The 58,200-nt window shown below is 41.1% G+C and overlaps 2 protein-coding genes across 5 annotated transcripts in view; one reads left to right on the top strand and one right to left on the bottom strand.

Moving 5' to 3' along the window:
* Positions 1-4,815: 4,815 nt before the first annotated feature.
* On the top strand, positions 4,816-40,574 carry LOC101846096 (E3 ubiquitin-protein ligase TRIM33). Of its 4 annotated transcripts, none has more exons than XM_035972553.1 (19): positions 4,816-6,037; positions 15,593-15,843; positions 18,654-18,815; positions 19,884-20,066; positions 20,389-20,601; positions 20,966-21,202; positions 22,101-22,293; positions 23,049-23,131; positions 23,767-23,845; positions 26,609-26,750; positions 27,419-27,536; positions 28,123-28,149; positions 28,909-29,056; positions 30,025-30,238; positions 31,035-31,067; positions 32,125-32,236; positions 33,314-33,388; positions 33,944-34,099; positions 39,220-40,574. In XM_035972553.1, exons 1-19 carry the CDS (start codon positions 5,290-5,292, stop codon positions 39,430-39,432), a joined length of 3,387 nt encoding a protein of 1,128 aa, XP_035828446.1. In that variant the 5' UTR covers positions 4,816-5,289; the 3' UTR covers positions 39,433-40,574. The 4 variants fall into 4 exon arrangements, with proteins under 4 accessions (XP_035828446.1, XP_035828445.1, XP_035828447.1 ...); XM_035972552.1 differs by having other exon boundaries at positions 23,031-23,131; XM_035972554.1 differs by having other exon boundaries at positions 4,817-6,037; positions 23,052-23,131.
* Positions 40,575-53,873: 13,299 nt separating this feature from the next.
* LOC101863058 (adapter molecule Crk) overlaps positions 53,874-58,200 on the bottom strand; it is a 34,832-nt gene continuing 30,505 nt past the window's right edge. Inside the window, exon 8 of the mRNA XM_005108966.3 lies at positions 53,874-54,297. Coding sequence (XP_005109023.1) covers positions 54,160-54,297 — 138 coding nt within the window. The 3' untranslated portion in view covers positions 53,874-54,159. The remainder of the gene's footprint in view (positions 54,298-58,200) is intronic.

The raw sequence follows: 58,200 nt of genomic DNA, 5'->3' as shown, positions 1-58,200 counted from the left end.
AGAGAGAGAGAGAGAGAGAGCGTCTAGTTTTATTCAACAATTAAATGTCTCATCATTGCTACACTCCTGCATCTCAGATGTCTCCAGCCATTAGGCTCCTTGTCAAAACCGATGATAAGACTGATCTTTGCCCTAGACAGGAGGCCCTTTCGTTAGGAGAATCCAGCCAAAAAAAGAACCACCTTGTTAGCGTTTGTCTCTCAGAGATAAAAACATCGGAGTCCATATTATGGTGGAAGTGGAAATAACCATATAATATGACGAGACCAAAAAAAGAAAAACAACTTATTACGCTATCTTAATAGTGTGTGTGGGTTGTTTTGTTTTGTGTGGGTGTGTGTGTGGGTGTGTGTGGGTGTGGGTGTGTGTGGGTATGTTGGGGGGAGGGGCGGGGGCAGGGTGTCTTCGGGTATACGAATTCAAGTTCCATGAATATTGACTGAAATCATTTATAAGAATATCAGCTGTATAAAACCCTCACCTCTACTAATACGCCTCTCTCTGTCTGTTTATCTTTTGTATCCCTGTCTGTCTGTCTGTCTGTCCTCATTCTAAAAGCATTGCTGAAAGTGAAGTCTATGTCCTTTCCAAATGTTCACAGTATGAAAAATTTTCGATTAAAAAAACAACACATTTTAAAAAAAAATCATTATAATAACACAAGAGGATCTCATAACAGCTAATTACCCACCGTAGAAAATCTTTGGCAGTTTGATTTTCTTGGCAGCGAGCATGCTTGTTAATACATAATATTCAGCTGCCGGCTTTGTAAACTAATTTTATGTGAAAAAGATAGACCATGAAGGTACTGATGCATTTCTATATGATAATGGGACGCTATTTTATGATTTTGATGAGTCGCTGTCATGTCACGTTTAGTATTTCATTTTGACGACTCAATGTCGAATCATTATTGGCTTCCAGTAATACTGTGAAGTATGGGCCCCTTAAAGTCCTGGATGGACTACATAACGCAGTACTTGTGCTGTTCTGTTTAATTCCGTTCTACTCCGTTGATCCCCCCCACACACACACACTGCACGCACACGCCCGCACACACATACACACACACGCTAATACAAGCATATACACACATATATACACACACACTAATACAAGCACACACATACATTAATACAAGCACACACACACACACACACACACACACACACAAACACACACACACATACACACACACACACACACAAACACTCACCACACATACTAACACAAGTACATACACGTACAAGTGCACACACTTACTAACACAAGTACACACATACGAATACACGTGCACACACATACTAACACACGTACATACACAGACATAAAAGTACAAACACACACATACAAACACAGGCACACATATATACACACACTAGCATAAACATACAGAGTTATATAAGAACACCCTCTCCCTTTCCCCCTTGCAAACTCCATGTACTACTCTCTGGGTCTTTTCTCGCTTCACTTCACTTAATCTCACAAAACAAAATTAATCACTCTCTAAACAGAAAGAAAGAAAACATGAAAGAGAGGAGAGCAAACAACACACAAAATTGAAAAGCAAACCCGTGGACTGCTGGCAAAAGCCCGTTATTGTCATTCTGTTGGTAGGGCACCCCTTGCATCATTTAATCAAAAGGAAGGATCTCTGATTTCAACGTCCATCTCCGATAGGGCCTAGCCAAAAGGGTGGAGCACCTATTTGAAACTCAAAAAATCAACCATACTCCAGGAAGCCCCCACTGAGGATTCGAATCAGAGCCATCCGCTCAGTAGTCCAGCATAATACCAACTGAGTTAACAGTGCATCCTAAAATTCAGTGACATGTTCATAATAATCCATTACATAGATCTAATATTTGTTGCACCTTTTGTGATATAATGTAATTTTTAAAAATAAATAAAAACCAACGGATGCATGAGTTGTGGGCGTAATGGTATGTGTGTGTGTGTGTGTGTGTGTGTGTGTGTGTGTGTGTGTGTGTGTGTGTGTGTGTGTGTGTGTGTGTGTGTGTTGCAAATGTCCCAATTAACACAAGTTAGGAAAAATGTTGGATTGCTCTTTAGACCTTGCAAGCCAAGAAAAATCCAGGTTGACTGCGATTCTGCACCCCAAATGGATGGAGATACATTGTACTCGATAATATTAATATCTTTCTCCCACTGCAATCGAACTTGTTCACGTCTTTTGCAATCCCTGCAAAGTGCCTAACCACTACACAACAGACAGCAGCAGTGTGTGTGTGAGTGTGTACATACATGCATGCCGTTTATATTTATGCTGCATTGTTGCATGTCTAAACAATATGTGTCGGCACTTTATATAATGACTTATTGTGTTGCAAGTGCCTTAAAACTCTACTAAAACTAAAAGAATGCGTATAAGTTAGTGTGTGTGTGTGTGTGTGTGTGTGTGTGTGTGTGTGTGTGTGTGCGTGCGTGCGTGCGTGCGTGCGTGCGTGTGTGTGTGTGTGTGTGTGCGTGTGTTTAAGTGTGTGAGTGTTTAAATCTTACCCTGCAGCTCCTCTGAACTCTCATTTGAAGCTGTTTGAGAGTCAGGGTAGATCTTTCTAAATACATTGTCATGTGAACGAAACGGCGTTCCTATAGTGAGTGAAAATCGTAAAGCTGTTTCCGGAAGGACGAGGTCTCACGCTTTTTATTGCTGACCATGGATTACTGGTCACTTTCACGAGAAATGTACTTCAAAGCAAAGTGTGGAGAACATCAAAATGACTGCAGGCTTCCGTAAGAACATGTCAGACTTGTCTCATTTTGTTCTTAGATTTTAAAGGAATGAGACACGTTCACCGTGTTGTAATAGAAAATACCCCAAAATCTCTCAAGGAAATTAATGAGTAATATGTGCAAATAGACCAAGAAGTACTTTTTGAATCATTTTTTCCCCCCAAACGAATCTGTTGTTCTCGCTTCTAACTTTTCAGAGTTTTACTGTACTTTTGTCCGATGCCGCCAGCTGTTTACCTCCCGCAGCTGTTATCGACTGTGCTTGTCTGAAGGGCCGGACCCCGTGTGAAACAGCAAACCGTGTGAACCCCGTAGCACCAAACTTGGCTACCACGCCAAGCTGACTATTTATAGCCTAGCCTAGCGTCCGCAGCGTCAAGATCGAGGCGACCGCACACCACCGCTTCTCACTCTCAGTCTCAGTCTCGGTTTTTGGTTTTCGTTTCAACTGGAGCGCTTTTTTTGTTTGTCGGTGGTCGGTCGCACTCGCGGTCAGAGTTGGCAACGTTTCCAAAACCGGAATATAAAGAAAACAGCCCCACCAAATGTCAAGAGAACCGCCCCCTCCTCACACCTCAGCCTCCAACTGCACGGAACACCTCTCTCCCGCCCCCAATCCATTTTTTTTCTTTCTCTGTAATTGTAATTTTTAGTGTTCTTTGGACGTTAAGGTCCTTAGTCTTATTATACAACGAATACATATTGTACGACATACGTTCGATAAGATTTTGTGACAATATTCGCTTTTATACACATGTACTTCCCCCTCCTCTCATATATTATTATATTAATAATATTCTGACTGCACAGGTTTGGTGGGGATGGGGTCACGAGTTTTCCTTTTTAGTTGACAGGAAGTTTAGCAGACAAATAGATCTACGTGTTGTTTTGCACACATAGAAATGTGCACATTCACGTTTTGGAGAGAGAGAGAGAGAGAGAGAGAGAGAGAGAGAGAGAGAGAGAGAGAGAGAGAGAGAGAGAGAGAGAGAGAGAGAGAGAGAGAGAGAAATTCGTGGGCGGGGCGGGGGTGTGCATGGGCAGTTAGTCACGTTACATGTTTCAAAAGTATTCTGTGCGTCTCTTATTGCCAACCTGTATGTTTTACAAAATTACTTTGACTATTGATAATGCTACGAAGTTTATCCAGGGGATAAAGGATTGCCCCATGATGATTTGAAAAACAAAATGTGGGATGGCTTACTTGTGCACTCTTGATGATTTGAAAAACAAAATGTGGGATGGCTTACTTGTGCACTCTGGGCCAAGTGTGCAATTAAGGAAACCTAGATATCTATCTATCTATCTATTTATCTATCTATCTATCTATCTATCTATCTATCTATCTATCTATCTCTCTCTCTCTCTCTCTCTCTCTCTCTCTCTCTCTCTCTCTCTCTCTCTATATATATATATATATATATATATATATATATATCCCCTTGTTGTTCATCTCAGAAAAAGAACATTGTTGTAAGTAGATTTTTCTAAATGTTTCACGCCCTTTTTGACTCCTTTCTTGGCCAGATGTCATGAAGCTGAACATGTGTAAGTGTGGGGGTGGGGGAGTCAGTAATTACCCGAAGCCAACGTTTTTATAGCTTACTTATACAGGGCAGAGAAAGGTCTTTACATTGGCTATAAATATGTGTGTTTTAGATTCTAACGAACGTATTGCTTAGGCAAATATGTACTTTGGTGTGGAGGTAAGTCAAAAATTCTGGATGGCTGTTTTCCATTTTTTACTCTGTGTCAATTATCACACTGGCCGAGATTTGAACTTTAAATGAAACCTTTGATAAGTTAACATTTATTTCGGCATCCGACATTTACTTCGATCCACATTTTTACCCGCCGACATTTAGGAGTCAGGTCGACCACAGCAACAGCAACCAGCAGCATGACATTATTTTAATATTAACACGTGTCACCATTTTCTCAGTTTCAGTTTCACGTGCCTCAACGCATGCTTTGGACGTAAGCCAGCACCTGGCGAGGCCACACCTCATTATTTTACCAAAGTCAAGGTCGTCATCTAGTTCGGAGTGGAAAACTCCACGCAAACCACCACAATCCAGTCCGAACCGCCCCGAACCGGCTGCTGCCACAAGTTTCAGCGTCATGCGCGCACAAAGATCAATCAAGGTTTACTTGTCGAGGGCCCTGCCCTGCTGAAACGTGACGGGCCTTGAGTGTTGAATGACTGTCATTTTCCCGTGTAGCAGAGCGGTGCATTTCTCTTTGGCTGGGACGGATTTATTTTTTGTTGTTCCCTTATATTCTGCACCCGGCTGCTATAAAGTGATATTGTGATTGAGTAGGCTAAGTTTGTAAGACCAAGGAATAGCCTAGGCTACAGTGTGAGAAATAACAACAACCAATCAGGAAGCAGATTTTTTTCTCCCCTTGTTTGTCCAAAGTAGGACGCAACCTAAATTTAGTTTTCAAGCATGGACGTTATGCAGTCTTTATTCCCAAGAGCGTTTTTGTGAATACTTTTAGTTTATCATTTGAGGTGTTTTCCCCACTTCAGTTATGTGGGATGTTAAGAATATTGTGAATCAGTGTGTGAAGTGTGAGTGTAAGTTTACATCGCCAGAAAAACCGTTGAAACTTCTGCCATGCCTTCATTCCATGTGCCTGGACTGCCTGTATGGGCGAACTCCGTCTCGCCGGAAACAAAAGTCCGAAACACAGGCGACTGCAACCTCCGTTGTCAACAAGAAAGTGGACGGTGTAGCAAGCACAAGTGCACAGCAAAAACCAGAGGAGGCTGATAATGGAACGGAAAAAAATGCGAGCGAATCACCCCAGCAAGGTACAGTGGAATCTGATAAATCTACAGAAACGGGAGAGGAGTCTAAATCGAAGGTGGCCGGGGACAGCGAAGAAAGGGATGCAGCAGTCGACACCAGTACATGTGACACCGTCACCGGTTCTGTTGATAGCTCGAAGAAATCAGCTGCAGATAATACGAAGAGCAAGGAAGCATCAGACAGTAAGCTGTCAGCAGAAAATGATGGGGATACTCCAGGGGACAAACCAGTTGATAATGGTCAGCGATCATCAGACTCTAACGATTCTGAGAAGCTGACAGAATCGACAGAGACGAAAGCCAACAATGGATTGAGTAACACCTCAAATGCTGGAGATGGAGATCAAGTAAATCTAGATCTAGATCTAGGTGCAAGCAATGGAGAGGGCAGTGAGTCCACTAACAAGACTGGTTCAGACGTTGAAGTCAGTGATGAAACAGCAGAGCTGAAGCCAACACCTGTCACAGGTAGGCCTACTAAAGCTTCTGTCTGGATAATCGGGTTTTAACCCCAAGTGGAACGGTAACTATGGAGTGAGAAGTAGGGGTTTTAGCTCTGGCCACCTCTCTTCTCACCCGGGGTGAGAATAGTGCAGGCGTGTCTTTTGGCTATTCTCACCCGGTGCGCGTCCACCGTTATATAGCCTAGATCTAGATCTAGATTAGATGTAGGCCAACAAATTTTGCGTTCACCCTAAACCACAGAATTCTACACTGTGATAACAGAATAATTGTAGAATTCTGTGCTGTGAACAAACGTTCTATTACAACTGTAGCCTACTAAAAGCGTACAATTTTGTCTGTGGGCAGTGGAGAGAGAGAGAGAGAAAGAGAGAGAGAGAGGAGTAGCGCGAGAACTTCCGGGCAAAACAAAATGGCGACCCGCGTAGTTCGGCTCGTTTCGAAAAGTTAAATAGCCGTAACATCTTTGTAGGCAACCAAATTAATTTACTTTTGTGTTTTAACATAATTTTAAATCTTTGTTTTGGTCAATTTGATCGTCCACACCGATAGACAGTATTCAGAAAGAGACAGAGAGAGAGAAGAGGGGAGGAGTAGATCTTGTGAAGAACTTTCGGGCGGGTGAGAATAGCCACTTCCTTTAGCTCTACCGATTCTATTTAGATCTAGATCTAGCCTACTTCTGGTTCGAAACAATTACTTTTTGCTGCGCATGCCGATACGACGTTTGACGCCTGGTGAGGGAGAGAAAATGGATATTTTGTTGTTTCGTTCTTTAAAGTTAAAGTTAAGGAAGAGGCTAGCCGTACTTAATGACGGCTAGACTCGCAGTCTAGCCGTACTTAATGACGGCTAGACTCGCAGTCTTGCCGTACTTAAGTACGGCTAGACTCGGAGTCTAGCCGTACTTATTCTTAATATGAAGGCTAGACTGACCATTTACAAAAAATAGGCCTACTGAATTGTAAATATACATTTTTAGTGTGCAGTACCTAAAGCATAAATTTGTATTTGAGACGAAACCAGGTGCCTTAATGACTTAAACCTCCTGTTTTCTAATCTTAATAGGGCCTAAAGATAAGTACGGCTAGACTGGCAGTCTAGCCGTACTTAAAAGTACGGCTAGACTTCTTGTCTAGCCGTACTTAAGTACGGGTAGACAGCCAGGCTAGCCGTACTTAAGGACGGCTAGACTGTCAGGCTAGCTGTACTTAATATTGATGGCTGAATTGTAAATGAAATTTTTAGTTTGCAATGCCAAAAGTATTTGTATTTCAGACAAAACCAAAAGGTGCCTTACTGACTTGCATGTATTTGAACCTGAATAATTACTAGATCTAGATCTAATGAGACCTGTACGTACTTAACAGGCTTGAGTCGATTGGGCCAAACCTAGATCTTTAAGTACGGCTAGACTGGCAGTCTAGCCGTACTTAAATACGGCTAGCAGTCTAGCCGTACTTAAGTACGGCTAGCCACTTCGTAAAGTTAAAAGTCAAAAGCCAGAGACCCTCAGCCTGAAGTGCCAGGTTGTAATCATAGAGGAGTGAACTAAGCGTGAGACTGGAAGGAGACACTTACGCCAGAAAATAATATTCTTGAAAAACATATCTAGCCTAGATTCTACAGAACATAGAAAAGCGGATAGATATTTTTATAAAGAACGCCAGGAGTACGCCATTGCCATTGGCCAATATTTATAGTAGTAAAGTAGGCTTAGTAACAGCCATCTTGTACTACGGCTAGACTGCCAGTCTAGCCGTACTTAGATCTAGGTTTGGCCCAATCGACTCAAGCCTGTTAAGTACACAGATCTCATTAGATCTAGGTCTACTAGTAATTAAATTCAGGTTCAAATACATGCAAGTCAGTAAGGCACCTTTTGGTTTTGTCTGAAATACAAATACTTTAGCATTGCAAACTAAAAATTTTATTTACAATTCAGCCATCAATATTAAGTACGGCTAGCCTGACAGTCTAGCCGTCCTTAAGTACGGCTAGCCTGGCTGTCTACCCGTACTTAAGTACGGCTAGACTGCCAGTTTAGCCGTACTTATCTTAGGCCCTGTTAACATTAGAAAACAGGAGGTTTAAAATACATGCACTGTCATTAAGGCCCCTGGTTTCGTCTCAAATACAAATACTTTAGGTACTGCACACTAAAAATGTATATTTACAATTCAGTAGGCCTATTTTTTGTAAATAGGTCAGTCTAGCCATCATGTTACGAATAAGTACGCGTACTTAAGTACGGCTAGACTGCCAGTCTAGCCGTCATTAAGTACGGCTAGCCTCTTCCTTCCCACTTTGTTGACAGTCATGGTGGCAACACGACCGCACGACATATCTCAAGAATCTAGATCTACGCGGGTGGTTGGCGGGTGCTCTGGTGTGGTTTGCTTCTTCTGTCCACCTGTGGAAAATCTATCCTTCCTTATCTCCCTTTCTTCTTTTTTATGTTTGTTACTCTCTTGTAACATCTCTAATCTTCTGGCGCTCATATATGACCTTATATGCAGTTGTGAGCGCCGTAAAACCTCTACACTAAAAACTAAGATCTAGATCTAGATCTAGTAGATCTAGAATCTAGATTAGATTTAGTGGAAAAAAATTGAGACTTTTTTCCAAAGAAATAAAGATCACAGTGGAATTCTGATAAACTCAGCCCCTCGGGACAAAAAAAGAAGTGTAATTCATGTATTACTTTGGTTCAAGATGCCCCCCCCCCCCTAAAAAAAACAAAAAAACTTTTCTTAAGCATATTTTGTCAAACTTTGTCTTCACTCTGTTGTTTCTGTCCTGTCTGGCATCCCTGTTCTTTGTGTTGCCTATGGGTCATCAAGACTTTCGGATTTCTTCTCTGGATGTAAACAAATAGGTAATTGTTTACTTTCTCGCGTTAAATTCCGGCCGAGCCTAGACGAAACTCCATGCATCCCCTATTGGATATTCAAAACTTTGTGCTAGAGTTAAGAATACGTAAACCACGGCAATTTCATAATTTGTAGAGAGAATCTAGCTTCTAGTACAGTTGAACCTGTGTAAGTGTAAGACGGAATCGCAATGGAGCCAGAACAAAATTCCGTTTTAGGGGGAATTTAGGGAGAGATGGAGGTTGGGAGGGGGGGGGGGTTCAAAGTCCCAGCGGGTGGGATCAAATATCCCTTGTCCGATCAGCAAGCAGTGGTCAAAACTTCACACCTCTCAATTGCTATCCTGTCTGATACAGTGGAATTCTGTAACGAGAGGGAGGGGACCGGAGCCAAATGTCCGTTATAGCAGGATTCTCGCTATAAGGGATCCAGTAATACATTCAAAGGAAACTGTAAAGTAGGCCTAATCTATGAGTTTGGTGTTCTGTTTGTTTCCTTTTGCTATCCCCCCTGATGATAGTTTTGTTTCAACATGACCTCTAGGTCTTACTTGATCAAAGATCGAATCAGGTTTCTTTCTCTAGCGATGTAGACTGACAGCTCGGCGTTGGTGATCAGAAAGAAAAGGCTCTGGGCTAACTCGCCCACTGTGGTTTTCCCCCACCACACCCCACCCTGTGGTGCATTCTGTCTGCTTGCGCACGTCACACATTCGCTCCATCCATCACATTGCTGTGACCTCTCCATCCCCGCATCGGAGAAGTGAGAGGCATGGAAGGCCTTGATAATCTAAACTAGGCTTACGCTGGCCTATCACGCAATGCGTTCTGCTTGTCCCTCCCTACTCAGTCGCTCCGGCCTTCATTGTTGACGCACATGGGCTCTCCTATTCTTTGATTGGCTAGATCACCAAGTTTCTCATCTGGCGAGGTTTGCATTATGTATAATTGGTCTATGTACTGTGCACAGCAGCTGCAATATTCCGTTATAACCGACTCGCATGTTTGATAGCGCTATAGCAGTATTTTATTTACAGAGGTAAAGAGGAGAAACGGGGTTTTAGAATAGTGTCTTTATAACAGACTTCTCGTTTTTTCCGGACTCGTTATAAGTGGACTCCACTGTAATGACATGCGTCAGTCTTACTTATCTTATCTAATATTTGTGGGTGGTTGGCGGGTGCTCTGGTGTGGTTTGCTTCTTCTTTCCTGTCAAACATTTATCGTCCTTATCTCCCCTTCTTCTTTTTTATGTTTGTTACTCTCTTGTAACAGCTTCTAATCTTCTGGCGCTCATGGCTCATATGACTGTTATGCAGTTGCGAGCGCCATCACTAAAACTAAAAAACATCTTATACTAGAGGTGGGCGATTCCTGTTTTTTTCGGTAACCGTAGATTCCCGAATATTAAAGGCTAGGAATCGTAGGAATCGGCGCCGAATCCAATTACTTTCTTTATAGCCAGTGATGTGATTTCTTCCAGTGGCTCTAAGATTTCTTCCAGTGGTTTCGATCCGTACCCATTATTATGATTGTATATGCAGCGGCTAGCAGAACCCGACCCCTGCAATGACCTCCGGCGAGTAGCAATTAGTCCGACCCTTGCAATTACTTCCAGTTAGTCCGACACCTGCAATTTTTTTCCGGCAAGTGGCAATTACTCCGACCCCAGCAATTATTTCCGCCGAGTCGCGATACCTATGACTACTTCCGGCGAGTAGCTACTCCGACCCCAGCAATTATTTCCGCCGAGTCGTGATACCCATGACTACTTCCGGCGAGTAACGAGTTGTCCGACCCCAGCAATTACATCCGGCTAGTAACGATTAGTCCGATCCCTTTGTTGATTACTTGGGGTGGGAGGACACTACCCCTGGCACTACCCCACCCAATCTCTACAGTATGAAGTCAGAGACCAACACTGACCTACACCGAGAAATGAGAGTCTGTAATATAGAGCCTCGTAGGCCGACGTTACAGTTTTAGATTTTGAATTGAAAGAAAAGGGAATATTATTATAATTTAAAAACAACAACAGATGAATGAGAAAAAGGCGAAAGCAACGAATAAGTTTTGACACTGTATACTAGATCGATATAATCTTTGACAATGACTTTGCATCCCGACTACTCTTTCTTAAGTCTTCAAGATTCAGGATAATCTCGATTTCAGAACATAGCAAAGCACCAACATTTTTTTTTCCTTTTAAATACATTCTTTGAAGAAAAAATAAGATAAAAATAGAGTAATTGAGTAATAGAGTAATAGGGTAATATTTACCACCACAGTGCTTGCCTTTCATAGGACCACTGTTTGACCTCTCTTTTGATTCCACCCTTAGCCCCTCCCACCAATGCCACCCCTCACTGCCATCATGTAACAATGATTCAAGGAACTCTTTACTCGGCTGGCTGTACGATCAGGGCGGCAGGAATTGGTCAAATCTAATTTCACACCTCTGGCTTCTGGCTACCCAGGAAAGTTTCTGTAGTGGCTCGCTACTAGAGCACTCTCACGGGAAGTCGTGAGATTTCACACCTACACTACACTGACCATCTGCATGGCTCACGGATCACATGATGGAGTAACATCTACCCCGAAATTGCACCCCTACTCCTCTTTCTCGACCAGCGGCATAGCCATAGCGTTAAGTTTAGAGCCGGCGGAACCAAACTTGCAAATTTTTTCAAATCAAGGTTGAGCGGGCAAAGCATTTTCCGTCTTAGACAAGTGAAACCCTCGGAAGAGAGCGGATTTTTCTTTTCGTTTCCATGTTGGACAGGTTTCCGTTTTATACAGAGATAAATAAATATCAAGGGGGTAGTGGGGAGATTCCGTAAAAAAAAAGGATTCCATATATATACGAGCATTTGCCAAAAGGTGGGATACCTGGGCGTGACAAATGAGGTCCAATATCAACTTTTTATGTAATAATTCTTTGATCATTCATATTATATTATAATAGCCTAATGATGGCCTTTTCAGGCTCTGTAACTGCCAAAGCTGTTTAATGCAATGGTCTTGGTGTAATTCTGACTTGAATGACAGACATAGCAAAAAGTTCATTCATAACAATGATGACACAAATTTATGAATAATCAAAGTTCCTTTCTTCAGCTAGGCTGAGGTTATATTTTGTGACATAGCAAACAACTTCCAAAAATAATACAATTGACAGTTTATAAAAATCTTTATTAACTTTTGTTAAAATTACTCTTTTTGTGTCATAATAGTTATGAACGAACAATAAGAGACCAAAAAACTATCAATTATGTCAAGTTTCATTGACTAGAATTGTCTAAAATAACCCTCTGGTCTAATTATAGTCAAGTGATAAATGAACGACCATTTAACAGCTATTTTTAAACGCAAACTGGTCATAGGGCATGTTATGCATAAATTTAAAGTTCATTCATAACCATTATATAAATGACACACTGTTTCGTTCATAACTATTATGACAAATTTTACTTTGGGCCCCCAAAATTAACTTATTGTTCTGTCATTCACATAAAATGGTTTTCATTTATGAGACTCTCCTTAAAATATGATAGATTTGTCTATGTAGGAAGAATTCAAAGTTTATTTAAGTATGAAAAACCTTTAGAATACTTTTAAGATGGTTTGTTCATATAACCAATTATGACAAACTTAAATTTTGATCTAAAAATTAATACATTTTGATCAGTCATTCATTTTTAAAAACTTTTATTAAATGAAACTGTCCTCATAATATGTATCTCTGTACATGTTTTTAAAGTATATTAACACTGAAAAGCCCTCTAAATATATTAATGGACAATTAAACGCAAGAAAGTAGACAATTACCGCAAATGGATCGTGGACTTTAACGAACAGAACTACAAAATCACTGCGAAAATATCAAAGCCAGTTACAAAACATCATAATTATTATCAGGCTGGCTCTATTTCTCCGAACGCTCAGGAAAATAAACTTGAACTTGAACTCTCTTTCTCTGAACGGTTTCTGTTCTCGACACTTTTTGGTTATTTGCGAATGGAGTGGCCCCATGTGTGTGTGTGCCTGCCATGTGTTTGTATGTGTGTGTGTGTGTGTGTGCACCGTGTGAGTGCGTGTGTGTGTGTAAGATATAAACGGGAGGATGATATTTTGGTATGATTTAGTTTTTGCTTTAGGGATGACTAAATGCAAAATAGGTTACTACTGCCAAAGTCAAGCAGTCTTGTTTTCTCGCAGTACCTTTTGAAGGCATTTTGAAATGAAGTACAATAGTCCAGGAATGTTGTCCCAACTCCAATTGAAGTAGATCTCTATCTGAATATTCAAACAACTAAAATTTTCTCGCTCTAGAAATTGAATTCGATGCAAGAAAAAAAATGCTTCTTCCCAGTCCTGACAGAATGGTCTAATGAAAGATGATGCCAAACTCACGCAAATAACCAACAAAACTCGAGAACGGAAACCATTCGGAGAAATAGAGTTCAAGTTTATTATCCCGAAGGTTTGGAGAAATAGTCACTTCGTTATTATTATTATGGCTAGGCCGTGGCTAAATATGGTCAACACCGCTTACAACTATAGTGTCCCAGCAGCCAATGAAATGTCTTTAGGGCTCAGCAAAGGGTGAACCCTTTCCCACGACCCGCCCTTAATGAAACTCTTTTTATAAAAAAGGTAAAAGACTTGAAAAAAAGAACACTGTATTGCGGGCTCACGCTCTCCTAGCCTGACAATGGGGCGAAAGTTTACGGCACACTTACCCCCACTAACATAGTTACCTAAGCGCTCATTGGTTCTTTGTTAGGTGCGTTCAACTTTCTCGACTACACAGCATAATCCAGCTCATAGAAGTAATATATATATATTTGAAATGCTGTGTATGCATTTTTCTGTTTGTGCCGCTGATATTTAACTGTTAAATGAGGTTGAACTACTTTTAAGGCAACTTTTTCATCAGATGAACATTAATTAGAGGACATTTGGAGGTGAAATGGCTTCATCCCCACCATCAACAAGAATTTAACTTAGAGAACAAAGAGATGGAAAAGAGAGGTAACTCTTCTTGTTTGAATGGTTCTCAAAATGCCATTGCTCACCGTGAGTAAAAATCATCACTGTTTAGTTGTTGTTGCTTGCTATTTGGTGGTAAAGAAGTGGAAGCAACCTTAATCTAAGCCCCACCCAAATTTTGGTCCACCCACCGCCACTGTATGTATGTATATCACTAAAAAAAGTCACCTGTCCAATGCTGCCATGGCCACTATTTTATAGGATCCACCAAACCTGTTAAAGAACGGCCTCACAAATCTCTCATCGCCCGATGCTTTGTCATAAGTTATGTTATTTTGGCTCCAGACATGGACGAGCAGTCATAATCATTTATTATAATCCATTCACCTGTCGTATTATTAGTCCTTTCAATGTCCAATCATGTCCGGTACATCTCATCCACTTTCGTTTACCCAAGATGACGACCCAGTAACAATAAATTTTCAGCTGCCGGTGAGGAAGTGTGTGGTAATCGCAGTTTAAAGGTTTTATGTCTTGAAATATCTTAGCAAGAACGTAGAAAAATACATTTACAGAGTACTTGATCAAATTGGCTCCTCTGGAATGGATGCAAACTGAGCTATATAATATGAATTGTGCGCATTGCTGGATGACGGATTGTAAAGATAAGTTATGGGTTAAAACTTATCAGATTTAGATTGGGGGAGGGGGGGGGAGGGGGGGAATATAATTTTGTCCTCTATAGAAAATAGGTCTGGACTACTTTGGTATCGTAATGAATGCTTGATGTATCATTTGGAATTAACTCCTCCTAATTAATGAATAATTATTAATAATATATAATATAGCATTTGTATAGCACTTGCACTTTACCCTTGATATTATTACACCCAGCAGACCATTGAACACTCAGAAACATTCTCAGCTTCCGGGAAGTGTACCGTGCCAGCGGCTGATTAAGCACTCAAACACTAACGAACTGACAAGATCTTTCAGTCAATAGCTGGGTACCCTTTCTATCCTAGGTGAAGTGAGGAAAATTCATGTAAAGTGCTTTTCCCACAGAGACAATATTCAATGTCTGGCCCCTGACGGGATTTGAACCCACAACCCAACGGTTGCGAGTTTGAGAGCCAAACCACAAGGCCACGGACGAATAGCATAGAGAAATAGGGATACTTGTGGGTCTTGGGAACGTAGTCATGGTTTATATTTAAAAAAAAGTTTAAACAGTTGACTGTTGGAGGTTCCACCAGGGTTTTATTAATTAATCAGGTGTATGATACATGATGGTGGCCAGGCATAAATAATATGCATCCTGGGTAGAAAAGTAAGGAAAATCACTTGCTATTTTAGCAATCTCTCCTAACCGAGATCACAGCTAAACCATAGAAAACCCAGCAGCCCCACAGATTTGGGTGTTTAAAGCGGATGCCATAATACCATCAGGTCACACTTCCAGTGGCTCCCCAGCTATTCTTGTCCTGGAAGCAAGAACTTTGACTATAGTCAAATCAGTGAATGAATCAGTCTTTTATGCATGCATGTTCAGATCAGAGGTATGTTCATGATAAAGGGACTCGTTGCTAGATTTAAGATATTTTAAAGTTTTAACTTGGATGTGAAGTCCAAATATTTTTCCTTTTGAACGCTTTTGAGTGTGCATTGTTTTTTTATATATTGTCTTTTTATTTCAGAATGTCCAATATGCCGAGACCCCGTCGAGCAGGCGGGAATGGCCTTGATGGATAACATGTTTGCAGCACTGGATCCAGACCAGCCGTCATCACCAGTGGCAGACTCGAAGCACATGTGCACTGCTTGTGAGGAGGGACAGCAGGCAGAGTCATATTGCATGCAGTGTGAGGAGTGGCTGTGTGACAGCTGTGTTGATGCCCACAAGCGAGTGAGGATTACCAAAGATCACGTAATTTCTCCCAAAGATCAGGTGAGTGAAGAGAATTCTCTAACACACATTATTTATTGCTCCTGCACGGAAAAGTTAACCCTGTGGTTTGGGACTACTGTTACCCATATGTGCACTGCTCGCATTCATTGTGTATATCTAGCTGTCGACCCAAACGAACTCGGGTGTTTTTTTGGTCTGTTAGGCTCTGCAACAGAAAACAGATCGCTTCAGACCTTCTCCCGCAGTGTTGGACTCCATATTCACTCGGATAAAACGAAAGTTCTACGAATGAATGCAGTCGACGTTCCTATCACACTGCAAGGGGCACCATTGGCGGACGTTGAGTCCTTCACCTACCTGGGAAGTGTCATCAACAAGGCAGGGGGAACAGACGAAGACATCAAGGTCAGAATCAGAAAGGCAAGAGCAGCATTCATCATTCTCAGGAATGTATGGATGTCTAAGGAACTGGGATTGAACACCAAGCTGAGGATCTTCAAAACAAATGTGAACAAAACGTGAAGACTGTTCTACTGTATGGTTCAGAGACATGGAGGCTCACAGCATCAGCAGCAAGGAAACTGTGGAGCTTGGTAAATGGATGCCTACGAAGGATAGTGGGGATCAAGTGGTACAATCGAGTCACTAATGCTCAACTGTGGGAAAGAACAAGCCTAAGGCCAGTAAAGGAAGACATACAGGTGAAGAAATGGAAATGGATTGGACACACCCTGAGGAGACCCCTGACAAGCATCATCAGGCAGGCTTTAACGTGGAACCCACAAATTCACAAGGAAAGCGTAAGAACGGAAGACCAAAGAAGACATGGAGGCGAGCGGTACAAGTGGAAATTGAAAAAGCGGGGACATCATAGAAACAGATAGAAAAGGATGCTCAGGACAGACTTCGCTGGAGTAATGCTGTTGATGGCCTGTGCTCCACTGGGAGTTAAAAAGGGCGAGAAAGAGAGGCTCTGGGGATAGGTTTTTTTACTCTTTGCAGTCACACAGCCAGCAGTATAAAATACCCCATCTGGTCACCCAGCCAGGAGAGCGACTGCAACCCACTTCTTGGACCTGTTTCACCAGCACATTTGTTTCCTAAAGCACACAAGCATTTTTCTATCTTACGTTTAAAGGGTAACTTTTGTAAGCTGAGAGAGCTGTTCTTGACTTGTGGCACAGGACTTGTGGCAACCGTAGTCTAATGTGATTGTTAATGGTCTCATTATTTGTTCTTCACAGAAGACATAATTTTCAAGACCACTCTCTACTGATACAGGGTATAATAAAATGCATGGTATTGACCTAAAACAGTGTCAACTATCACATCATGTCGTCAAGTTCTCAGTTCAACATTGCCAGTACGGGTTACTTCACAGAAATTTCCTTTGAAATTATTGTACTGACCACTAGTAATAGTGGCACTTAAATGACCAAAATTGAGTCTATAGTGCCGTAAAACACCTGCTTAATCAAAATCATTTGTAATAGGCTAGTCAATTTTTTTTCCCCTGGATTAATTAATGGTTTCAAGCCATATACAAACTATCATTATAATTTTATTTAATAAAACTTTTAATTGGTACTTATAGGATATTTTTTTTTCTTAACAGGAAGTTCAGGGGTATTGTAGGATATGAAAATACAGGCTTTTTAGTATTTAAAGACATAAATGTTGGAATTAATTTGTACAATTCTGTAGCACTCTCTTCTGCCCAGCGTGATCATGTTTACGTGCTTAGTCATGTTTGTTTTTTCAGTGTTAGTGTTGTTCTAATGCATTCCTCAGACCTGCCACTCATCCCGATTTAATCGGGATATCCCAATTTTTTGCCCCAAATCTCAAGCATCCCGATTTTCCCGATTTCGATCGCCAGTATCCTGATTTTTTGTCGTTGCGTCTGTTGCGTTCGATTCTTAGAAAAAAATAAAAAAAGTTCTGCAATCTCTTTTGTTTAAAAACACCGATTGGGCTTTTTATCTGCAGGAACTTGAAACGCTATTTTCTAAATCATCTATGCCGAATCTAGATCTAGTAGATGACTAACGCAAGTTATTTAAACTAAAATCGACCTAGTTTCAAACGCTCATTCGCATCACATGACATGACCTCGTACGTGTGGTGAGTAGCGCGTGTGTCGGGGACCGTCGGTTGTCGGGCTCAACAAAGTTCATTCACACCGGTCGCGTCGGTCGAGGTGTTTTTGGGACTTAACCAGTGTGGACGGCCGGGGGGAGGGGGTGGGGGTATTGTTATGACACTTTGGCTTAAAGTGCGTGCCGTAATACAGGTACTAATTAAGGGGAAAGGAAAAAAAAAAATGAACAGCCAGCCTTGGCGCGATCTTTTTTTCGATATGAGGGAAGTCAAACGTATATAGTTACTCCAAGGTTAAAACGCGGGCGTTTTGCGTGGAGAGTTACGTGTCAGCTGTTTTCAAGACTACGAGTGTTTCAGCATCACTGCGATCTTCGCTCCCCCAGTCTATCCAACTTCGACTCGAGTACATATATGCTGTCTTTCAGTTTTCCCTCTATTTAGAGGCCCAAACGTGAACTTATTCCTGCAAAAGTTTTGCCTTGCGTACTCGCCTCAAGGGAACCAGGACCCCCCCCCCTTCCCCAGTGCCCTTTATGACTGATTTGCCGTTGATCCCGATTTTTTTCACCAGATCCTGATTTTTTAACTCAGAAATCCTGATTTTTAGATTTCATAGAGTGGCAGGTCTGATTCCTTACTGTTGTGGCTTCAGATTGAATATGATTGTGTTGCCTTTCTAGTTTGTAGATTTGAATGCGGCGTTGCTATCATTATATTTTCGGAACTGTCATTTTCATTTTGGACAGGTTAAAGTTGTGACCAGCAAGTCCCCCTGGGAACAGCTCATGACTTGCAAACAGCACAAGCAAGAACAATTGAAGTTTTTCTGTGAGAAATGTGAAAAACTCACCTGCAGAGATTGTCAGTTACTGGACCACAAGGACCACAAGTACCAGTTCCTCGACCAGGTGCTCTTAAGACTGACAATAATAATAATAATGATAATAATAGATAGCATTACGCACTTTACAATTCAGCTTCTTTAACAAAATTTAATGGATTTTTATCAATATTGTTTTAGGACTTTACCCTCACCAGGGCTCTTCTATTGTGTTCATCTGCTTGGTTTTAACCCGGTGAGCTTGAGAACACTTGTAGGCATTTGTTATTTTTACTCTCTCGCAAAGACTGCATGCTTCAAGGCCTGGTGGTGTATGTGTCAATCAACAGTTGACACAAAGGAGCTCAGATGCCTAGGTCCTGTACGCTTTAGGGGCCAGGGCTGAAAGGGTTAAGGGCTGTCGACTGTTCTTGTAATTTCACCCACACTGCTTCTGAAAGTTGTAGGCCTTATTTTCTCTATAAGAAGTAGTGTGTTTTGTGTTTCATGCTGTTATGTAGTTTCACTTTTAAAAGTACATGTTAGAGAAAATTGGTGCGTTCAATTCTTATTTTTATCCAGCCCTGCCTCAAAAACTTTTAGACAGACTTCAAATCAAATGGTAAAAGGCCAGATATTAACATCTTGCGTGGCCTATCGACTTACTGAAGTAAAATTTCAAAAGAAGTGCAAAATTGCTGAAGATTTGTTAGTGAAGGCTGTGGGTGATTGGTGGGTGTTTTTCATGTGTAGTTTTTTTTTTTTGTCTCTTCTGTGTAACTATCCTTTACTCATATAATGCTAAAACGAGTCCTTTATTAATCGCACATTGCTTGTTATTTTCATACTCTTTTTTTTCTCTTAAATATCTTTTTTGTTTTGAGTATTTACTGTAAATTTTGGCCTGGCTAATTGACTTGTTGAATTAAAGTTTCAAGAGGAATTCAGATTGTTGAAGAATGAAGGTTGTGGGTGATTGTTGGGTACTCTTCATTTATAGTTAGTTCTTTTGTCTTTTCTGCTACTGTCTTTCGCTCCTGGTAAAATTTGTCTTTTGTTGTCTTCCACACTCCTTTTCCTTTTTGTATGTTTTTTATTAAAGCGTTTACCTCCATCCAGTTAGACTTGTTGTTAATGTGTTTCTTAATGTTCTCAGGCGGCAGAGCAGTACAAAGCTAGATTAAAAGGAAGTCTTGCATTGATGGGCGAGAAAAGAAACAAACTGTCTGCAAACCGGGAAGAGATTGAACTGAAGTTGTCAAACTGCAAGGAGCAGAAAGATTCTCTGCAGCAGGATATCCTCAAACAGGCAGATGTGCTGGTCAAAGGAATCAGGCAGGTGAGGAAACTTTCCTGTCACTCGTCAGAAGGGAAAGATGTTGGGCACTGGCAATGTATTTTTGGGCAAAGGTTGGATCGAAAATTATTTTTATATCAACTTACAAATTTTATTATTTCTATGTTGATTAACAATGATAAGTCTAGAGGAGAGGAATGCTGAGCAGAAATATATACAAAGCTTGTTTTGTTGTGTTTTAAGTAAAAGCACATTTTTGTTTATTCTTTGTTAAAATTTTATCTGTAGTGTAGCCTCATAAATTGATGCTACAGGACGATCATTTTTTCATCTACTGACCAGGTGATCCATTCATTTTTTACAGGCAGTGTGGGGTGTTTTGTCCAACTTGGCCAGCTTTACAGATGCTGCCACAAAACGTCTGAATAAGGAAATTGACGACGTGTCTGATCTGGTGACCAAGTTTGACCACTGCATTCAGTTCATGGAGGACATTTTGCAGGACGGGTCAAGCATGTCCCTCCTGTACTCTAAAGGGAGTGTGGAGTCCAAGTGCCGCAAAGTCTACCACACTCAGGTAAGCCAGGGTTGCGCAATGGTATCTTAGAATTATGTGGTGGTACACCAGATTTATGTTGTCGTGTGCCAGAGATAGGCTGTAGTACGTCGTAGTTATGTTTTGGGATGTCAGAGTTGTGTTGATTCATCTCTGTCAATCTCTTCCTCTGTGCCACTGGCTGATCCTACTACTTTTCTTTCCCTTTGTTGTAGGTGTAAATTTTTTTACTAAAACAAAAAAAGAAACTTGTAGTAGACTTCTTTGCATTATATCGACCCGAGTACTAACTTAATCATAGTTTTTGTCTCCCAAAAGCTGAAGATGTCAGTTTTCTCTTCTTAAATTGTCAAAATAAATGTGCTGAACCCGTTTGTTTATGCAGGTTGATCCTCAGTCTCTGAAAGGAACCTTACAGATTCGATACAAGCATGATGTCAACTGGCTTCTAGGGAATCTCAACAAAATTGGATCTATCTTCGTGAACGGAGTGCGCTATCCACCAGACAAAAATGTAAGCGGCGCCCAGAACCGCCACAATCCGAACAGCAGCTCGTATCAAGAACAAAGGGCGGGAGGTTTGAGTGCGACCAGCCCTCACCTCCAGCACATGGCAAATCAGGTAAGATTTCACCTCCACAGAATGCTGCAAATTTATAGGGTAATTTTTGCTTGATAATGTTGTATATGTGACAAAAAACATTATACCCTAAATAGAGATATGGTATTCGTCTTTCTGTCAAAAAGTTGTGGGTCTAATCCTGTCAGCAAGGAAAAAGGTTTTCTTATCTAAAAATGTTCTATTTTGTCTCCTTTCCCATTCTAGTCCTGTTCTGTCATCTGATTTCAAAAACACTTTTTCCCCCCACCCCTAGCCTCTTCTGTGCTCCCTGACATCTGGATTTTAACTGCTACTCTTAGCTCCTTTTTACTGCTGTCTTTCATCCCCACCTCTGATCCTGGAATAGGTAAGAAGGAACACCTAGTCTTCTCACAAGAGGGTGAAGAATCTTGGTCTTGTGTGCAAGCTGCGCTCAATCATTTTGTGCTTGTAAAATCAGGAAGAGAAGGCTTCTGCCTCCACCTGGGTGAAATTCAGAATGGATTCCTACCAAAACTGAAAATACATTAGTTGGTTCAACAAATTTTTAGAGTACTTTTGAAATCAGAATGTGGCTACCTGAAGGCAAGGGACCCTACGAAGTAAGAAAAATGGTCATACATATAAAAGTCTGTTGCACTGCATGCTGAAGATTCAGCTGTTGACTACCCCTGAGGTCTAGATGGGGAAGGTGTAGAAGAAGAATAAGATTTATTCATAATCCTTGTCTCCTTGATATCCATTTGCACTGCCTGGTAACATTTATTTCTGCTGGTGGGTCATGCTTCTTGTCATTCCCCTCTGTTGTTTCTACCTGTCTGTCCAGCTTTTTCTTTTTCTGTTATCATGTTAGTATACTTCTCTTTGCTCAAACTTAAAGTGTGATAAATGTTAAGTGTTATTTCTCCCCAACTGCCAGCCTATCCCAGGCCAACAGGTTCCGTCTGCTGAGTGGACCAAGTTCATTCAGACCGTGTCCAAACCATCGGGCCAGCCCCATGCCCCTCCTAACATGACTCTATCAGCTCTGGGTCCCGGTGCCTCTCTCCCTCCGCAACTGACCCTGCCCAACCGACGAGGCCAGGCCTCCGGCATGCCACAGCCTTGGGCAGGTTTGTGTTTGACTCTTTCTGGTGATGAACTGTGTATATCTATTTTACATTCCTTAAATATTGGCTAAAGAGAAATTATATTCTCTAGTTCATTTGTTAGGCGCATGTACTTTGGCTTCCAAAAAAGTCGACATATTCTTGATTTTTTGCACACATTTACTTTAGATCTAAAAAGATTTTTGTCTATGCTGTGGATATATCTTTTCTCAGAAAATGTAGTTGGCGGCCATGGACATGACTGATGTGTGGCCAAATGAATGCTGGCCCCTAAGGTGTTAGGTCTTGGTTTTTAGTATTGTAAAATGGTTTTCTCAATTTCATAGATTTTCTTTCGTGCCTCATTACAGGACATGTTACTTTGTGGAAGGTTTCCAATGATGTCTCAGTGTTCATTGCTGTTCTTGCTTTGCTTATACTGAGTGTGATTGAGACTCACAGAGTGACCTGGACTGGAAAGGGATGCTATTGTAGGATGGAGCTGAAAATGCTGTAGCCTGTTACGTCATGCCATCTTTTCTCACACGGTCTGTAAAATGTTTTCTAAGTGGAATAACATTTTTATTTGTATTGTTCCTGGTATGCATACAATAACTTCTTCAATTGAACAAATGGGGAAATATTTTTGGTCTAGTGTGTTAAAAAAATTAGAGAGGGCATGATGACACAAGACTTGCACTGATCAGAACCATGCGTTTCTATGGAACAGTAATTGTTGTATTTTCTCCCTGTACTGAAAGGGCTACGTTTTCGTTCAGCAGCTCCACCAGGAATTCCAGGGGGCTCCACCTTCGCTGGGCACCTAGTTGCTGGGCAACTTCTCACTCCTCAGCAGCAGCAGGTATGTGTGGTTTGTTTTTTGTCTTAGTGTAATACTAGTAAGTTTTCTGCATTAGAATTTACTCCCACGGTCTTTTTCTGCCTTTTGGACTTGGATCTTTTTAAAAAAGTGATAGTTGGCATGTGGTGTGTGTTGTGTTGTTATATTACATAGGTTTATGGTCCCTTTCAACATTGTAAGGTTTCATAGGCATGATGGAGTTAGCAAGTAGGGAGCCTTGAAATCTCGAAACAACTGAAAGTCGGCTTGGTGCTGAGTTATATTGTATTACTGTTCACATACCCATCATTTTTGTATCAATGTCCCTCTCTTATCTCAAACTAAATGTTGTCTGTTGTTGTATTTTTGTAGCAGTTTACTTATGGCCTTCCATTTTTTTGTTGGAATAGTTATTTGGAACTATAGTCGAATCTGTTGTAATGGCCATCTGTATTAGAAAATCACCTTCACAAGTGGCCATTTCCCATTTCCTACCTTGCATATATTTGTTCATCATAATAATACTGTGTAAGATGGCCACTTCTGTCCTTGACAATGGGTGGCTGTCCAAGACAGATTCGACTGTATTAGGATAACTACCCAAAGCTGATCTACTAAAAATCTAAATGCTGATCATGTACCTCTTTTTTATTTAGACCACAAGATCGTCCTTCACACCGATGAGATTACACCACCGGCCAGCGACGCAGTCGCAGTTCTCCCAGAATGAGCAGAGTGAGTAATAATGATAATAATAATATAATAATAATAAAAATAATATAAACAGCATTTGTATATTATGAGATTTACTTTGCTTTCAGTTTTCTGTGTGCTTCTTGTTACTTGGACTCTACTTCGGTGGTCTTGAACTTGAACAGTTGAGTTTTACGGTCAACTTGGACCCTCTAATACAACTTTTAGAAAATAGTATGTATAAAGTCGAACCTGCCTTAATGGAAACCTGTCTTAACAGAATCTCCCTGCTCCCCCCTTGGTATAGTCCTCTTTAAATACCTGTATAAAACGGAAGCCTGTCCAACGCGGAAACGGAAAGAAGAATCTGCTCCCTTCCAAGGGTTTTACCTGTCTAAGACGGAAAATGTTTTGCCCGTTCGCGGTCCTGATTTGAAACAAAACTCGCTTGTTTGGTTTCGTCCGCTGGCTCTAAACATGCTATGCTGCTGGGCGAGGAAGGGAAGTAGGAGTGCAATTTGAGGATAGATATTACCCCATCTATGTGAGCCCTGAGCGATGAAGATGGTCAGGATGGTGTGGGTGTGAAATCTCACGAGTGTCAGTGAAAGTGCTCGAGTGGCGCTCCAGCACACACCTTTCATTGGTAGCAAGAGGCCAGAGGTGTGAAATTAGTTTGACCAATGCCTGCCGCCCTGATCGTACGCCCACCTGAGAAAAGAGTTCCTCGAATCGTTGTTACGTGGTGGGGAGGGGTTGTTGGTTGACTGTGCTTATTACACCGATGGATGGGGCTAGGGGTGGAAGCAAAGGAGTTGTTCAAAGGTTTGTTTTTAATAGGCCTAACAGTGGTCCTATGAAATGCAAGCACTGGTGGTAATTGGATAAATAAGAACTGTCCCATGTCATTATCAGAGAGGATAGCAGGTGAGAGGTGTGAAATTTTGACCACTTGTGATTGCTTGCCGACCGGACAAGCGACCTTTGTTGATTTCACTGGCTGGGCCTTTGACCCCCTGCCCCCCCATCTCCTGGCTAAATTCCCTTGTCTTAGACGGAATTTTTTTCTGGCTCCCTTTCGATTCCGTCTTACACAGGTTTGAGTGTGTATGGGGGCTCTCGTGGCTTAGAGGTTAAGGTGTTTGCCGTTCATTCAAAGGTCCCGGTTCAAATCCGGGTAGCGACAGAAAAATTGTCTTCTCTAAATTTGTCTCCTTTCACCTCCTTTCCTGCTCTCTTGCAATGTTCTGTCGTCTGCTTTCGTCTCCACCTTCTGCCCCCACCCCCATACCTCATTTGCCCCCTCCTCTGGGCTTCTGACTCTTTCCACTGCTTCTCCTTGGAGTCCTTACTGCTGTCTTTCAGCCACACCCCTGATCTTATGGTAGGAAAGATCTACACCTAGCCTTCTCGGACAAGGGCAAAAAATTTAGGAAGTTCCTTGTGCAAGTTGCGCACGTTAAATATCTCTTGGTGGTCCAAAATCGATAAGAGTAGGCTTCGGCTGCCACCCACGTAAAATTCAAAATTTCCTACCAACTGAAAATGTTAGGTGTCTCCTGCGTGCTCATATGACCTTATGCTGTTGCGAGCGCCGTAAAACACTTACCGAAAAAAGTAAGTATGATATATATATGTAACGAGACGAGTTGTGTGAAGCTATGATTGTTAAGATATCATCTAAGCGCTATATTTTGGTGACGCAATATTGAGACTAAGTGTTCATTAGGGGTTGACGTCATCTGTATATGCACCATCTAACAAAGCCTTGAAAACATACGTTTTTCTATGAAACATCATTGTTTGTAGTACAGTAGTCTCCGCCTAAGATCCCACCGCTTACAATCCCGGTTCGCTTAAGATCCCGCTGTTTTAAGAAAACAGAATTTTTACTATACAAAAGTCACCCCTAAGATCCCGCTCTGATTCGCTCTGAAGGTCTACATTCGGCTATGATTCCTCATTTCAGATCATAATTCGCGGAACAAAAACGCGGGCGGGACAGCCGATCAACTTACAGTGAAAAGTTGAGATCAATAAACTGTCCGTCGCGTCAAAGATCAGCCACTATCGTGAATGTGATCACATACATGTTGTAAAACTTGATGAAGCGATACAATGTTTGCCCCAGACCGGATCACACCAGGGTGTGAACTGACCGACACGTTTGTTTTCCCTAAACATCACACTCACACCGGAGCTCTCCCCCTAAACTTACATCACTCGCTGGGTGAGTAGGGCCTACATGTTCGCTCCAGGCGGGATCACATCGAACTGTGAACTCTTCCCTGACCATTGCAGAAGTTGTCTCTACTCCTCCCGAATTTGCGAGACAGACTGAATTTTAATTGGTGTGTCAACAACGTAATTGTGTGTAACGACAAAGGCGGTTGGGGGTGGGGGGGGAACTCGGTCAGAGATGGAAAGCTATAAATTTTCGACAGGGAAGGGGGAGGGGCAACTGGAGAAGCGTAGATCTTGAGACTCATGATATGATAAGAAGTGAAAATAGTATGCCTCATCCCACTATGCACTGTGATAGGTCATCAGGGTTAACCACTCTTTGCTCGCCATACATCATAAACCCAACAAGCGGTCACGTCAGTTCATTTTAGAGTGGAGGGAGACCATTTTACTGATTGTGAGCCTTAGCATGGGTCACCATATTATATTCTTCCCTGGGTTCGTCGGGTAAGATCCCGGTTCGCCTAAGATTTCGCATTTCCTTGCTCCCGAGCACCGGGATCTTAGGCGGAGACTACTGTATCAGTATTTTATGTTGTGTCAAATGCCTATTTTTTCCAGGCAATCAAAACAGTATGCGCAGCCCTCCCCAGTACCGCATGGGGGGCGAGGCGAGTGGCACATCCCGCCCCACTCATGGGACACCTGATCCCGCACGGCCCGCTAGTGCTGGAATGTATGACGGAAACTCGCGACCAGATAGGTGAGTTTTGGCTGCAAAGTTATGGCTTGTTGGCTTCATCATATGTGGTGTTGTTATACTGATTGTAAAGGAAAACCTCTCTTAACACAATTTAGATTGTGTAGGAGGCAAGCTTTATTGACTTTACCTGTTGGGTGCCTAGCCCTGAAGAAAAGACAGAACTATTTAATAAACTACAGGGTGTGGGGATGAAACTCTCGCATCCTGCATAGATTCAGCAATCAGAAATTTGAGAGACTTGTCACATAGACTACATCATAACCAGTCCACTTGATCCTGTTCAAAGCCAGTCTACCTTTGTTTTTACAGGGCAGATATAGGATCTACACATATATATATATGAAAGAGCCTTTGAGATATTATTTAATAGTTTTGTACTTAAGCAAACAAAATTGTGTGGGATGTAGGGTGGTAAATGATCTATATTTATTCCTTTGCCTTATACTACAAATGTTTGGTAATAATTCCTGATGAAGGAACAACGAGAGGTGCTAAAAACTTTGGTAATTGATGCTGTTTTACAGTGGGTCAAGGTCACTGAGCTTACCAAGAGTTTTTTTTAAAACTGCTAATTGAGCAGCGTGGGTGATTTTAAACCTGTTCCCTGACATGACATCTGCTGGTATGTCTGCACTATAAAGTGACAACAACTACCTTTTGCATTGCAGTGGAGGGCCAGCGATGGTGGACATAAAGAAAGAGCACAGAGACCAGTCGCCGGACTGTGTCATAACCTCCTCGCATCTCAAGAGTGAACGCCCGTCTGTGTTCCAGACCACACCACCAGTGAGTTCCTTGTTGAGGTTTTTTTGGGGGTTTTTTTTTTGGTTAACATCTCTGATTTTGATTAACTTGAATGTGGAATGTTGTTGACATGAATATGTTTTTTTGATAGTTCAATTACGTGGCATTCATTGTACAAGTCTTTGCAGATGCTAGCAGTATAGACCCCAAAAAACTTTTCGGATTAAGTTTTAAGTTTCTTAAATTTTGTTGTTCTCAAAGTCTTCGATTAAGTTGATGCGAAGACATGTGAAGTGTGCTGGCAAAATGAGTTACTTCTTGCATGTTGGACCTGTGGAAATAACAATGTAAAATTTATAGATTGAGTTTGTACAATGAATTAATTTGAAATGATAAAAAAGACCTGTTACACTCAAAGAAAATGGTATCTGTTGAAAATGTACGAATTTGGCCTCGTGTTGATTTTCAGCTGATATCTCCATTTAGGGACCGCGAGAAGTAACTCATTTTGTCAGCAGCATCACATATGAATCCTGAGGAGAGTCGTTGATTAGTTAAGTAGACAAGATTTTAAAGGTTAAGTGTTGTACAGAGTCATAGATCAATAAATTTCTTTTTTTGTCCTCAGAATCCAAGATTATCGGAAACTGTGTTGGTGAGTTTTGTGGCCGTATTTATAGCCATTGAAAAGGGAATTAAGTCTCAGTGGGATCGTGCAAATCAAAATGTTTTCTTTTTTGCTGTAAAAACCACAACTTACTTTTTGAAATAACTAGGTAAATAAGTTTGGGTTATGGTTGTGTACTCACGGAGTGTCCCTATGGTTGTGTTGTGTCTTTTAGGTTCAAAATGTGTCTATTTATAAACTCCTTGTTTATTTTTCTGTTGTCTGTAGAGCACAGAGCTTGTGATCACAATCTATAGTTATTATAATACCTTTCCCTTTTACTAACGAGGGCGAGTTGTTGGAGGGCGCCCCTGGTAGGTCCTACTTTTTTTTCCCCCCTCTGTCAGTTCTAAGATACGAAAAATTTGAGTGTCTCATTTTCAATAGGTGACTTTTAATTGTCTTTACAGTGCAAATGCATATTTTCTCAATGGGTGGGTGAGTGGGGCTACTTTTAGGTCCTACTACTTGTTCTTCTCTCTCTGTTGTGTCTGTCTTACTTACTTTCTTCCCAACGCTAAATGGTTGTTATTTGGTTGATGGTTTTTTTTTTATTACAGTGAACATAATTTTTTAGTCATACCCTTTATATATATTGTCCTTTTCTATGAGAGTTTACTTTTTACAGCTAAAAAGTGGTCTCTCCATAATTTTAAGATCTGAACCCCAAAAACTGGAGGCAGTCTCATTTTCTACGGTGTTTTTTAATCGCATTTTTTCGCAACTAGTTTATATATTTTCTTTCAGGAAATGCAAAGGAATCTGGATGATGTGATCCGGGCAGTTCCAATGGATATGAGCGACAACCTGGAACAAATTGGTGGTACGAAGAGCTCGACCTCTGAGAGTAACAAGTCCAAACCAACCTCACCCGCCATAGAACAGCAGAAAGAACGTAGGTTATGTAAATATGTGTCCTTTGTGTTTGTGCATGCGTGCGTGCGTGCATGTCGCGAGTGTCCTTTGTGTTTGTGCGTGCATGCGTGCGTGCATGTCGCGACCTCAGTGCTTTCTTGTTGTTTCTTGTTGCATCTCCTTTTTTAATAACAGTGAAAACAGTTCATAACAAAGAGTGAGCTTAAGAAGTCACATTTTCAATATTTTAAAAAATGTAGATGCGACAAGACAGCTCTTGAGGTCGCGATGTGTAAAACCGCCTTGTATGCTGCAGAATGGCATAAACAACATAAGTTATGCTTATGTGAAAGTGTCCAGCAGGAATAGGAAGTGTAGCAATTTGGGAAGGCAGCACATCATACAAATAAACAAGTTGATCAGAAAGGCATCAAGAGCAAGTGGTAGAGACCTAAGTAACTGAATATCTGCACAAAACAAACATTCTAAAAAAGGCAGAAATAACGCTTAGTGACCATAACCGCCCCACTGGCAATGGAATTTCAATTATTGACCCACAGTAAAACGAGGGGGGAGGGAGGGAGGGAAGGAGGCAGCGGGTTGTTCTAGCACATGAGACATTTACTTACTAATGTTCTGTCTTGTGCGTATGCATGAGTGCTCCTAACCTTTTTAACGTCTACTGCCATTGTTAACAACCAAGACAAATTTTTCCCTGCAGATGAGTAAAGATTGTCTTTGTATGCGTGTACGCGCATGTGAGGGGGGAGAGATAGAGAGAGAGAGATACAGAGAGAGATACAGAGAGAGAGAAAAGAATGGTTGTTAAACATATGCACCTGTGTATTCTGCATATATGTGTGTGTATGTGGAGGGCGGCTAATTTATGTGCAATTATGAAATGATCCTCTTCGTATTGTTTTGTTGTAAACACCTATTTTTAAAATAACCAATTCCAGATACGGTATCAATTTGCTTTTGTTATGTTACCTTTTTAAAATCGTGTAGGTTCGAGGTCGCCTACGGACCAAGAGCTGCGGGAAAACTGGCAGGGCGGCAACAGCATGCCTGGCTTCTCCCTGTCCCAGGCTGATCACCACGTGGACCCGAATGACGACTACTGTGCCTGTTGTCACAATGGGGGCGATGTGCTCTGCTGTGACCGCTGTCCCAAGGTCTTCCACCTGCAGTGTCACATTCCTGAGCTCACGGCTGTGCCAAGGTGGGGGACTTCATTTTTGAAAAACAACCCCCAACCCCATTACAAACTTTATTGATCCCTTGGGTGAAGGAGGTTTGATATGTAAATAAAAATACAATAAGTAACTAAAATGTAACATTTGTTTATCCTAGTGGGGAAACGCAGCACATGATATAAATTCTCATGTTTAGTGCAGTTCTCAAATTGGTTATCTGTGGAAATTTTTTCAAAGCTCATATGACTTATATTTATCCTGGTGGAGAAATCTATTTTACAATGGGTTCTTTAGTATGTGCGTTCCGTCATTCATCAGTGGCACCCTGTTGACAATATAACACAATTACAGACTTTCTTACACTCAGGTTGTTGGGCTGTGCCCTGTTTATGTTGTATACATCTTATTTGTTCGTGGGCTGTTTGGAGAGTGCCCTGGTGTGGTTTGCTCCTTCTTTCCTGTCAAATATCTATCGTCCTTATCTCTCGTCCTTTTTTGTGTTTGTTACTCTCTTGTCACACCTCTAATCATCGACACTTATACGACCTTATTGTGTTGCAAGTGCTGTAAAACTCTTACTTAAACTTTTACAAAGACTTGTCTTTTTGGAATGTGTGGCTGGAGTGGTCTGCTTCTTGTACTTCTTCCTTTTGATGTTAGCAGATATCTATGTTTAATTGTCAAACTGAAGGTTGGTGGCATTTGGCTCTTCCGCCACTTTTTTGTGTTACCACCGTTTTGTCTTCACAACACTGAAGTAGGTAGTAAAGAAATGATGCTAATTATTATTGTTTTTACTAGTGTTCTTACGATCTGTTTCAGTCTGAATGGAATGATGGTTGGAGGGCACCACTGGTAGGTCTTACTACTTCTTTTCTTTCTTCTGTTGTTTCTGCTTGTCTTGCTTTTTCCTAGCACTTGTTGAGCGCAATTTGTCGATGTGTTTCTCTGTCATTCAAATTGTTGGGATGCTACCCCTATTTAGCTGACTTATTGTGAACTTCATTATTAGTGTCGGACACAAATGGGCCAACTGGAAAAAAAAAAAAAAAGATTTAATTCTGATCATATCAAATACTTCACTCTCTCTGGACATACTTTTTTTGGGTCTAGACGTAATTAACTTGTGGATCAATTTGGCTACTTGGGGGTGATGTACAAAATAACTTCATGTAAACGTAACCATCCCTCAAAAGGTAACATATGACATGATATATCAAATTGACGAAAATTGAATGAGGAATACATTCAAACATGAAACAAGGATTAATTTGGAACATAAGCATGCATTACAAGGGTTACAAGGGTTAGAATGGGTGATGGTGATGAGGAAATAAAATTTGGCGGAAAAAATCACTCTCACCAAATATGGGAAAACAAATTAGCATAGCTATGTTATCATATACAGGCCATGGGCATAGTCCATTAATTTTTGAATGCACAGCTTTTTATTTGAAAGCAACATTCCAAGTTTTGTTTGAGTTATGATATTTCTACTGAGTCCGGTTACATCGTTTTGTTGATTCAAGACTGCAAGAATTAAGTCACTCGTTTTTCGACAAACCGACACCTTGAAAAAGTGAAGCTAGATTTTTTCGTTTTCTAAATCCTTTCCAAGTTTTTAATAACAATAATAAGTACTTACAAATGACGGATCACGTTAAAACAAAACAAAAATGAGGCACCCTATCATTGCCGATATATCCGCGATACATCCGCAAGGGTCAATATGTGATGTGAACACGCAAGAAGTAGAAATACATGACGTATTCACAAGAAGTTTGAACTGAAGTCCAAAGTGTTTGGTCTGTCCTTCAATACAGGCTACTTGGGAGAGTGCCCTTCTGTGTCCGACACATGGATGTTATATAATAACTCAACCATGACCACAACTTTATGCCTTTTCTTCCAGTGGATCGTTTGTGTGTACACTGTGTGACGGCGATAAGCCAGTGGACCCCGAGGAGATCACGAGCACGGGCAAGAGGAAGGCTCCGGGTGGTCTGGCTGATCAGGAGGTTCGGGTGAGTAAAGGAGGGGTGGTTGGAGGTGTGTGTGTGTAATGTGTGCTTGTGTGTGTGTGCGTCAATGTGTGTATTTGTCTGTGTATGTGTCTGTCTGTGTCTGTCAGTCTTTCTTTCCCTCCTATCCCCACCTCTCTCATATTGGACAAATTGTTGCTGTGTATTGTCTTCTACACTCCCTGGGGCGGATCTGTTGACTGAAGTGTCTTTAGGCCATTCCCAAAGGGGGGACATAAACCATGTTCCTATGCACAGTAGAAATATAATTGTCAATGAGCTGATTCATCAATGTCATGCTCTTAACTACCTGAACTGCAACAGGGAACTGCTGCTTTTTCTTTCATAATTCTTACTATCGTCATTTTTCCTCGACTTATTTTGCATGTTTGTCGCACTCTTGTGGTGCAGTTGCGAATGCTGTAAAACCTCTATTAAACTAAACTAAATTGTCTTCTGTTACTGTTAGATGATCAACAGCCAAAAAGAAGGAAACTTGTGTTTGCTTACTGGTCTTACTTGTCTTACTTATCCACTGTGTTGGGGTCACTGCAGTCGGAATATGTCCATCTCTGCTCTCCCCCCCTCTTCAGGATCCATCCCAGAGTCCCAGTGTTTGCTTCTCACTGAAAGCTTTGAACTGTTGAAGAAACTAATAAATATCTTGTACTGGTTACATTATCGTTAGCAATGGTCAAAAAGGTTGTTGTTACTGCCTGAAATTTGTTTTTTAATAACTTTGAATTTGAAGTCTGTGTGAAAGCAGAAATTTTGAAGGTGATTATAGGGCGCTGCTGGTAGATCATGCTTCTTTTCTTTCTTTTTCTGTTTACCCCGTCTGTATTTCTGTGTCCTTTCTCTAAATGGTCATTAATGGTGGTTGTGGGGTGCTGTTGTGTGGTTTGCTCCTTTCCTATCAAACATCTATCGTCTTTATCTCTCCTCCTCCTTTTATTTTTAGGTTACTATCTTATCTAGTAACGCCTTTAATGTTCATCACATATGGTCTAAATGTGTTTAATTACTGTAAAATTCTTACTAACTAAACTGAAAACAATGGTTATCCTGTGGGCCCTGCAGGTGTGTGAGAGAATCCTGCTGGAGTTGTTCTGTCACCCATCCAGCGTCCCTTTTCAAGAACCAGTCAACAGGGTGGTATGTATTTGTTTATTTTTTTATCTCTTTGTTTACCTGACTGATTTTCCATCGAGGTTTTCTAGCTTGGAGATATGTTGTTCAGTGTTCTCCTCCCTCATATCCCATGACTGATTTGCAGTGAGGATTGTTGTTCTTTTTTATAAAAAGGTGTCATTCGGGTGGTATCTATATGTTTGGTTTGTTGTTTTTTGTTATAAACTTGATAAGCTGGCAGTATACAGGTATAGTATTTGTTGAGTTTTATGTTTCTGGTATGTTTTTCTTATATGAATTTACCACTGTCTCACTCTACTGTTTCTTTTCTCACATATTACAACTATCTCATTCAATTGTTTCTTTTCTCATATGAAATCATGGCTGCTTCAACCGTTTCTTTTTTCTTATGAAATCACAACTGCCTCTCACAACTGTTTCTTGTCTCATTTCAAATTGTTATGTGTAATTACAACTGTCTCACTCAGCTGTTTTATTTTCTCGTATCAAATTGCACCAGTCTCAACTATTTCTTTGTTCATATTTTATGATGCCTGTCTCAACCGTTTCCTCTCACAGCAAGTCCCCAACTACTACAAAATCATCACCCAGCCGGTAGACTTCACACAGATCAAGTGTAAGCTCCAGCGAAGGCACCACAACCACTACCAGAGCATCAAAGCTTTTCTGTATGACCTCAGACAGATCTTCATCAACTGTGCAATATATAACAAGGTAAGTGATTTATTTATGTCTGTTATTTAAAATATTTTTTATGAATAAAATTATTCTTTTGTTTGAGCAAAACTAAGAAAGATGGATGGTGGTAAGATGCCACTGGTAAATCTAACTTGTTTTCTTTCCCTTCCCTTCCTTCTGTGTGTCTTACTTTTTCCAGCTGTGAATAATAGTTTTTACATCAACATACTTTTCTCTACTCGAAGTCAACTCAACTTGGAGAAGAATGTAGTTCTGTGGGTGGTTGGCGGGTGCTCGTGTGTGGGTTGTTTCTTCTTTCCTATCAAACATGTATCGTCTTTATCTCCCCTCCATCTTTTTGGTGTTTGTTACTCTCTTGTAACACATCTAATCTTTGGCACTTAAATGACCTTACTGTGTTACAAGTGCTGTAAAACACTATAACTAAACAAAATGTAGTTCTGATAAGATAAAAATCCTTGCATAATTTTCGGAGTCCCTATTTTCATGTCAACTTGAGGATTTCATAAAATGGCCCCCTAGTATAGAATTTGTGTGGGTGTTTGTTGGAGGGGGGTGGGGTGATTGGCGGGTGCTCTGGTGTCGTTTGCTCCTTCTTTCCTATCAATCATCTACAGTGGAACTCGGATTCAACGAGGTCGCCAGGCCTGACCTAAAACTTCGTTGAATCCGAGTGTTCGTTATAGCAAACACAAGGTTTTGTGAAGATAAATAGAGTTAAGAATGGAATTTGGACACGCTTCTGCGTGACAAATGATTTTTTTATGTCAACTGCAAGCAGCAAATGAATTCTGTATTTCCCTTGCTTTTTCTGTTAAGTTAAAGCTTTCGTTATTTCTGTACATTTCACCCAAAAAAATACATAGTTAACAGTTTAGAAACATTCTGCTTAATGCAGCGTGACTCTACCTATAATGTCAATGAGCCATAGACATGTCTCGCTATTCTACTTTTTCCCCAATATAAAGTAGAGTTGGGGGGGGGGGATGATTGATTGAATCTGTCTAAAGGTTTTTGAAATGCCGGGACTTGCATGACCAAATTTTAAAAATATTTTGTTTCAAAAGGCTTCCTGCTTTAACACAAGCATATGGCAGCACAAAATAATAAAGAATGTACTCTCGTCTGCAAAGTTGGCTGCACATTGGCTGCACTATAATTTTTTTAAAAAGTTTCACAGCTCAGACATTGACGGGGCTCTTACGAGCTAGAGGTACGGTGTTCGCCTCTCATTCCATAGGTCTTCGGTTTGAAACCTGACAGCTTTCTACTGCTACTCTATGGCTCCTTCTTACTGCTGTCTTTCAGCCACACCCCTGACTAACATCTATTCTTGGATAAGAGTGAAAAAATCTCTGAGGTCTCGTGTGCAAGATCCCTTTGTGGTCCTAAAATCGATAAGAATAGGCTTCAACTGCCACCGGGGCAAAATGAAAATTAATTCCGACCAAACTGAAAATGCTTAATGAGTGTCCCGTGCCACGGTTATATTACTGTATGCAGTTACGAGCACAGTAAAACACTTACCCCCAAAAAAGACGTTGACGCTTTCTAGGACATTTGTTCTCCTGGTGGGGCAGCTGTACTTGAAATGTTCTGACCTATGATGAAAGGAAAGGTCCCTGTGACCAGGAGAAGTGCTGAATTTTAAGGCCATGTGGAAAATAAGTTTTATAGAGTTCTTAAGGCATATGCCTCCCTGATTTTCAGACAGAGGACAGTACGTGGGTTAGATCAGAATAGGAGAAAGGACAGGCTCTTTTGAACAGATACCTGCGGAAAAGAAATCAGAACAATGAGAACGAAAGAACAAGCATTCTAAGGGACATAGAAGGAAGATACTGGGAAGGAGAGGAAGAGTTAAAAGTCACATTGGAGGCTGTTCGAAATATACTTAAAGACGACACCTGACACAGCACCAGGCCCGGATGGGTTGCGTTATTCCCACATCGAGGATCTGGATGACCGCAACTTGGAGAGTCTCGCAAACATCCTGGATACTAGTTTGCATGACGGGTTGGTTCCTCGGGATTGGCTGGACAGTTATCTTACACCCCTGCCAAAGCCCGGGAAGGACCCCACAAAAATTGAGTCCTACAGGATTATCACAATGCAAAACACGGTGGGGAAACTAATGGAAAAAATGGTGTCCAGATGGATGTCCAATTTCTTGGAGCGCAACAATCTGATACCTGTGGAACTTGGCAGCTACCGCCCTAGTAAGGACACCTGGAGGAATGCGGCAATTTTGGCCTCCGACATATACGACGGTTTTGAGGAGGGAAAAGAGACACTAGTCGCCGCAATAGATCTAGAAGATGCTTATAACCGGGTGCCCTTTAGCTTGGTCATGCAAACTATGATCAATATGAAAATCGACTCTGAATTGGTGATCTGGGTAGGAAATGCCTTGTTAAAAAGAAAGGTTTCCTTGCGCCTTGGCAGCTGGGCTTCTGAACCTATTACCATAACCCCAGGACTGCCCCAGGGATTGGCCCTGTCACCAGTCTTGTTCAATATATACACCATCGGTCTTACAGCCAATCAATTAGCCGCTAAGCTTTGTGGATGATGTATTGGTATATAGGCAGGGGAGACATCGTGAGCTGATTGCAAGAAGCATGCAGGAGGAATTAGATCGAATTGGTGAATGGTGCGAACAGAACAATGGAAAACTTAATCCAGCGAAGGCAGGGGTACTGTGGACCAGTCTCAACAACAGAGCAGTCAAGGCTATCATGCCTACTGTCAATATACAAGGTACGCAGTTGGAAAGGCAAGAGAAATTGAAGTACCTGGGCATTACTTTTGACCGCACCCTCTCGGCTAAAGACCATGTGACAAACATTATCACCAGAGCAAGGAAAGGACTTGTCGCACTGAGAGTGATGGCTGCATCTATGCCCCAACGCGCCCTTATGATCATGCTTCAAACGGTTGTACTGTCTGTAGTGGACTATGGCCTTGGTATGCTCACCCTATCCAAAACCCAACTACATCGCCTCGAAGTCATTCAAAATGAAGGAATGAGAACTGTTCTTGGATGCACCCGTGACACAGCAGCATCAGCGATGAGATATCTGCTGGACCTGCCAACGTTAACCCACCGACACAAGCTAGCACAAGTCAAGGCCTACCTTCGAGTAACAGCAGACGAATGTCACCCTCTACATCCGAAAATAGGAAATCAAGTACGCCAAAGATTGAAAAGAGGATCTTCATGGATGGTGCAGGCGGAGCGAACTCTCGATATGTGCTGTGAAATCGAGGACATAAGAAGAGGATGTGACTGGATGAGGCCGGAGAAAGACATGAGCAACTTCATGAAGGTGATAGCTACGCTAGTTCGAGAGTGTCGCGAGTGGCCAGCAAGTGCAACTAATGCGGAAATTGTGGCCATCCTAGAGGAAAATTCAGTTATGGGTGATGTTGTCGTCTTCACCGACGGATCAGTGAGGCGTGGCCAGAAATCTGGATGGGCGTTCAGTGCTCGAGTTGACGGTAGGATAATTAAAGAACAGTCTGGAGCTTACGAGTGCACTACGTCGAGCATGGCAATGGAGGTCAAGGCAATAACAGAGGCACTGGAATGGATCAGCATGGAAGCGTATAAACATGCCCTGTTTGTCACAGACTCGATGAGCACCCTAGAAAAAATCAGGAGTGGGTGGCTCTACAGTGACTGGAGAGCTTCCATTGCAAATAGCCACCTCCTAAGAATTACATGGGTGTTCTGCCCTGGTCACGCCGGGGTGCACGGAAATGAGCGTGCTGATGAACTTGCCGGCAAAGCAGCACCCAATGGCCGAATCATGCTCGACCCACCAATGGTGATCGCGAGATGCAAGGAGAGCCTTCACAACCAAGAGGAGTCAGACTCCCACACACTCAACAAAATAAAAGGAAAGTGTGTGCGGGGCACAGCGAAAAAAAGTTTGCTCCGAGGAGTGGTCAGGCGTGTCTCAAACCAGCTCCTCATGGAGACAATTAGCAGGAAGACCCTGAGGTGGACGCTGGAAAGGAGAGATGAGCAGCTATGGACATGTGCCGCCTGCTATGATTCTAGCTCTGGATCCAAGTAAATCCAAGTTAAGGCATATTCACAAATCACAGTATAGACAACCCCCCCCGCATTATACTGTCGGACTCCACTCGTGTTGAAACTGCTTGAGTTGATTTTTGGTTAAGTTGATCTTTTTCTTGGCTTCTAGCGCCTCATCTCCTTTATATTTTTAAGTCAAACATTATGGTTGAATTCAACTCACAGGTAGATACATTTGGGTTAAAGTGCTCTTTTTTTATCCTCGGCTGCAAGAATGCAACAGCTGAATTGATTTTTTTGTGTGTGTATTGTCGGATATTTCACAGCAGTTTTGACTCAAGTAAAAAATGAAATCATGTAGAGTCGATTAACATGCTAGGGGCCTGCCTGCATAGTACCCCTATGAAACAGTGAGGGGAGTGTGAGCGGCAAGTGTGTGGGACATCATGATCCAATAACCATGTCTGCTTCCCTTCCCCTCAAGGCTGAAGGGCATAGCTTACCACAAGGCAATGTGTAATGCAGTACAGTTAAAAAAAAATTAAGTACACGTAGTAGATTCTGGGCTGGAAAAGTACTCTAAGCAGTAATGTCGGCTTTCTGAAGTCCCCTAAAGAGTGTTTACACTAAAAAAATTTTAAAGCTATGTCAAACCCTATTTAAGGGTTACTCTTTACTGCAGTGTTTACTTTTCAAGAGTTTAGTAAACTAATGTTCATTTACTCTGTAGTTTTGTCACCATGAGAATAAAGAAAATGACAAAAAGCGATAAATTTACCGTACTCGGGTATACAACATATTCTGTACGTGTTATGATTATATTGTAAGTTCAGTTTTGCGTCCAGTGAATGCTTGCATCTCTCTCTCTCTCTCTCTCTCTCTCTCTCTCTCTCTCTCTCTCTCTCTCTCTCTCTCCCCCTCCCTCCCTCTTTCTCCCTCTCTCTCTCTCCCTCTCTGTCTCTCTCTGTCTGTTCTCGTGTTGCAGTGCTGTTGAACTTTTACTAAAACTAAAACAAAAGTGCTGTAAAATTCTTACTTCAACAAAATTGAAATGGCATGTGACATGACTCTCCTGTTTTTTTCCTTCCCACAGGCAGGCTCTGAGGTTGGTAAAGCTGGCAAGATTGTCCGCGGGCTGTTTGAGGAGCGGGTCGAGCGGCTGATGCCACAGTACCTGAGCTTTGTGAAGGAGAACCCAACCCCGTGTTTCTCAGCCCTCCAGCCTAGGATAGACTCGTCGGAGGCCGGAGACTCACAGACCGTAGACGCTGGGCCCCCTTCTCCTAAGCGGACAAAGGCAGAGTAGAGAGTGTTCATAATTGGATATTTACGGGCATTCTTAGGAAAGGGCATTGTGGCTTTTTCGGATATTTCCAGACATCCAGTGAGGTCTGTTCTTGAAGGATGATGTGGCTGGATCAAGTACTTCCAGACTTCACCCAGAGGGGCCCAGAAGTTTTTCTCGGCTGACTGTTTCAGTTGTCTTTTTGAACGCCGTTTTCTGATGTCCCTGGTCCTTTATTTTGGAAGGCGACCACATGTACTTGTTGTTCGAGCAAACCTCAAAAACATTTGTAACATATTAAGGATTAGTGGGGTTTTATACCTGTTGACATTTGTGACCAATGCCTAATGTTATTTGTTTTCATCAAGCAGTATTTTGCTTTCTGTGCATTATTTCACAACCCCACTCATGAGGGTGAAACGCTGACTTTCCTTCCTCAAGATGTCAAACAGCAGGATTTTTACTGAAAAAAATGTCTATGTGAAATTTGTCAGTTTTTGGGGATTAGCTGCTGTGGATACAACTGGATCTCTTGTGCATTATGTGTGAAAGAATATATTTTAAATTCACATTCTTTAAAGCTATGGACCTGAGTGCATGTGTGAACATGACGATCTGAATGCTTTTGAGGACTGAATACAGGCTTTGGGTAATGGCTGTGTACATCTTGCAGCTGATGCAAAGGAGATCATGGGCGTGGGGCCGGCTCAGGGTTATGACTGGTTTGTGGTTGTTGGGAAGTTTGAAGCCTGGAGAGCTGGGAGGGAGTAGTACTCTGCTCATCTGGATATGTCTCCCTTTGGTGCTAAAGGAAATAGGAGTGTGGAACCTTTTTTGTGTGAGTGCCAGTTATAAATCAGACGTTGGAGATTCCACGTACTGAGTTAAAAAATATATCTATTTATAAAAAATATCACTTTTTCCCTACACTTTAAATAAAAAAACCTAAATCTCAGTCGGACAATATTTGAGAAAATATGGAAAATTTAATACTGCATGGTGCGGAAATATGAAAATAAGAAAACAGGCTTTGAAGTTGGGCAATATATTATGCGAAACCACTCTCACCTCTTAATTAAATCAAGGTGAAATAGCACATAATGGGGTGAAGTTGTGTATTTTATATGAAATGAAAGCAAAAACATCAAACTTTCGAACTCGGATAAAGAAAAACAAAAAGATCAGTGGAAGGTTTTTTTTTTTCTTTTTCTTTTTTGGGAAATGTAGCTTGGAATTTAATAGCCCCGTGTTACTTGCATCTGATTATGACTGGTCAAACAGAAATATTCTTCATTTGAAGAAGGGTGGAGGAGGTAGGATCTTTATTGCTCCTAGTGAAAAAAGGAAGGAGGAAGAGGGATCTCTCTTCTCCATCCTGCGAAAGAGGGGAGGGGGAGAGCTCTCTACTGGCTACAGTATATTTCATTCTTGTTGTAGAGGAAGAAGGAGGAGGAGAGGTGTTTACATACATGGCGATATCACCGCTGGCTGGTTTTGGCAAAGTTCTGTGCTTATGATGAGCAGAAGTACAATGCATGCCACTGACTCAGGCCAAACGATTTATTCACTTTTAAAAATCTTGAATGGGTAGGTACAGTACACCTCTGGTAGGTTCTTCTTGCCTTTCCATCTGCTAATTCTGTCTGGCCCTTTCCCTGCTCTAAAACAGAAATGACATGATATGATGATATTGTGTTGTGTTTTTTCTGTCCGCGAACAAACTCAAATCATCACCCCCCCCCCCCCCGGGCGGTGCCACTGATTGGAGTATCTTCAGGTCATTCCCAAAGGGGGGACATTAACTTGATCTTATACATGGTAGAATTGTACGTGGGCTGATTCAAGAATGCCATGCTCATAACTGTTCCTGAACTGCAACAGGGAACTGCTGCCTTTTCTTTCCTCATCCTTACTATCGTCATTTTTTTCTCTACTTCTTTTGTATGTTTGTCACACTCCTGTGACCCGCTATTTCCGGGGTGTCTTGACAGTCGAAGCAGACTTTGTGCTGTTGAAGCTAGAGAGGTGAGCAGAGTAAGTCTGATTCCCTGTAAGGACTTCTCTGTTGACATCCTCCCCTTGGCGCTCATATGACCTTATGCAGTTGCGAGCACCGTAAAACCTCAACTAAAAAACAAACAAAACTCAAAAGAGTGAACAAGTTTGGGAGGGTTTTATGGTTGTTATGCTTCTGTACATGGTGTTGTAAATATGCGGTTTCACGACTTGGTGCTTTCTGTTTCGTGGTGTGAGGTGCGTGGAGAATATACAGTATAGGTGAGATTTTGATGAAAGCGGAGATAAAGTAGTGTGACTTGGTCTACTGTCAGGTTTGGACACCTGAATTGGTACGTTTTTTTTGTGGGAGAAAAATCTCAAAAGTGTAAAAACCACTGTTGCACTGTTGATGTATTTGTAGAAATGTGTTCACTCGTGTCTCGAGGTACTGGCAAACGCTGTAAATTACTGTTGTCTAGCGTTCTGCCCATAACATACTTTTAAACAACCACAGGCTTACCAACCCTGGGACTGTCCCAGATTTGACAATCAGAAATTTGAGAGTGAGAGCCTTATCACATCCACTACCCCAAAACCAGTCTCACCTGATGTAGTTTTGTTTGCTGTTACATAAGCTGATGTTATATCGTTGGATTTTGAAAAAAGTTGGCACACCTGCAACTACTGTACCTTTTTAATGACACTACTATACCATTTTGATGATGTTTTGAAACATTTCTGTCTGGTCCTTTCCACATGTGTTCATTTTGCTGTTTGCAAGTGTGAAAGGACCTGTTGTCAGGTGCCCCAAACACAGATGACCGTGGTTCGAATCCCCAATATGGCATTCTTGAACTTAAGTTGTTTGTGGGGAAGTTTTAAGGCTCTCCACCTACTTGGCTTGGCCCCATCTGAGATACACGTCTAATTCGGTCTTGCCTCTTAATTCTGAATTAAAAGTATAGTCACATTTTTTTTTGGTTCAGCAATGAGATTTGACCCCCCCCCCAATGTATTTCTATGTGAGTCAATCAAAACTACTGAGAGATACAGGCTCATACAGGCATAGGGCTTCCTCATACGCTTGTTCCACATAATATAATAAAATTATATCTTCAAATGTTGCAAAATTCTATTCAGATGTTTTTGTAGATCTACCTCAAGTAATGTTTGGGTTTGCTGTGTATGTTATTGATCAAATCAAAAGTCAAATGTTTGTAGATACTTGTACAGGATGTGACAGATGCCACACACATGCATTGTTTTCTTATTCTTTTTTATAAAGTGAAAAAACATGAATTTCACTTTACCCTTTTCACTTTTGATTTCATAGTCTGTCCCTTACTTAACTCTTTTTATCCTAGCCGTACCCCCACGGACTCTGTACCGGTCCTGGGGCCGCCGCGCCGTATGAGTGGGTAGTCAGTGCGTATAGTTCAAAGTGCTATATTTTTTACATTTACTCTAAGGTTTTAAGGAAACTTGGCAGTTATGTTAGAAATTGAATGTAGTTTTTGTAAATGTATGTGGTTAGGAATTACACCAATTACACAATGTAGATTTTGAGGTGTATTTCACCCCCGAACTTTACCCTGATTGCCGCGCCCACGACGACCCATTTGATTTTATAGATCTAGATCTAGACCTACAAATCGAGCACGAATTCCAGTACTAACCCCTTCACCATGATCTAAATTGCTATTAGATGAGTCTAAGTCCTGTTTCTAATCATCCACAACGGAATTTACAGCACTTATTTCAGAGTCACTTTCATCAAATTAGTATCATTCCCCCCTCACAACCCAGCACCACTTAATAGAGTACTTCGTCGGTCGTGAATGTGCGTTTTCAAGACATCTTTCAAGCTTCCACACCCATCAAAAACAAAGTAACCACTGTTCAATACTGTTCATTGGAAAATTAAAATATTCAGACTGAGCTAGCATCGCCGTATTTGCGTATTTTGGTAATTACAAACAGAACTAGCTTCTTTGACGTGACCGTATCGCTGTTCCGAGAATACTCGTAGCCCGGACTGGTCTTCGTTACGAGTATACTCGTAGCCCGGATAAAAAGAGTTAACTTAATGTTCCTGTTGTGCTCTCCTCATTCCCTGATCGGATTGTTGCAGGACAACTTCCTTTTACATTTTATAATATAAGCTACTTGGAAGCGGTTTGTTTCACCAGATCTATACACAATCTCATTTGTTACCGACATTTGCCTGTTGTGTGTGTTAGTGTTCTGTAGCCCAGCAAAAAATACATTGTGATTGTGCATTGTCATTTGATGCTTTCTTAAGAACTGGGCACATCCGAACAAATTTTAGGGCTAAAGAGAAAAAATATGCCACAATTGGTAGGTCTACAGATGAGGGTAGTAAGCCACCATTTTCAGGGCCATGAACATTGCAGTTTGGCTCGTAGTGTCCATGATGGTGAGAAAGTTGGAATGAACATTTACGATTTGAATTGTTTTGTATTGTGTTGCTTGTTGATTTTGCTGTAATTTGTTGCCCCGCTGAAAGATAGTATATATACATATATATATAAATATAAAACTTGTAGATATATGAATTAAAACCATTTCACCATGATTTCAGTTGTCTTCTAGTGATTGGGCATGGGCGGGTTATGAATGTCTTGGGATATCTCAGATGGTACACTTTAGAACTAGGCTACATAGCAGAGCAATTTTGGAGTACTTCTCATTTTCCTCTTTTTCAATAAATGGTCACCAGTGTCTGTCATCTGTGGTGTAGTGCTGAGGCTCTTCAGTGGATGCAGAAGACTTGAGTTCAATTTAAAAAAAAATAAAATTTAAGTTTGTGAATGTCAACTGGGATTTTGTATCCCACTCTGCCATTGTTGGCCCTGACAGGCATTTTCCAAGCAGATCGCCTTCTAATGATCAAAACTCTTGTCTAAATGGGATGCGTGAAGTATTTACACACAAAAACAACACACATTAAATGGGCCCAATCTCTTCGGCAGCATGAGGTACAAATGCTCAGAAGGTAGCAGTGTAGTTCAAGTGAGTTTGTATTAGAAGCATTTTTAGTACACAATGCCCCTGCCACATGTAGGAGGCGGATTATTGCTCCTGCCTGTTAGAGCCTAACCAGGCTGAGAGGGATCGGAATACATCCCTGGAGAAAGACGCAGAGATACACACAACTTAATAGAAATTGGCCCCACATGTGACATGTGAATGGATGTCAGGTCATTTATATGCGATAGCCTAACTGATCACCGATGCTGGTCTCCGCTGTCTGCCTAGTTGGCCACATATATGCTTCCCATTATGTTTTATAAGTGCTGAAGGAAGATTAGAGGTGTATCAAGAGAGAAGCAAACAGAAAAGGAGAGATGGATGATACATTTCATAGGAAAGGAGCAAACCACACCAGAGCACTTGCCAACCACCCACCCCATGTTTTTGTTTGTTAGTTTGACTCATTTTGAAGAAAGAGAAGCACACATCAGCACAGTAACGGTCGAATTACTGATAGGGAAAACTTAAAAAATAAGACAGACAGAGACAAAAGCTGGCTAGTGAACCTCGATACATGGAAAGAGAGTGTGGTCTGGATCCTGTACATCAGGATGATGGTAGAAACAAAAGAAAAGAAAAGAAAAGTTGGACCTACCAGTACCAGTGGAGCCTTCATCCTCCTACCACCTGCAAACACTTCCAAACACAAGCAACAAGCAAAACAAAGTCTTGAGAAAGGCAATGAATTTATTTCTGACTGCAGTATAAAGTGATTACAGAGAATGGGATGAGAGGAAACATTTATGTACACAATGTACAAGTTGTCCTGTGTGCTGTACAGGAATAAGAGGAGGCATGGTAAAGCTGTGCAAAGCTTTAGGTTTGCATCCTCCCACGACTGCCACTGGCCTCTTCTCAACCTTCTGGTTCTTGGTGAAATAGAATAGAAATGTAATGTATACACCACCATACATGCATTTTTACTTTTAGGTTATAATAGAAATGTCTTCAATATATCCATTGTACCTATAGTATAGTTCTACTCAGGCACAATAGAAATACCTTTGATAATTTATCCACCATACCTACAATTTACTTTGACACAAGTGAGACAGTTCACAAGATTTTGTCTACAACCTCACCCCTGTGGTGATGACTTGATTCATCATGGTACATTAGTAGGTCGTCAAGACACCACTTCCATTGCTACAAACAACACAAGTCCAAGTTGGCAAAATTCACAAAGATTTCGGATGACAAAAACAGTAGCCAGATTTCATCTCATATTTACTAGCTGGGCACCCTTTCAATGAAAGGAATGATCGGTGCCCTAACATCCACTGAAAGTCATTGGCCTACTACTATATTTACACTCTACTGGAATGGAGCAATAAATCTTGAGAGATGCAAAAAAATTATAAGGCCTAGATCTGATCTATACTCTCAAAACAAAATGCGCCTCGCGAAATATCACTTCCGGCACTTCTACTGTGAAGGACAGCTATGCAGATTTGTTTAGTTTCTCGGTGGAATAATCACAAAGGCCAAAGAAGGACGAGAACTTTTTGTCAAATACCGGTATATTTTTCTAAATTCAGGAAAAGAATAAATAAAAATGGGCTACATCATATCTTTGCCTACCCGTACTTGCCAACTTTCAACTCCGTAGCTGTCGCAGTTTTATGGGAAAAGTGACATGTTTTCAAGTTGCCAAATATGTAATAGGTATATAGCCTACTATTTCCTCTCGATATATATTCTAAACCCAATACATGTATAGGCAGTTCAAAAACCCACTATGAATGGTACTGCTCTCATTTTCACTCAATTTTTACGACCATTTACAGTAAACAATGTCCCTTGTCTTGGCTGCTAAGATGAAATAAGTAACAACGCATGTCATTGGCTCTTTCCTGTGTTTTCTTACTAGTTCTTTACTATAATTATAAGTATCATCTGTTGTAAGACATCCATTCTGTGAAAAGGTAAACTTACATGCTGCATTTGGTTGGGGATCTTTAGTGGACATTTGACTTAATACTACTAATACTGCACACACTCACCTGTGCTTGAAATGAATTTGTTTTGAGTACCATGTTTCATTTCACAAAATTAAACTTCAAATTTACAACTGAACAAACAGCCGAAGTACAAGCTCAAGGCACTGAAAGAGTTACCAGTACAGAACTCCTTGGATGTGGCACGACTCATCATACTTTTACTCTGTCATGTGATCATTCAATTTATCGACAAAAACTGCACCTCGATGTTGATGGAAAATGCAAACGTACCAATAGTTATAGTTATGGTTCATTTGAAAAAAAAAAAAGCCAAAGATCAGATATACATTTTTCGACAAGGCAGATACTTACAGTTACAGATTTACAAAGGGGTCAAGAGCGAAGCAGCTGACATGTTCCACTAACAAACAAGTGGCCAAGAGTAATGTGACTACACTTTATCATAAAATTTGGGGTACTTGTCATATCATAGTAGTGAAATCAACTTGCTTCCCAGGAGGGAGAGGCCTTTCCTCTCTCTCTCTCTCCCACTAGCTGCGATCAAGAGCAAATCTTGGTTCTCTTCATCTTAGCATTACAACAAAGCATTAGGTGTGGTGCATCTCAGCACAGTACAACATGATAAGTACAGCATCATTATGACATGTTCATCACGACAAAGAATCTGCTGGAGTGAGAAAGCCACCACACACAGGGAGGAAAGACCAGCCCTGGACAATTACATTATAACAAAACGTATTGCTTTCGTAGTTTTTTTCTTTTCTTTCAACAGTTGCTTTCTGAATAATTTATTCAAATATATATAATTCAAATTGTGAAGAAGAAAATAACAAGGACTAATTACTGTATGGTATTCACTTAATAATCAACGCAGTTCAAATAGTGGATTCAGCTTACTGACAAAAATAGCTTTTAATTCATCTCGAATCTTGTGAATGAGAAAAGTAAAAGAAAAAGAATGCAATTCACTTTAAAAAACTTGAAACAACTGCTCCAAGTACATAGGGCTAGTGGGTGCTCGACCAACATCCATGAAGACTTACACAGAAGGAAAACAACTAAAACTAAAAGAAAAACTAACACCCCCCCCCCCCCCCCCCCCCCCCTGCCCGAACCAGTAAAATTAAAACAAAAGCTTGTTACTGTGTACATTTCTGGGGAGTGCTGTATTACAAAAATGAGCTGACAAGGTATTTATGATCACTGACAAGATTATTAACCAAATCTGATCATTGTCTGCACAATTTGTAGACAAAGGATTAGCCCCCTTTCACACGAAATTAAAATAATAGCAGCCTCAATAAATCATTTATTATAAGTCCTAAGACTAAGACTTGCCCCCCAGCCCTCTCCTCAATGCCATAAACGTAGCCGAATAGGATTATTACAGTTTCAGGATAGCAAACACTAACAAATTTTACCCACAAGAAGCAGCTTGGAAAAAAGCAATCACCCTACTTCATCTGTATGTTAATGCTTCAAAGAGCTATCAGAGAGGTTAACAACTTTGGACCTCGAATAAAGACCTGCCAAGTACTCTGAAATTTACAGATCATTTTCTCTAATACATCTTGTATCAAGACTATTAAAAAATATATGTATAAAGTGCAACAACTTCTCAATGATCCACCCTAAGTTGGTTAAAATCCGGACAATTTAAGGAATCCCGATTCCCAGATTTATCAAGAAATTTGGCACCTCTGTGTTGTCTGAGACAAACTGAAAACAAATTTTGCTTCTCTACAAAAAGAACAAATAATGTTGGCCAACCAAAAATATATATATTGATCATAGTATAAAGAAAAAACTGATTCCTGTCGACCATCACACGGTAAACAAGTCAGGTGACACACACTGACATCATCATTGTTATGTAAAACAACATCTTCCGTACCACCACACAGTACATTTCCAATACACCCCAAATGTGTTTTCTGTTGAACAATAAAGTCATATAACAACAACGGGAAAACTGTTGTTTTGCATTCACTCACAATTCAAATGTCCCACGCTAAACACAGTACGAGAATCTCTCTTCCCTGAAATCATCGCTGTTGATTCATTTTTACCGAACCATGAGAATTAAAAAAAAGAGACAAAACTTCAAAGCAGCTGCAACACTGAAAAGTCTCACACACAAAATCAAGACAAAGAAAAGAAACCATTTTTAGCACTTGTGACTGTCAGAACAATATAACTGTAATATGATTTCACATTTGATTTCTGACGTGTCGTAAAATTTGTTTCTTTTTCATGCAAGGTCAACTATATAAGGTATTTCATCACTGGTAGCCAAGAGAATCAAGGAAATATACATTCCAAGGTACCAGTCCGAAAACAGTAGAAGAAGAGCAAATGAATGAATTAAACAAAAGAAAAAAAAAGGAACACAGTTGTATCAACGTGTTGTGGGAATTAGTTTTCGAAAGCGGGCTGGAAAAAATATCCAAGACTGAATTCAAAATTCATTTTTATGTACACATTACATTTTATCAGCATTTTCATTATAATTTCAACTTTATATGATACAAAAAGAACGAGAAAAAAAGGTTTGTTTCTTTGGGTTACACAAGGAGAGGGAAAAAAATGTACAGTACAACATCATACATCCTTCACGATAAGCTGAACCCTCCCCCTCCCTTCTCTTTCAAAACACAAACAAAACAAATAACAATTACACGTATAAATATATATATAATGTATGTATATATATATGTATAGTAGTATAAAGAATTTCTTTGTGTACCTCTGTCAATGGTAGGTCCATATATGGACAGGCACGGACCTCTGGACGAGAACAACTGTCACAAGAACGTTCTGATTGCATATACCGCTGCGGTGCTTCCAACAACCACCGACGGTCATTAACGCTGACCCAACAGTCCCTCTGCACACACAAACACACATTAAGTCGGGGGAAAAAGAAAGACCTAAAGCAGGACCTAAGAAGAGTAAAAATGGTGGTGCCCTTTAACCATCTGCTAGCACACGTGTACCCTGTGACATGAAGCACACACACATGCATATCATCGGCAAGCTGTTAAAATGTAAGACCCGACAGCAAAATTTCCCAGGACAGAGAAAAAACCTACTTTCATTCTTTCAACAATCGTCTCTAAATTTTGTATTTTTTCTTGCTTTTTTCAACATCTAGAATTTGAATTACAACAAAACAGTTCTGGAGCACATGCAATCGATACCACAAAATAAGACACTCCAATTTTTTTTTAAAGTTCAAAAGTTTGGCCTTGGTACACTTATAGAACAGCTGGCTGAGGATATATTCAACATCTAATCTTAACAACATGAAAACAGAGAACAAGACCTGGCCCAACGGACAGCCAGCTGACCCAGATGACGGACCACGTCATGTGATGAAGACTCGTCTTACAGACTCCCAATTTGTTGTTCTCTTGTGGGGGGGGAAACAAAAAAAAAAAGGTAAACTCAACAACAAACATTTTGTGCACATCATGTTACAACTTTCACAGATTCAGTTGTTAGCAGTAATCAAAAGTGAAGACAGTGTCACTTTTTAAGCACCTCATTTTTTGGGATGATTTTTGTAGTTTAGTATAAACTCCCTGCTGAATACAAGGTAGATCACTTCAAAGGCAGAGCGGTAGGTCCCATTGTGTAGATACAGGGCAGAGGAGAGGAAAAATTCTCCAAAGGAGTAAAACAATGCTGAGCCCAATTGGATTTGAACCAGAAAATTCCATTGTACTGCAAACCTTCACCATCGTAAAAATGTTTTCTCAAAATAAAACCAAGATAATGACAAGGGTTGGTTGGCTTTAAATTAAGTCCCACTTGACAAAACTTGAAAACTCAAAAGAATCAAACATGACGTAATCAATTATAAATCATCTGTGACAAACTGATGATTTGATGAAAAAAAAACCCTACCGTTTTGTTTCAGCTCCTACTATTAGTCATACATCTTGATCATTTGTATTACCCAGGAATCACAGAGGAACCTTTGGCTGGACAAAACTTTATAACGTGAGGTGAAAGAAAGAAAGCGGAGGTAATGTCCCCACTGAGGCATCGTGATCCAGATAGTGGATTTCACACATCCAGCTCTACTTGTTCACCACACCATGGAATGATGTCAAAAGTAATACAACACCTGTCAGGTGAGGGTGGTATCTTATACATCTGCACAGTGGCTTGGCAGAGTATTCCTTATGATGGTGATGGTGGTGAACATTGCTACAGTCCAAACATAATTGCCTCAGTCATATTTTGTTGATTCAAGAAAAAAAACAACAACCCAACTAAACAACCCCAAACCAGAAACAGCTTGTTTACTTTTGTACGATCTACCAGAGACTGCCAGTTCTCGAGGGATTCTCAGCGCCCCCCCCCCAAAAAAAAACAACAACAAACAAACAACAACAAACAACCAGTGCTTATATTAGTCAACATGACTTGAACGAAAGAGAAAATGTCGCAATAGCGGGATTTTTAGCACAGAAACAAAAGTCGCTCATATTGAAGATACGAAAAAAGAACAGTTATTTTTAACAAGTACCAATAACTTAAACCTTTAAAAAAAAAAAAGATAAGTTTTTCATGCTATGCTGCGTGCACATGACAAAAAAAGCTTACATCCTTATATCACAAAAATTTTCATAATACTTTTTGTTCAGGAGGAAGATCACAACGGGCAAAATGTTAAATGTGGCTCGATAACGATCCAGTTTGCAAGTCAGAGGATAAAATTGTATATATTCGTATTAAACATAACCCTACAAGAAAGGAAGAAGGCTCCAAGTGCTTAACAATTAATTATTACCCTGAATGGCCGTGTAACATTCTGAAACATTTTCAGCTTCCTGGGAAAGATTTGGAGCAGGCTCCTGTACTACAGGTGCTGAAACATTACAGGCGCTCATACACTGACATTATATATATATATATATATATATCAATAACGGCTGCCATTTACAGGCGCTCAAACACTGAAATATGTCAATAAAGACTGCAGCTTGGCGGGCGCTCATACACTGACACATATATATCAATAGAGGCTGCTCTTTACCGTTTACAGGAGCTCGTACACTGACATATATTAACAATGGCTCTTATTTTACTGGCTTAGAGGTCGCTTAACCTCTTCGTTGCCTAACGAGGTACCTGGTACATCACAAATGTACAATTTTATAGCTTTGTGCTCTACCATGAACGTCACGAAATTTGGTGAAATATGCCATTCTTGGTTGCCTTGATGACGTTATATGTATGTCATGCTAATCATCAGGCGCTAATTCTTCTGTTCGGAGATTTAGCCACAAGCACAACGGGGATTCATATTTGGGAACTAAAAATTCACACATTGGTACCCAATTTGCTAGTATTACTTCATTGCTAGGCTTGCAAACGATCAACAACATAGGTCTAGTCTTGAGGACGACTGCGTGCTCTCGCAAAATGTTACCAGAAAATTTCCCTTTTGACTTGAATTTACTATTTATATGAAATTATAGGTGAGATGGGGAATATAAGGAATGAGTAAAGTGACACTATCGAAAACCCAGGGTCCGAAATATGTCACAAGCGGGCTAAATCTAGACTGCGAGTCCCTTGACACTGAGACACGAGACAACTGTTTTGGTTAACGAGTTGAGCTGAAAATCAGAGCTGACAGTAGCATCGAGCTAACGAAAGGGATAAAACTGAACACGGTTCAACCTAAAACAGCAGTATACCAAAAGAAAATCTACAACCCTCCATTGTATATTCAACAGAGACTGCCGTTTACAGGCTCTCAAACACCGAAATATGTCGATTTAACGTATCAATGAAGCTCCTCCATCGTGCATCAATAAAGCATGAACTAAGCCCTCTTCATCCACTGCAGACAAACCGAATCCCTTTTGCCGAAAAAAAAAAGAAGCTACAAGTAAGAAAGATGAAACAAACATGCTATTGACATTACTGGAAAAAAGAGTAACTCAAATGTTTTTTGTTTTTTTTCAGCCTGTAAAGCTGTGTTAGGGTCCATCAAAGTTACTCAATTTTCTTGCGAGGGCAAAAGAGAAACAGTTGGTTCATCTTATAAAAGTAAACATAGCCACTGTGAAACACATAAAAGAAATCTGAAAACATAACCTAACTAAAAAAATAATAATGACACTTTGAATATATATATATATATATATGTATTCATACAATCAAGTGAAAGAAAGCAATTGAAATACATGTAGATCTAAATGAAAAGATGAGGAAAAGAAACGTCATAATCACAAAAACAAATGACGATGATGCTATAAAAAGAAATACAGATTTCTGGGAAGGAGGGGTTTAGGGGATGGGGAGAAGGGAAAAAAACTCAATCTGAGAGTTTATACATAATAATAGGAAGGGTGGGGGGATGGGGAGGGGGAGGAAGAGGGAGAGGGTAGGCATGAAGGAAACAAAGTAGTATAATATAACAAACATTCGAAAGTTATTTATCAGGAAATACCCGCTTCCCACAACTCCATCATACCACGTTCCAAACTATTCTTCACAAAAAATCAGCGGCACCAACTTTTGGTCAGCTGGTTGTTGTAACAACAGACGCCAAGGATCTTGTCATCATCAGACGAGCACACGACTCCCACCCCCCAATCAGCCATGCATTCTATTGATCAATACCCCTTCTGGCAAACTACTCAGTGTTGCCCTCTGGCCTCCCCATAAGTATCAAAATTCCATCAGCGAAAATCTACAAACTTGACTAGCAGTAGTTATTCCTGATATATATACGGAAACGAGTAACGACACTATATGATGACATCACTTATAACAAAATATTTGACATCACATTGAACTGCATACAGAAGTTCTCGTTGGAACATTTACTGGCATACGAGGGAGAATTACAATACGGGGTTAGGTTCTTTAACAAACAATCACAGTTGGACCGATTTGTGTGGAAAAGGCACAACTGAGGGAAAGCTGTCGGGTGTATCTATTAAGTCTCCCTCCTTCCCTCCCCCAACCTTGTTACCTTCATCCTCCCACCTCCTGCCTTGTAACTCTCTCATTTCCCCACTCCACCCCAGCTTTGTTGCCTAACCCCTTGCCCATCCACCCGCCCCCCATACATAGATCAGCTCTCACAAAAGTCCAGTAGAACCAAGGGCTTATTGCTTCTCGATCGCAATACCAACACATGATGAAATCCCTTGCACCACTCTTTGCTTTCTAAAAGAAATCATTTGCTTCACCTTGCCTCCAACAATAAGCCCTTCCCATTACTTTGCTACCCACACAAACAAATCACTTTCTTCACTTCACTTCCCACACAAACAAATCACTCACATCCCTTCACTTCCCACACAAACAAATCACTCACATCCCTTCACTTCCCACACACAAACAAATCATTTTCTTCACTTCACTTCCCACACAAACAAATCACTCACATCCCTTCACTTCTCACACACAAACAAATCATTTTCTTCACTTCACTTCCCCCCACAACCAAATCATTTTCTTCACTTCACTTCCCACACAACCAAATCACTTTCTTCATTTCACTTCCCACACAAGCAAATCCCTCACATCCCTTCACTTCCCACACAAACAAATTACATCTTTCACTGTGCCGCCTACACAACAAATCACTCCACTTCACTTTCTGAAACAAATCACTCCACACTGCCCTCCTTCACAAAGCAACTACAAGGATGGGGAGAAGGGGTGGCTGGTGGGTGGGTGTGGGTGCCCCCCCCCCACCCGTCTAGGCGTCTATGTTGCTGAGTTCCTCTGGCGTCAAGAACCGCACGTGAGTGAAGGGGAAAATCCCCCGCCTGCCGTTGATCTCGCCCTCCCATTGGCCGTTCAGGTTCGTCTCCACCACGGTCACTATCTCTCCACGCTGATAAAAGAGGAAGCATAAAAAAAAGATACCTCCGTTATTGATCCCTCCTTAGAAGTAAAAAGTCATTCACAAACATACTTCATGAATTGCTATCTTGATAGTTAGCCCTTCTTATCATATCTTCATCGATTGTGCTGTGATAGTAAGAATGTCAGCTTATGTGTCAGTATTAATCTAAAGTATGGAAACGTTCAAACAAACATTCATGCACATGTATTTCATGTTAAAATGAAAGTATTGTTAAGCACTTAGACATGTATAGTACAGGAGTGGGGACTTAAGAAATTATCTGCATGATACCCATTATCATGTTTGGGTTTTTTTTGGAGTGAACAGAAGCACATCAAGATAATAAAGGTAATTTAAAGCAGAGAAAAAGTAAGACATAAAGATGGAAACAACAGATAGAATGAGGTAGGGCTTGATGAAGCCCATGAGGGACGCTCACTGATGAAAACAATAAGAAAATGACAAATGCAGTTTATAGGACACCTGAATACACATAAAGATCTTGAACATCTAGCTCTCACTGGCAAAACTGAAGGCAAACGAGGCAGGGGTAGGCCCAGAGCAACCGACTTAGGAACCTAAACAAATAGGTAAGGGGGAAAGACCAGGGAAACGTAGCTCTTTTAAGAACACCAGAGCAAAGGAATAAATGGAGAACCACGATCGCCGAGGTCTGTCCCAGATCTGGCACTGGATGAAAGTACAGGGGGAAAAAAAAAGCAAGAAAACATTCAGAAACATCAGAGGGTAGGAAAAGAAATGAGACCTACCACTGGCGCCCTCTAGCAACATGCTTATTGTATCATATGGGGAAATTTTGTTCACGACGGCATGAAAAACATTTATAACGATTCATTAACGAACTGTAAAATTAACACCACACCAATACTAGCAATCAACACGCCATTACTGGCTGCCACTGAGCAGCGCCCTGCTATTGTTTTATTGGTTTCAGTAAGCATTTTAGTGCACTTGCAACACAAATAGGTCATATAAGTGCCGAAGACTACAGGTGTTACAAGAGAGTAACAAACACAAAAGAAAAAGAGGAAAGATAAGGACGATATAGGTTTTGTTTTTGTTTTTGTAAAGTGTTTTACGGCGCTCGCAACTGCATAAGGTCATATGAGCGCCAGGACCAGATAATTTCTCTCCGTTTTTTAAAGTTAGAGTTTAACGGCACTTGTAACAGAATTAGATCATATAAGTGCCGAAGATTACAGACACACACAAAAAAAGGAGGAGGAGAGATAAGCATAACAGAAATAGATGTTTCAGTATGATCATGGGAAAGAAGGAGCAAACCACGCCAGGACACCTGCCAACCACCCCGACCAGACCAGACTTACACAACGACAATAATAGTCATAGTGACTCCGTGGAGAAAGAGCAGACAGACCACACACACGACCACCCACCGACCACCTGCGTATGTTCAGCAGACGTCCCTCTCCGCCTACGCGAAGTAACACCCACTAGAAAAAATAAGAGAGTCAAAAACGTAAAAGTTTTTGTGGTTTTGAGTAAGAGTTTACGGCACTTGCGAAATAATAAGGTCATATAAATGCTGAAGATTATAGGTCTAACAAGCGAGTAACAAACACAAAAGACAGAGGGGAGATAAGGACAATAGATGTTTTATAGGAAAGAAGGCCCTAACCAGTGACTAACCACACCACAGCACCCGCCAACTATCCACAGAAATGTTTAGTTTTCGTAGGTTTGAGTAAGAGTTTTAGTTTAGTATTAGTAGAGTTTCTATGACACTCGCAACTGCATAAGGTCATATGAGCGCCAAGGGGTGAATGTCAACCGAGAAGCCTTTACAGAATCAGGCTTATTCTGCCCACATCTCCAGCTTCAACAGCACAAAGTCGGCTTCGACTATCAAGGCACCCCGGAAAGAGAAGAGTCACAAGAGTGTGAAAAACATACAAAAGAAGTAGAGGTAAAATGTCGATAGTAAGGATGAGGAAAGAAAAAGCAGCAGTCCCTTATTGCACTTCAGGCATGATTATGAGCAAGACATTGATGAATCAGCCCATTTGCAATTCTAGTGTGCATAAGAACAGGTTAATGTCCCCCTTTGGGAATGGTCTAAAGACACCGCAGTCAGTAGCACCGGGGGGGGGGGGGGGTAGAGAAAGAGTTTTACGGCACTTGCAACACATTACGTCATATACGTGCCTGGGATTGCTGAGATTACAGGTTTTACAGGAAAGTAACAAACACACACAACAAGGGAGGACACATGAGGACGACAGGTGTTTGAAGGGAAAGAACAGGAGCAAATCACTCGGGAACACTGGCCAACCATCCACCAAACGGAAACAGTTACATGTTTGTGGAAAGAAGAAAGACCTACTGGTTGCGCCATTCACCTACCCGTTGGAAAAGCAAGACAGACAGAAACAACTGAGGGGGAAAAAAGAAGTAGGGTCTTTCAGAGGCAACCTCCGACTATACCCAAATAGAAAAAATACAGGGAAACAAAAAAAACAACAACCCCAAGACTTACCAGTAAAGCCCTCCAACTACTCGCTAGAAAATAAAGACAGACAGAAATAATGTGGGGAACACAAAGAAGAACTTACCAGAGGCGCCCTCCAACTTTACGATGGAAAGAGTAAGACAGACATGACTAATACACTGAAGTTGGACCTACCAGAGGCATTCTCCCCAACCACCCATAAAAAAACAAAAAAACAAATAAGAGCCATGCAGAAACAACGTGGGGAACGAAAAGGAGTAGAAGCACCTAGCCTACCAGTGGCGCTCTCTAACTATATATACGATGGAAAAGGCTAGAGTCAGACGCTACCCAAAAACGTAACGCGTGTGTGCAGAAGAAAAAAACAAACCCCACAACAAATAAAAATAGCACCCGTCTCGACTCTCACAGACCTGCCTCGTTTCGGAACTCTATCGCTTTCCTATCTCTATCTGGTACTCCATTCATCCGTCTCCCTGTCTCTTGATATCTGGGAAGGTTCACAAGCTCACAGCTTCGCCCCCCCCCCCACTCACTCACAAGAAGTTTCCCCGCACATCCCACACGTGTCTGGCATAGGCTAGGCCACAGTTATTTACTGCAGGGAAAGACGGACAGACAGGAACAAAACAGGGAAAGTAATTGAAAAGGACCTACCAGTGTTGTTGTTGAAGTTAAACGCCATAATCAACACTGCAAACTGTAAGGTTATTTAAGAGGCAGGACCTCCGAATGTATCGTCCATCTCCGATTGGGCCTTGCAAAGTGGGTGGAGAGCCTTGAAAACCTCCCAAATAATCAACGCTCAGGAGCGCATTCGAACTAGGGACATCCGCACCACAGTCCAGAATGATACCAAGGGAGTTAATGGCACGCTACCCAACTCGTGTTTCGTTTCTTCGTTTGAGTGCAGAGAAGCACATCGACACAACAAAGGTCATTTAGTGCAGATGAAGAAGTAAAAGAGATAGGAACGACAGAGGAAGGGGGGGAAGACTATCAATGATGCTGTCGAAAAATCGACCCCCCTGTTGATTGGGGTCTGGGCATAGCGCTTTACTAAAATAAACACAACCACGACATTCTGAAAGCAGAACGCTTTTTTCCCCTTGATGAAGTGGAAACAAAGAAGAAGGAAGAAAGAATGGAAACAGTAACAGTTCTTAGAAACTTCGACCGAGCTCAACGGTTGAGTGGACCCAACAAATACAAGCCCTTCACGTTTGAGTAACGAGAGGCACAACAATACACAATTGCAGGAAAAGGGAGGGACAGACAAGAGGAACAACAGGAAAAGAAAAGTGGTTAGTCCTCCAGCCACCAACCCATTACTTATGGGCCTGTAGGACCCGGGACACCCCCCTTCCCCCCAATCGCCCCTTACTTGTGAGCTTAGTGGA

This window comes from Aplysia californica, unplaced genomic scaffold, assembly GCF_000002075.1.
Source record: "Aplysia californica isolate F4 #8 unplaced genomic scaffold, AplCal3.0 scaffold00739, whole genome shotgun sequence".
Classification (NCBI taxonomy): domain Eukaryota; kingdom Metazoa; phylum Mollusca; class Gastropoda; order Aplysiida; family Aplysiidae; genus Aplysia; species Aplysia californica.
The sequence above is the reverse complement of the archived record's forward strand: the minus strand, read 5'-3'. Positions and strand labels throughout refer to the sequence as shown.

Excerpts from the sequence above, each read along its gene's own strand:
- LOC101846096 (XM_035972552.1), top strand. The coding sequence starts at position 5,290 with ATGTGGGATGTTAAGAATATTGTGAATCAGTGTGTGAAGTGTGAGTGT. Across the intron at positions 23,846-26,608 it reads GTTCTCCCAGAATGAGCAGA|GCAATCAAAACAGTATGCGC; the intron begins GTGAGTAATAAT and ends TATTTTTTCCAG. Across the intron at positions 30,239-31,034 it reads GAGCTCACGGCTGTGCCAAG|TCTGAATGGAATGATGGTTG; the intron begins GTGGGGGACTTC and ends GATCTGTTTCAG.